Source organism: Lemur catta, chromosome 13, assembly GCF_020740605.2.
Source record: "Lemur catta isolate mLemCat1 chromosome 13, mLemCat1.pri, whole genome shotgun sequence".
Classification (NCBI taxonomy): Eukaryota; Metazoa; Chordata; class Mammalia; order Primates; family Lemuridae; genus Lemur; species Lemur catta.
Genome location: NC_059140.1, coordinates 27405988 through 27478076, shown reverse-complemented (window position 1 = coordinate 27478076; position 72089 = coordinate 27405988). Strand labels below are relative to the sequence as shown.

Genomic DNA, 72089 nt, shown 5'->3' with positions numbered 1-72089 from the left:
TTTGAAGAATTCCATACTGCTAATGTCACCAGCCCCAATTTGACAACCATTTTTAACAATCTCTTGTCAGCATAGGTGACCACTCTATTAACCTAGTGGTGGCAGTAATGTGATTTTCCCTATTCAAGAGATAACAGTATTATTAGATATAAAATCTCTAATGGCAAACATACACCCCCCACATTGAGGCAGTAATTTATGTTTCTAAATCTTATTGTAAATATACAATGCATGCAAATATCTGCCTTTCCAAGTTGGATAAAAGTTAGATTTTGTGTTTATTATGTTGAAATTTGGATTCTTTAATAGAAGAATTCATAGTACTTAAGAGAGAAAAAGGTGAGAGCTACTTGTTTAGGAAATAGAAAACCAATTTGGCAATCACCAGTCATTCTACTTTGTTCCCTTTTATATAATCTCTGGCCAGTGATTGCTAAATTTTGAACCATAATTTTCTATAATTTAGTCAGTAATTGTCCCAAACTAGAAATGAAGTGCATGATTCTTAATATATTTCTCATAATGCTTTTGTAAGTGTGTAATAATGAGGTTATACAATCATCTGGCATCCAGAATTAGTATAATCATTCTCTAAAGTGGTTGAAGCAACAAAATGAATTAAAGAACCTGAGTTTACATAGACATATACTGACGTATCTAGAAATAAAACCTAAAACAAATTTTGGTTCAGTAATTTATCATTCCACAAAGTCACAGGTTCCCTCTTTTATATTGTTTATGCTGTTTAAACCATCAGTCCTTCATAGTGATCTATTTGGAATATACTTCAAAAATTGGCTTTCATTTTGTTCTTCATATGTGATGTTTTCAGCTTGCCCAGCAGTGACTGAGGAAGGAAGAAAAGGATGGAAGGAAGGAAGGAAGGAAGGAAGGAAGGAAGGAAGGAAGGAAGGAAGGAAGGGAGGGAGGGAGGGAGAGAGGGAGGGAGGGAGGGAGGGAGGGAAAGAAAGAGAAAAGAAATGAAAAAAGTATTGTGAAAAATCTGGATACAGAAAACTATCATGTTAGATAGATTTTTATATATATAAATAACCCATTTTACCTCCTAAGAGGAAGAAAAATGGAGTCATTATTGTTTATAACATCCTAATATTAAGTCATGATATTTTTTCTAAGGATATTTGGTAAACTTACAAGGTTATCCACATAAAACAACAAAGTTAGCACCAACTGGCACATAGAAGTGAGAATAAATAAATCTCTCATAGATTACTAAAAAGATCTAGAAAAACAACTTTCTATTTAATTTATATTATAATTTGTTAGTGATCCAATTCAGCTTATTTAAAAGAAATATTATGTTTCCAGTGCCTATCTATAATTCAACTATAAAGCAAAAGAAACTGGTAAAAACTATATATTCTATTGTCATTTCATTTCATTTCTTTGCTTTATTAAGCTCACCTTTATCTGGCTTTTTAGAAACCAATTCTTTATCCAGGATGGCAGTTTCAGGAATGATGTATAAAGTTTCTGCATATCTCTTGCTTAAAATTCCAACTGGACTATTGTACAGTTTCTAAAGGATAATTCAGACAAATCTTATACAAAATAATGTGCACCTTTTTTTCAAAAGAACTGATATTTATGTGCTTTGCCAATTTCTTAGAAACCACAACTATCCCAATCTCTATAAAATGAATAGTAAGAATTTATGAAACCATCTACATTGTATCTATAAGGTCAAATGAAAATATTAGAAAAACCTCAGGATATATGAAAAAGTTGGGAAATGTGTAGAAAGAAAAGTTGGTCAATTTACTTGAACTTCTTTTTCTCACAGATATCCAATGGAGTCAACACATAGTGGTTATGCAGACATTAAATAAGCTGAGAAACCCTCCAAATATTTGAAATTCACATTTGTCTTCAGCCCGAAGTTCCTCTGAGAATTGTACTCAACCCAGAAATGCTTGGGAATGCAACTCCTAATTCCCCCTGAAGTTTCTTCCCATTTTGATTTTCTCAGCCACAAACTAATCAGTCTTAATTGTTCCCAGCTGTGATTCCTTCGCCCAGGGGTTTCTCCCTGCTGGTACCCAGGTAGTACAGAATCATGCAATTTTGTTAAACTTCAATAAATACATGGGAGCTTTGTAGAACTTAATTCACTATACAAGATTTCAAGCACTTTAACTACCAAGTAAACTTTCACTCAACTTTGAAAACTGACCACATAATGAAGTCTACTCTTTTACAAACAGGTGACAAGATATCAGGCAATTAAAAGTTATATTTTTTTACTAGAAATGAAAGAGGGTTTCATTATTACTGCATTGAATTTATAAATCAGTTTCTGAAAAATTAACATCAAAATGAAAGTATTCTTTCTACCTGTGAATATAGCTTAGTTTTCGATTTTACTTAGTTCTTCTTTAATTTATTTCAATAAATGTTCAAGATTTTAATAGAAAAAAGTTATATTTTCTACTGTTGCTGATTATCATGAAATAATATTTATATTTTTATTTGTAATATATATATGTATATATGTTTATGTGTATATATATCTACATACACACACACTATTTGTGGTACTATTGAAAATATCTTTATGTATATTTGCAACATTTATTTAAATCATTATTGTAGCAAAAAAAGATAAAATAGCAATTAAGGACTGTCTGATCCTGTATTGAAACAAAATATTATATGATAACACCAAGAAAATAAATCAAAACAGAAAATATTATCACATTAAGGACTTTACATTAATAAAATCAAATACTTGGTTTCCCTTTATATTTTTACTTTTTAACCTCAAAAACTGAATTGTTCTTTTTAAAATTTAATCCTGGTTTTCAGAAGAGAATTTTAAAATTTTATCACCTGAAAAGAGTATTAGGATTTTATCATTTCCAGTTTATTAATGTTATAAATTTGACCATTATTATTAATGGATCAAGCCTTTATTAATTATTTTCATACAAACATAGAAAAAGAGGCAACAAAAAACATGATTAGAAGAAGTTAACTACATGTGAAAGTGATTTAGAAAGGGAATGTGGATTTTTTTATTAAAACCAGTGGATCTGAAGTTTCAATTAATGAACCACCATTCATGGCTATTAGCTTGACTAATAAGCTTTGTTATTGGGCAGAAAATTAAGGACAGTAAAGACAAAGTTTTAAAGCTTGAGAACACGTTGTCATTGACAGAAATTGTGCTGGCTCAAAATGCCTAAAAAGAAAGTTTGCAAAACAACATTCAGAAAACCACAAAATTAATTGCTCTTTTGTATCTATGATCTTAATAAATTCATTGCCTGTTTCAACATACTAAGATTTATTTGGGCTCAAAACAATACTTAATAGCATCCATGTGCTTAAGGAAGATTAAGGTACCAAGCTGTGTAAGTGGTTATAGAATATTACTCTAAATAATAAGAAAAGAACAAAAAATTATTAAAATATTCATACATTTTCAAGGTAGTAAGGAGAGTTTCTTAGTGGATTTTTAATTTCTGAAAGTAATTTTATAAATAATAACTTACCACCCTCTGGCTTAAGTTGTGCCATATTTACACTAATCTCCATACTCTGAGAATACAATATTCAGAGAGAAATAAAATCTAGAAAGACTAAACTGAGAGAGGATTGAGTAGTTCATGCCATACCAATGTCCCCACAAAGAACTGGAAGAACATGAAGGTAAAATACAAGAATCATTTACTTAAAATATCAGATTGCTGTGGAAACGATGAAAACTAACAACTTATAAATCAGACATGGGAAAACTGTGGAAACATGAGCCTATGATCTGTAGCCATTCTTTCCCTTGGGGCATCGTCAGTTTGGGGCACCAGGATTAGGGGAAGTATATGGTTTGGTCTGGGCAGAAAGCCACTACGGGGACAGCAAAACCAGTGGAGCATTCAGTGGTTGTACAGAGCTGGAAAAACAAGTTTGGAAAGTGCCTAGGAATTTATCCGTTTCTAGTTTTTCCAATTTATTAGAATATAGTTGTTCATGACAGTCTTGAATTTCTGCAGTATCAGTTGTAATGTCTCCTTTTTTATCTCTGATTTTATTTATTTGGGTCTTCTCCATTTTTTTCTTAGTCTGGCTAAAAATTTGTCAATTTTATCTTTTTGAAAAAACCAACTTATTACTTTATTGATCTTTTTATTGTTGTTTGCTTTCAATTTCATTTATTTCTGCTCTGATGTTTATTATTTCTTTTCTTCTACTAATTTCAGGTTTGGTTTCCTTTTGTTTTTCTAGTTCTTTAAGATGCATCATTAGATCATTTATTTGAAACTTTTCTACTTTTTTGATATAGGCACTTATTGCTATAAATTTTCCTCTTATTACTGCTTTTTCTGTATACCATATGTTTTGATATATTGTGTGTTTATTTTCATTTGTTTCAAGAAGTTTTAAATCGCTTTTCTTTTTTAATCTCTTTCTTGGCCCACTAGTCATTCCTGAGCATATTGTTTAATTTCCATGTGTTTGTAGAGTTTCCAATATTCCTCTTATTATTGATTCCTAGGTTTATTCACTGGTAGTCAGAGAAAATATTTGATATGATTTTAATTTTTAAAAAATTTTAAGACTTGTTTTGTGGCCTAACATGTATGGTTTATCCTTGGGAATGATCCATGAGATGAGGAGAAGAACATATATTCTGTAGCAGTTGGATGAAATGTTCTATACATATTTATTAGGTCCATTTGGTCTATAGTGCAGATTATTTGCAATTTTTCCTTGTCTGGATGATCTGTCCAGTGATGAAAGTGGGGTGTTGAGGTCTCCAATAATTACTATATCGGAATCTATCTCTCTCTGTAGCTCTGATAATATTTCCTTTATATACCTGGGTACTCCAGTATTGTGTACATATATATTTAGAATTGTTATATCTTCTTGCTCAGTTAACCCCTTTATCATTATATACTGACCTTCTTTGTCTCTTTTTATAGATTTTGTCTTGAAGTCTATTTTGTCTGATAGAAGTATAGCTACTCCTGCTCTTTTCTGATTACCATTTGCATGGAATATCTTTTTCCATTGTTTTATTTTCAGTCTATTTGTGTTTTTACAAGTGAAGAGTATTTCTTATAGACAATGTAATAGTTGTGTCTTATTTTTTTATCCATTCAGCCAATCTATGTCTTTTGACTGGAGAGTTTAGCCCATTCCCATTCATTGTTATTATTGATAGGTAAGGACTTACTACTGCCAGGTTGTTATTTGATTTCTGGTTGTTTTGTGGTCCTTCTTTCTTCTTCCTTCTGTTCTTCCTTTGTTAAAAGTGAATTTTATCTGGTAGTATGTTTTAATTTCTTGCTTCTCATTTTTTGTGTATCTGTTGTAGGTCTTTTGATCTGAGGTAAATGAGACTTGCAGAAAACATTTCACAACCAAGTATTTTAAACATATGACAACTTAACTCTGCTTACAAACAAACAAACAAATAAGCAAGCAAGGAGAAATCTAAAAGAAATTGTACACTTAACTCCATCACTCCTGACTTTTTAACTTTTTGTTGTTTCCATTTACATCTTTTTATGCTATCTATCTCTCAAAAAGTTGTTGTGGTTATTATTTTTGGTAGGTTTATCTTTAAGTCTTCCTACTCAACATATACATGGTTTATAGCAATATTATGTATTTGTGTACTTCTGTTACCAGTGAGTTGTATACCTTTGGATGACTTCTTATGGTTCACTAACATCCTTTTCTTTCACACTGAAAAAACGCCTTTTTGCATTTCTTGTAGCAATTCTCTCTTTAGCATTTCTTGTCTGGTGTTGATGAAATCCCTCAGTATTTTTTTTTTTTTTTTTTGGTCTGGGAAAGTCTTTATTTCTCCTTCATCTTTGAAGGATATTTTTGCAGGGTATAATATTCTAAGGTTAAGATTTTGGGGGGGGGGGTCTTTGAATATGCCATGCCACTCTCTCCTGGCATGTAAAGTTTCCACTGAGAAGTCTGCTGCCAAATATATTGGAGCTCCTTTATATGTTTTTTTTTTCCTTTTTTATTGCTTCCCTTAGGATCTTTTCTTTATCCATGACCTTTGGGAACTTGAAGATTAAATGCCTTCGTGTAGTCTTCAGTTAAATCGGCTTGGTGTTCTATGACCTTCTTGTATCTGAATATTGATATCTTTCTCTAGGTTTCAAAAGTTCTCTATTGTTATTTCCTTGAATACCTGTCTACTTCAATCTCTCTCTCAGCTACCTCTTTAATACCAGTAATTCTTAGATTTGCCCTTTGGAGTCTATTTTCTAGATACTGTAGGCATGCTTCATTCTTTTTTATTCCTATTTCTTTTTTCTCTTCTGACCATGTATTTTAAAATAGCCTGTCTTCAAGATCACTAATTCTTTCTTCTGCTTAATCAATTCTGCTGTTGAGAGACTCATGCATTCTTCAGTTTGTCCACTGAATTTTTTAACTCCAGCATTTCTGCTTAATTTTTTTTTCATTATTTTAATCTCTTTGCTAAATTTCTCTGAAAGGCTTCTGAATTGCTTCTCTGTGTTGTCTTGAAGTTCATTGACCTTCAGAACAGATATTTTGAATTCTTTGTCTGAAAGGTCATTTATCTCCATCACTCTGGGATTGATCATTGGTATCTCATTTAGTTCATTTGAAGAAGTCATGTTTTCTTGGATATTCTTTATGCTTGCAGATGTTCATTGATGTCAGGGCACTGAAGAATTAGGTATTTGTTGTAATCATCATAGTCAGGGCTTGTCTGAACATGTCATTCTTGAGAACACTTTCTAGATATTCCAAGGGAATTAACTGTTGTGATCTAAGTATTTGGTTGCTGTAGCCATATCAGCACTGAGGGCAGCCCATGCCCAGTAATATTGTGACTCTTGCAGACTCCTGATGGTACCGCTTTGGTGGACCTGGGTAAGATATGGGAGAATTCCCTGGATTACCAAGCAAAGTCTCTCATTCTCTTCCCTCACTCTCTGTGTTGGGCTGCTGGAGTTGGGAGAGAAGTGACATGGGCACACCTTCATAGTCGCTGCAGCTAGGACTGCACCAGGTCACACCTGAAGCCAGTCCAGACTCACCCAAAGCCCGTGGTGGCTGCTGCCTCTCTATCTCTGATGTGTATTCAAAGCCCAAGGGCTCTTTATTCAGCATGTGGTGAATTCTGCCAAAACTGTGCCCTTGCTTTCAAAGCAGCAGCTTTCCTTCTGGCCCAGTGTGGGTCTAGAAATGCCATCTAGGAATTAAGTCCTAGAATCAGGAGCTTCAGGAGTCTGTTTGGTACTTTATTTTACTGTGGCTAACCTGGTACCCAAGTTGCAGAACAAAGTCCTCTGAACTCTTCCCTGTCTTTTTCTCAGGAAGACTCTCCCTGAGACACACCCTCTGGAGTTAGGGGAGGGGTGACACAGGCAAGGGCTTGGCTGCCATCACTGGTATCTCACTGGGTCACGTGCACCCCACGTCTACTGACTCTGAGCCAGCACAGCTGCAGAAATTGCATAAGAACTTTGTGGCTTGACTGTCTTACAAATTTATTCCAGGCCCTAGGATGCTTTTTGTCAGCCAGTGGTGGGGCTAGCCAGAACTCAGGTTTCAAGTCAGGGGATTTCCTCTGCTGGTCTAAATGCTTCCTCCATGGGCACTGGCAGAATTCTGCCTGGTGCTTTGTTCCCCCTGAATAAAGAGCCCTTGGGCTTTGAATACACATCAGAGGTAGAGAGGCAGCAGTCACCACGGGCTTTGGGTGAGCCTGGACTGGCTTCAGGTGTGACCTGGTGCAGTCCTAGCTGCAGTGGCCATGAAGGTGTGCCCATGTCACTTCTCTCCCAACTCCAGCAGGGTGACAATGAGTTACAATGCAAAAGTCACATAATCACTTCACTCTGTATTCCCCAGGGACACAGATTCTCTCTCCACTCAGTGTGCTGAGGCAGCACTGCTGGGGGATGGGGAAGAGATGGTATAAACAATGCAAGACTATCCTTTCAGTCCTCTTCAGTGCCTCTTCCCTTAATATAATTTTGAAACCAGGTGCTGTGATCACTCACCTGATTTTTGGTTCTTCTGAAGGTGCTTCCTTGCATGGATAGTTGTTTAGTGTTCATGCAGAGGAATGAACCCTTTCTCCACCCTCTCCCGTTGCCTGACATCTTTAAGCCATTCCTTTTCCCACTTACTTTTATTTTCTCCTGCTTTGCCAGATATAGTGACCAGCATGAGAGCTCTTTTAAAGGTCATAATTTCAATTGCAACCAGTGATCAGAAAAAGAATTAAGAATTTTCAAACACCACTCACATTTTTGTACCTAGATCTGTCTTTTCTAGATCTATAAGAATATCCTGTTTTTGTTCATGTGTGATATTAAGTTGGTTCTGGAGAATTGCATTTATTTATATATTTCTTTACTTTCAGATCCAGTTTTGGGAATACATAGTTTATTCATGGTGGGTTAAGTTTAGGATTAACAGAAAGTCCCGAAATCTCAGTGGTTTAAAAAAAAGTTTTATTCTTTGCTTAAGTAAGTTGGGTGTGGATCTGGGTAATGCTTTAGGGGATCCGTCTTCTATGTAATAGCTCAGCATCACACCTGCATATCAATATTTGCTCCCATGACCACATGGCAAGAGGGAAAGCGCTCAAAAGTATCATAATTAAAGCATTCTTCCTGGAAGAGACCTGGGTCACTTCTGGTCATATTTCATTAGGAACATAATCAATGGCCATACATAACCTCAAGAGAGCAGAGAAATAAGTGTCATCCCTCCCTTACAATCTTATCATAACGGAAGGCAAGAAGGAACCATTGATTAAATACAAAAAGAAATATGTTGGGTTACTAATGCTTTAAACTGATTACCCAAGCTGTATTAAGTCTTAACTTTAAATAAAATAAAAGAGAAAGAAATAATTAAACATGAAAAAAGTATATATTAGATAAGAAAGGGAAAAGAGGATCTATTTTATTAATGAACGAATTTGGCATAGCTTCATAGAACATTGACTTGAGAAGAATTCTGAGGCTAATCTAAGCTCAGTAGTAAAAAAGAGATTTAACAGGTCACTGATCAGCTATGAGCACAAGAATCTATACGATAGATTGACTTATTGGCCCCAATTCCAATGTCTCCCCCCCCCCATATCCAGACCTTTGCAGGGCAAAGAGTCCTCATGGAGGGCATGGTGGACTTCTGCATCCCTGGAGTAGTCAGGCTGGGCCCTGTAACTTGCTTTGGCCAATGGCATGCAGGTAGAGGTGTGCAAGTTCTGAGCCAGGACTTTAGTGTCTTCCTGTGTTTCCAGTTGCTCTCTTGCACCTCTGCCATTCTCATGAGAAAAACATCCCCCAGGTGGCACTCTGGTCCAAGGAGAAGGCTGAGAGATCCACGAGACATAACCACCCTGGTCCCCACAGCCTGAAATAGAGCTGCCCTGGGTAGAGTGAGAATCAAAGCCACAAAGCTGAGTCCAGCCTAGATCAGCTGAGCTTCATCCAACCTTCAGAGAAACAAGAACGGTTACAAATGTTTGTTATTTTAAGCCACAGAATTTCTAGGCAATTTATTATGCACCAAGAGCTAATCTATGTATGGTACATGTGCCAGGCACTGGCTATTCATAAATTACAGTGAGTGGAGAAAAAAAACAGAATCTAGTAAACAAAAGGGATGGCAGACTGTCACACAAAGAAAAATAAAAGCATAAGCATTCTTGAAGACTGAGAGAGAAAAAGAAGAATGAATAAATTTAATGTGAATATTTTCTCAATAAAGATATATAAATTAACAGTGTATTTTCTGCTTTGTGATTCTATTTACATGAAAAATTTCAGAGGTACAAATCTGGACTTTTTAAAATATATTTAAGAATGGATTTTATTTTAAAAGAAATAAATGAAATGGGGACAGTACCTAACAATATACATGAATTACCATTAATAATTAGCCTATAAAATTATAAACTTAAATATAATGTTTATTACAATATCTTATTGTATTAGAATTAAAGGGATATCTCAGTTTTGAAGTAGGTAGATTTTGGAAAAACAAAAGAAGGCATCATTTTGAATGTCAAACAGCAAAACTACAGAACCCAGTGACAATAAAATATGTAAAACTGTAAATACAGTCATGCACTGGATAATGGCATCTCAATCAACAATAGTCAGCATATACACTTGTGGGTCCATAAGATTATCATACTGATTTTTACTGTACCTTTTATATGTTTAGATACACAAGTACTTACTACAGTGTTACTGTTGCCTACAGTATTCATTTACAGTCACATGCTGTACAGGTTTGTAGCCTAGGAGCAATAGGCTCCACCATGTAGCCTAGGTGTGTAGGAGGCTGTACCATCTGGGTTTGTGTAAGGACACTGTGATGTCCACACAGTGATGAAATCACCTAACAATGCACTTCTCAGAATATATCCCCATGGTTAAAAGACACATAACTGTAGATGTTTTAAAGGTGAATTTCAGAATGACAATTTTAAAATGGGATGAGATATTTAAGCAAGCTAATATCTTCTGAAATAGAAACTGATGTCAAGAGGGTAGCTACGCCCTAACTTTTAGGGAAGCAAATATTGGTCTGGTAGCATTGTGAGTTCAACCCAAATTTTTCATATTTTTATAAATAGGCAAGATCAAGCAAATAAAAAAGAATGAGAGGGTCCTCCGCAAGTGGGGACAAATCAATAGTTGATGACTTGTTCAAAGTAACACCAAGCTGTTGCTCTTTCATTGATGTTATTGAGAGATTCAAGCCCAAGTATTTTCAACCTTCACTTGCATCAGAATCACTTGGGATGCTTTTTAACATACAGGTGCCCAAGCCCTACCTCTGAGTTTCTCAATAAATTGTTCTAGTTGTAGCCAACATATGAGTATTTTTAAAAGATTTCAATATGATTTTAAAGTTTTACCAGGGTTAATAATCATTACTACTTTGTCCTTTTCCAAATATACATAAGTCAATTATTTCAAAGTGATTCATGACAGTTACCAACTCTCCATATCCCCAGATGTTCCTAGTCTTGTTGCATTTAACACAATTTGGTCTGATAATTCTTACAGTCTGATTGTGATCATTCTGATCCTTCTTATAATCTAATTCTGATAATCAAAATCTGTATGAACTGTCATGTTATAGAATATTTACAAAATAACACAGTGACATTTTTGCAAGCTGTGTCTCAGTAGTCAAAGTAGATTATATAACAAATAGAGGCAAAAGATTACCAGTTAGCCCCCAAAAGGATCTGCTATATCTACAGAGATCATTATTTACACCAAAAAATACTAGTTTCCAATTATATGAAGCAGAGTATATTTTTGGTCTCAGCATTATTTTGTGGAAGAGGCTGAACAACACAAAGAACTCCTATGTAATAGATTTAACTTTTGAAAAGTAATACATGTTTTAAATAAAAATGACATAATATTGAAGCTATATTTACAGACAACTTTTATACCCACCAAAGTCCATTACTAAGTAAATGGAATACAAAAGGGCACAAGATTAATCTTTTCACCAAAAAAAAAAAAAATAGAAAAGGAAAATAAAAAAGAAGGACAGAAAGAAGGAAGAGAGGGAGGAAGAAAGGAGGAAAACTTATTTTCCTTTTCAATTTTAAAGAAAATAAGGAAATAAAAACAACAAAACAATTTGAAATTTATTGCTTCCAACCTTAATACTTGGTTGAAGCCATTACATTAGAAAATTCCATTTGAAGTTATTTTTTGTTAATAAGCTGATGTGTTTGCAACTGCAGAACATCTTTAATGCTCTTACAGTTAAGTGTAGCCTACAAAACAGCAGGCATAAAATAGGTAGCAGCTTTATTTTAGCAAGAAAAAAATGTTTAAGAGTAAGGACTGTGGTATCCATGTTTCTCTTAACGGGCAATCTGATTATAACTTTCTCCCAGATTTGGAAGCTATTCATCCAACTAAAGGGGGGGAAATTTGTCAGCCTCGTCCTGCCACAGCTGGACAGATTATGGAACAAACTGGCAGCCGGCAACGCAAGCAGAGGGAGCCAACAAGTTTCATGCCCAGGCAGAGAGAGCAGAAAGGGGAGGAGGGGAAAGAAAATGTTGACAGAGGTGTTTTATGCCAGGAATGTAAGAGTACCTTTGTTATTAAACACAGGCTTTGATTTCTCATTTCCATAACTTGTGATTGGTGAGTTAATTTTACATTTATCTTAATGAGGTTATACACCCTACTCTGAGATTTCAGAAGCCATTTTCCTGCCTATGAAACAAACAAAATATTCTTCTCTCCATTTCTTCATTGGCCTTGGAAAAGCTGAACAGGAGAATAGTCTTGGTTACACATTAACCTGTGTGTCTGAGGTTGCATGGGGAGAAAAAGTAGTCAGGCTTTATTAACGTTGAGGAATTTTTCACCTGTGAGATTTGGCTCTGTGTTATTTAGTGACTTTTATTTGTACCTTGAAAAGTTACAAATACCAATGATGACAAGAAAATTGTGGCGGGAAAGTTCTTAAAAAATGTAAATGTATATTTGGCCTTGAACAGTGCATCTGAAATCAATGCTGACAAAAATCCACTTTTGTGCATGCATGAATAAAAATTAATGGAACATGATTCATTATGGGCATCAAATATTCAAATTAATAAAGAACATAGCCAAGTAGACACAATGATTGTATTCTTCAGTTATTACCTGCATGCTGCAGTGGACGGAGGAATTTGGAATGTGTCTTTTATTGCTGTCATGCTGCTTTGGGCGCTGGCTTGGGAATTAAGGATTCATGCCTCTACATAATGATATATGATTAGCACTGTGAAAGTAATTGAACTCTCTGTTCTAGACAATCCTTTGCAGTGTCAGCAAGAAGCTGGAACAAACTGTGTCATTTAACCGAGTTACGCTGTCAGTGAGAAAAACCTCTGATCCCTGCACAATTAACTTCCTAATAATTTTTAGGTTCTCCAGATTAAATGAGAGAATTAATATAATAGACCATGTAAATGCGAATCAGAGATATAAAGCAATGCCAAGGCACTAAAAGGGATGAGAAATTTAAAGAAATTAACAATTGCTCTCAAATATGATAAGAGACAGGTGTCAAGCTGTTAAAAAGGATGATTGTTGTAACTGGAACAGCTGAGGATGGTAAAGGCACAGCTGTTGCAAAGATTAGTTGTCTAGTAACAGAGAGTATTTGTTTCACTCTGCACTCCACTACACTAAATTATATTGCAACGAGCTTATAAAGTACGCTAGAAAGTGGAGTAATAATGATATTGACACTTATTTTACATGATAAAATACTATAACTCAAATCATTTATCATAATTTTATGCCTCCTCAATTTCAGCAAACTGGCTATATTATTCATGACGTTTCTTGATTTTCTTCATTAAATGTATAAAATATCTCAATAATCATTGTAAGACAATAGTGCAATTGCATTATATTGCATTAAATGCAAGTTGATTACAGTTTGAAAGTACTTTTTGAAGTTCACTAGTACCAAATGCCATTTTATTATGGGGGTTTACTGTATCAAAATGTTATTGTATTCAGTACAGAGTAATGAGTTATATTTTGAGTAATTCTGTAAAATTCAATGAGTGCTCCTCCGGAATAAGGACTGGACAATGTTTGTTTTAGTTTCAGACTCATGCTGACCTCTAGGGGAAAAAAAGAAAGAAACAGAGATTGCTTCATAATTATTCTCATTTTTTTGTTTGTCACAAACAAAAGAATATCAGATACCCTTTTGTACAGCTTAGACCATACAGCAAAAAGAAAAAAACTTATCAAAATAAGGAAGTGACTACTATATTTATGGCTGCCAATGGAATTTCTTTTTGAATTTCTCTATGAATGAAAATGGATTTTGATCACTTAGTCATAACTTCATAAAAAGAATGTACGAGATCTGTCTGGAAAGTATCCAGCCATTGTTAATATAACAAGAATATAGTACATGGCTGGATACTTTCTTGACAGACCTAGTATGTTCATTGATGGCACTGGGGTTATTCAGTGAGTTTTCTGTTCATAATATTTCATTTTGACAAATTATAAAATTTCTCTTTTTCCCATCTCAGGTAAGTTATTGTTACATTCACATTGGCAAGTGCATGGTCACTCTACCAAACATGAATTAATAGTGGAAATAATACATTTGAACTAACAAATCGCTTTGAGAATTGATCTCAAAGACCATTTTCATACAATTTTGAAAACTTTTCTATATGTTCGTTGTATGTTCGATGGTGGCTAAATAAATATTTTCACCCCAACAATATTAAATTGACAAGACACGAGATGTCAGCCATTTTTTTTGTTAGTGGGAGTTTTGTTTATACCAGTATAGCTTTAAATAAAACATTCGTCTTTTATTACTAAAGTTAATTTGGTATTGCAGAATTCAAATACTTAGAGTTTTATTCTTTGTGTTTTATTCTGCTGTGTTTTTTTTGTATGTTTTTGTTGTTTGCTGGAGTAAGGTTGCTATGCAATTAAGCTTCCACTGGCCTTTAATTAACCACTGACCCACTGATTTTGGATCTGAAATTTGGTAGACATTCTCTGGCTCATTGCCTAATCAGATCTATCTAAATAATCAGAGAGACCAGTGTGAAGTGATGATGAATTTTGATAACTCTGAACTGTTCTCCTTATAATAAAGGGAAAAGAAAATGCATTACATTAGGTTATTAAGTATGAAATGTCCAATTTCCTTAAGTACTAAGTGTGACAGTTGCTATCTCTGACATTTCACTTTGACACTTCTTGTTTTATTTTCATTATGAAGTACATCCTCATTTTTTCACATGGACAGTTTGGCTTGTGATTGTCTTTCAATTTTTATTAGCAATTTTTGTGAAATCATGGATAAGTCCAAACTCTGAGTTATTTTTAAATATAAGTTCTGTTGTGGAACAAGGCAGCACAGATAGTTCGAAATATTCACAAAGTGTTTGGGAAGGATGTGGCTAATGAACACACAGTAGTATGTTGATGGTTTGAGAAGTTCTGTTCTGGTGATTTTAATCTTGAAAAGAAGCCACATGGGCAACCTGAGAACAAGGTGGATAATGATGAGCTGAAAGCTGTAGTGGAAGTGAATCCACCTCAACCTACACATGAATTAGCAGCAAGGTTTGATATTACTATTCCAACAATATTGGACCATTTGAAACAAATCAGCAAGGTAAAGAACCTGGATAGATGGGTTCCACATGAATTAAACGAGCATCAGAAGAGAAATCAACTCCATCTCAAAGTTTGCCTTTCTTCGCTGTCACAACATAAAGGCAAACCATTTCTATACCATATTGTTACATGTGATGAAAAATGGATTCTTTTTGACAACTGCAAGCGTTTCACACAATGGTTGGATAAAGATGAAGTGCCAAAACACAGTCCAAAACTGAATATTCATCAAAAACAGCTAATGGTATCTGGTGGTCCAGTGCTGGTATTATCCACTACGGCATCATGAAACCTGGTCAATCTGTTAAAGTGGATGTCTACTGCAACCAGTTGGATGAAATGATGAGGATGCTTGTGACTAAGCAGCCAAGATTGGTCAATAGAGACAGGCCAATCCTCTTGCAAGACAATGCTTGAACACATGTTACACAAACAACGCTGCCCAAACTATAGAGGCTGGACTTGGAAACTCTCTGTCATCCACTGTATTCACCAGACCTGGCAAAAACTGACTTTCACTTCTTCTAGGCTTGGGACCACTTCTTGCAAGGAAAAATATTCAATTCTCAACAAGCTGTGGAAAATGCCTTTTGCGATTTCATTGCCACTTGCTCTCCAAGCTTCATGATTGCTGGTATAAACCACATACCACTAAGATGGAAAAACTGTGTTGATAGTTTAGGTGCATACTTTGATTAATTGTACTGCTTCTTGTTTGAGATATAATAAACTACACTTTTGATTCTAAATTGGACATTTCAGATTTAATGACATTTCATATTTTAAAGCCAGGGTAACTGGAGGAGTGAGTGAGAGGGGATTTGGCAGAAATCAAAGTTGGAGAAAGTGTCAGTGGGGAGATAATGCAGAGCCCTGAAAACAAAGGTAAGGATTTTATTCCAAGAGCAATGGGAGAATTTCACACCTCTTCCAAGTGCACCAGAGGACATGATCTAATTAAACTTAAGAAGGAAAAAAAAAAAAAACAAAAACAACCACCTCCTTGGGTTGCCATGTGAAGATTCGATTTTAGGGGAACAAGAGTGGAAGTGAAAAAGCCAGTTGGAAGGCCATAGCAGCATGCTGATGTGAGATGATGGCAGCCTCAACTTGGTCAATGTCAGTGAACAGCATTTGCTGAGGAACTGGATGGTGAGATGCAAGTGAGGAATGCAATGAACCAGGCTGAATTACATGTTCTTAGCTTGAGAAACTAGATGAAAGTTGATGAATTTGCTGGGATGAGTGGCCCAACAAAGCGGAGGGAAAGCCAAGTTTGGGTGGAAGTATGAATCAATAGTCCAATTTCAGATATGTTCATGTGGAGATGCCCATTAGATATCCAAGTGCACATATCTATGTATATGAATTTAGAGACCAGAGGAGACATCTTGGCTGAGAAATTAACTTGCAAATCATGTGCACAATATGGTGTTTAAAGGAATGAAAATGTATAAGATCATCCAAAGAGAGAAGAGACAAAGGTGAATATCCAAGTGTCACCAACAATCAGAAATGCCGTGACCATCTCTGTAAGCTGTTTTGTTTCTGCCCTAGACAGAACCTCCTTAGACACTTCCAACCAGGATCAGCTACATGGAACAAGGTATGGTCTTCATAGGGTTTCCCAATGGAAATAGGAGATTCATTACTATCTGGCTGGAGGATATATGTTGCTAGAAAATAAGAACAGATATTAACAATGTGAAGTTTCTGACTTAGTACTGGCAACATAGCTTTTGATTAAGAAACATCATGCTATCTTACTCTAAATCTGAATCCCAGTCTGAAACCTGGGCAAGAGGAAACTTTTTCTCTATATAAACTATATAAACATTTATGCTAAATTCCACTCCTATAAACATCTTAAGATTCCTGGCTATAATTGGTTAAAATTACTAATGAAATGTTGGTCATTTGAGCCCAAGTCACATACTCTATTTTTTCCCGCTGTCAGCATGGTTTTCCTTCTTCAATCAACATCAAATTTCAGTAATGGATCCAAAGTTATTCTGACATAGTGAAAAATTAATAACTTTTTAAACATTACCTCTCCCTAAGGAATTTTCAACAAAAATTTAGAAAATTATAGTGTCTTTGAAAACATTAAGGTTAGAATTAAAGCCTTCAATGGTAGCATTTCAGGTGATTGCATTCAAGAAAAATTAACCAGGATGGAGAATGGAGAAGGAGTTTTATACCACCATTGGTAGCATTGATATTTTTGATGAAAGCTGGGCATGGTGGCAGGCACCCGTAACCCCAGCGACTCAGTAAGCTGAGGCAGAAGGATAGCTTGAGGCCAGGAGTTCAAGACCAGCTTGGGCAACATTGAGATTTCATCTCTAAAAAATATTTTTTTTCCTCTGGAAAACACATTTTGGAAGCAGAGGATACAGACTTAGCTGAAATGCCTATCTTAGATATCATATTCCTTTCATTGGTATAAAGTCAAGATATCCCGACTCAAATGAATTCTTTGTGAAGGTAAAAATGAAGCTTTTATCCAATAAAATTTTTTTTTCTTTAAGAACTGAAAAGTATGTCTTTCATAATATAAAAATAGTAATGATAATGCTTAAGGTTTGTTTTACATTTTTGTATTTATTTTTCTCACTCAGAAAAAGGATTTGAGCTTACTTTAATAATTGCCTTTAGCACCTTTCCTCTTAGGAGGAACAAAAACACACACTGAAAAGTACTAGATTCAAAGTATAGCAGAAGCCCTACTATTTGAAACACAGTTCAAGTCAACACAGACAATAAAGCCATTGGCTGGGGTAAAATTTAACCAACCTTTTCAAGGTTGAAAAAGATCTTCAATCAACATGTTTCTCTTTCAAAGGAGGAAGACGTCTGTATTGAACTGATTTAATAGTAAAACCTACTAAAATAGCTCTCACTGGGAAAACATAAGCTAAAACAAAAACAAAAACATTAAGAAACCCACTACAATTGTGGTTAAGTAGACTAGTGAGCTGTATTTCTCTACTCCAAAGTATACTACACACGAGAGGATTTTTCTTAAGTAAAACCGGTCAGACGGACAAAATTAATAATTTTTTAAGAATAATGTTATCACTCCCGCTGTGGTTAAGTTTACTTAGTTGGCATTATATAATACCCAGGTTTAGATTTCTCTCACATAATATAGAAATAAAAAGGTTCTATATACAAGATACACACATAAAAATATACAAATAAAAAAGGGAATTTTTTGGACACAAAAGAATGTTTGTGGTTTGCTCTAATGTATTTACTATCAATGTCACTGGCCTGCCTTCAGGGTAAAATCCACTAGTAAGCATTCTGTAGTGAATGAGTTACAAGAAATACAGTGTTAGCTTGTGCTTCCTGGGAAATGGAAAAACACTTATCTGGAAGTTCAGGCTATGATAGTTCATCGTAATGAAATATCTTTCACTGGCTCTATTTTGTTTTCTAAGCTCTCGACAGCTTTAGCCACAATCACGGCCAGTTCACAGGGTTCTCAAGCTGGACACATTAAAATCAATGGGTGGTTTGAAATGATTCACCCAGATGAGACTGGTATGTCTTTTTCATTTCAAAATGAAGAACAACACAAATTATTACTTTACTTCTACTGATTCGAGGCTGGGAGCAAATCTGATAGGTTCACAAATCCTTCACAAAGGAATGCTAATAGAAGCCATAATTCTGATACCTTCTCAAATTGTGGGAAGAAGTCAGAGGCCACACAACAAACCCAGCTCCATTATTAATTTCACACTTGAGTAGAACTACACAGTTAAGCATTCACTGCATGAATTCAAATCGCAGCAGACTATTGGTTTCAGTGATAACCAAAAAGAAAAGTTAGGTTAAAAAAAAAAAAAAAAGATGGAAACTATAGAATACAAGGCTTTCTTTCATAAAAAGTCACTTTTACCAAAATATGTATTTATCAGATTTAATCACAATTTGTGTGTACATAAGAACTATCAAATAGGCCAAAGTATATGCCATCTGAATAATTTAAAGGACAAAAGCAATTTTCCAGATAATTTTTTGACTATTCCTCTTGCCTGTAATCTGAAATAGAGTAAAAGTATTCTCCTCTATTTTTCTATCCCTAATTGTCATAATTATTTCTAAAGTTAGCTCAAATTCTTCACTTTGATAATGCAGAGCTCTCCCAATTATGAAATTTTCTCAAATAATTTTGTGATTCCTAAAAAGCTCATGTAAAATGTTCTATACATAGAGCTGGAGATCATCATTAAACAGTGGCATGCATTATGAAGAAGTAACAATACATCCACTGATTGAACTGTTAAATAAACAGACAATACCGGTTTAGAGTTAGCTGTACTGTCTTAGGAAAATGTGTAATGAATGGAAGAAAGGGGAAAATTACCCAGAAAAGAAACTGTGCTTGCCAATTAATTAAAAAAAAAACAACTAATATGTATTTCACAATCATTTCTAAGTAATTTTAATGTAAGAGTTTCATCTGATTTATTTCATGTTTGAAATATGAAATAAAACAATTTGTACACACACACACACACCACTTCCTACATTTATCTTTTGCTTATGCCTTTGTTTTAAGTTCTGAATCTGTTTCAGGCCCATCAATGAGATCCTTTGGTGGTTTGAATTTTGTAGTCATTAGGCATGAGTAATGGACTCATGTCCACTTAGCATTTTACTTTCTTTGTACAAGGAAAAAATGTTGTAGTCTAGATCAACATCCTCTTTTCTAAGTTGATATGTACAGCTGTGCCCCAATCATCAGAGGAGTGGATGTTCTTAATACAGATGTTAACAACCAAAAACAACTATAAAATGAAAAATACTAGTTAAAAAAAAGTCACATGTCCCTCAAAGCTAATTGTTACTGACTTGGGCATTTTTAAAGTTTGTTTCAAGCAAAATCATTTACCAAGTTACAATTGGAACCATGATAATTCAAAGTCAAATAGTGATTTCCTGAAAGCAAAAGTCAAAAAGATTTTAACTTGAAATGCTCAGTTTTCAACTTCCGCTTATGTGTATAAACATGGTCTACAGGAATATAAGTTGTCCTCATGAGGAAAGCACAGTTTAGTTGAAAAATATTTTAAAGAGATTTGAGCAATAAATAGGGTAACTTATGTCCAGGCAAAGAAAAGTATAATTACTTGAGTTCTATAAAAGCAAAAATATCCAGTGGACTAGTAGAGTTTCTGAAATCACTTTTTTGAACACACTTACCAGTGGACCCACTAATTACTTGCTTCATATTGTGAAAAGTTGCCTAGCCCACACCAAGTCTCACCACTCGAGAACATTTTTAAGATTTAGGAATGTATTTTGATCTGTCTGTGGTTGCCATTTGATTTATGATTTGTGTAATGAATATTTTAGTAATATGTAGATTGAAGGCACTCAAAAGCAAAGAACATGTTATTTTCAAATCCTTTTTCTATGAAAATATAGCAAGATATGAAGGTGGGATTAAAATGTGCTCCATTACGAATCATTCCCTGATTTGTCTCTCCTCCCCTGCACTCCCCACATCCGCCTCTCTCCATGGTCACGTGCCAGAGCCCATTCTGTAGGCATACTATGTTTTCACTACAACTTGCTGCTACAACGTCTTTGATCTATGTGCCCACTGTCTTTATTTTTATTTTTTTAGTATACAATGAATTGCTTTTATTTTGGTATGCATCGACGTTTCAGCATTTGTCCTGAACAGAAAGTGGAAAAACACAGCAATTTTCTAGGAAATCAAGCCTGCCAATTTGGGGGCTCTGCTGTGCACACCCAGTGCTTTCTGAGTCCCTGCTGAGGAGCCTGAGAGGCAACAGCACCAAAACCAAAGTATGCACTAAATTCAAGGTTCTTTCTGTTCCAGTTGTCAGATTCTAAACTAGATGCCAATGGGTGATCAAATGAGAGCCCCTGTATAAAACTTCTTTAGTGTTTAAAAGCAAAAGCAATTACAGGAAAAGAAAGCAACAGAGGGATCGTGTGTGCTTAAATGCGGCCCTTCTCCAAGTTTAATCACCAAGGACTTTGAGAGCTGGCAGGTGTGTGTAACTCTATGACTGCTCTTACCTTATCAAAACCTAAGCTAAAAAAACACATCAGCTGATGATGACAGCAGAGGGTGGCAGGGCTGAGGACCCCATATTCATTTCCCAGGCTTCCAAGCTGGTGGAGAGTGAATAAATGCAGTTCCAAAACTAAATGAGGGAGGTCAGAGACTCTTTCCAACCTTACTCATGGCTTCCAAAGCAAGGAAGAGTCACGGAAAGTGTCAGGTGGTGACAGTGCCGAAAGGGACTTGATGGGGGGGGGGAGCAGTACCCCTCCACCCTCCATAAAAATAGGGAGGAGAAGATATGGGGGAATTTCTGAATTCCTCACTGAAGGCCAGTCTCAGAGGGGAATGGAAGGGTTGCAATCTGTTTTGGCCAAAGGCAGGAGTGGAGGAGAGTGGGGAAGGACAATGGCTTGGACGGCAGCATCATGTAAGGCTTAAAGAAAGAATCCAGGGGTGCAGGCAAAGCACCCCACACACCCAGCAGCAGTCCCACAGGCTGCAAAATCTTTACATACACTCTAACAAACCCCAAAGAGGGAGGGCAGGACTCAGGGGAGGGGCAGGAGAAGGAAGAAACCTCAGGCCACGTAATCAGAGCAAAGTGATTGTGCGGCGTGCCTTTTCATAGTTCAGTTAGATGTGCCCCCCCAGTTACAATGGGAATCAACTGAAATACACTTTCTTGATCCCAGAAGTTCAACTATTTGGACAGCAGTTACACTTAACAGGATGACTGTTATAGAAAACATATATATTTCAAATGAACAAAAAATTAGTATCATTTACAGTATCTTAAGATAAATTGCCTTTGAATGGGAACTTCCTTTCTAGTACTTTGAGGTCCACAAGACATATCTAGAAATTTTACTACTGTGGAAAACGAAGACTGCTTAAATTGACTGGGGGAAAGGGGAAGAGCCTGCAGTTTTTCCTTTCCATCACTTGCTGTAACACTGTCCTTCGGGCAGCTGGGGAAGTTTCATATTTTCTTTAGACATCATTAGGTGCCGAAGCTCTTGCAGAACAACTTTGATGCTATATGAATTCTGCCATTTTACTAGCACTGCTATGGCTCTTGGATCCACCACTCCATTATAATGAACTATTAACTCCATTTGTCCTAATTTTTGTTACAAATCTTACAAAGGGGAGTACTTCTGGGTATTTAGGTCCACATTCTATTTTGAAGCTGTATATTCAATTTTCATAAATTGTTCTTGAAGACCAGATTATCATCCCTGTCCACTTTGTATCTTATCTTCATCATCTTTGAGACCCCAACTAACCATGTCATCTCCTACTCTTTTCTAGCCTTCTTCCAGTTTTTACAACAGTCAGAAATTACAAAAGGCTTTTACTCCTGAGCTCATGTGACTGCCTCTTTGCATCCCTGTCTCTCCAAGTCCTGCCGCTTTTCCATACCCCCACACTGTGTTTATGTTTCATATTTTTCATAAGAGATCAATGATGTTATTTTTTGTAAAGGAATCAGAGGAGGGTGAGTATTTAAAGATAGTTATTGTCCAATCTAGCAGTATTTACAATTAGAGATGTTTAGAATTTTTACAAGGGCTCTACATATTCTCACTTTATAACATAGTTTTTGGATTTATAAAGACACTTTGAGAAAGTATTTATATAATAAGAAACAGAGGATTGACCAAATAGCACTAATGAATTCCCTTCAGCATGCATCTACTCCATTGTTTTGGCAGTAAAGTCACAGAACCACCATCTAGATCTTGTTTAAACTAACAGGAAGCCCCAAACACCTTCCTTGACAATAGAAAATCTCTGAGGATTTGACCAAATAAAGCCATTAGAGATACTCAAAATTTAATCAGATATCATTATGACATTTGCAAAAGTTGCATGGATCTAAAGAGATAAAAAGAATGTGGGCCGGGCGCGGTGGCTCACGCCTGTAATCCTAGCACTCTGGGAGGCTGAGGTGGGTGGATCGCGCGAGGTCAGGAGTTCGAGACCAGCCTGAGCAAGAGCGAGACTCCGTCTCTACTAAAAATAGAAAGAAATGACCTGGCCAACTAAAATATATACATAGAAAAAATTAGCCGGGCATGGTGGTGCATGCCTGTAGTCCCAGCTACTCTGGAGGCTGAGGCAGTAGGATCGCCTAAGCCCAGGAGTTTGAGGTTGCTGTGAGCTAGGCTGACGCCATGGCACTCTAGCCCGGGCAACAGAGTGAGACTCTGTCCCCCCCACCAAAAAAAAAGAATATGAAATGAATTCAGGATCCCTCAAATTTTAAAAGGTTATAAAAGGGGACCATTTAAGTATTAAGATTGAAAGAAATGCAGAATCCAATCAAATAACATAACATCTTGGAGGGACATTTCGGATTTCCATGAATGGAACTGGAAAACAGACTCCTGGGGCTAACAGTGCTATGCCTCTTAATACGAGATACTATAAATGGGCTTAGGGTGCCCCATCAATGTCAAGAAAAAGAACCCAGACAGTATTCTGTCACGTCTCTGGCTATTATACCATCATAACCAACTTGCAAAGGTATCCTCCCAATTGCTTGAGATGGTAAAATAGTTTATTTAACAAACAAGGTTCTTTTAACCCAGGGAAGATGTAAAATTAAGTATAGAAAGGCCTAAGAGAATCAAACCTCTGGTGTTAATATTTTTATGTTAAGATATCTCGGCTTTTTGTTTCCATGATTTGTAATGTTCAAGAGAATCTGTCCTATTATAATAACAAATACCTTGTTATTCCAATTTAATATATGTTGCTAAATAATTTATTTCAATTTGTGATTTAAAGTTAAAAGTGTAAGTGAAACACTAATGAAAAATATTGGAACATTTATTGAAACTTACAAATAACCATTTTAACAAGTTTAAGTTATTTGATTGTTATATATTACTTGAGTACTTGAAATTTGGTCAGTCAGAAAATAAAATTACTTAAAAATTATTTTAAAATATATTAAATTTGTGAATTTATTTTAAAAGCTTTACTAAGTTTTAAATAGCACCAATCAATGATTAAAGACGTCTTCAAAGACCTCTTTTTATATTTTTCTAGATTTATAAATATATAAAGTAAGATTTATAAGCCTAACAAAAAACTAACTTCTAAAATTTCTAACTGGAATAAACTTAATATTAATTTTTTTTTTTTTTTGAGACAGAATATCATTCACTCTGTTGCCCGGGCTAGAGTGCCGTGGCGTCAGCCTAGCTCACAGCAATCTCAAACTCCTATGCTCAGGCAATCCTGCCTCAGCCTCCAGAGTATTTGGGACTACAAGCATACACCACCATGCCCAGCTAATTTTTTTAATATATTTTTAGTTGTCCAGCTAATTTCTTTCTATTTTTAGTAGAGATGGGGTCTCACTCTTGCTCAGGCTGGTCTTGAACTCCTGAGCTCAAACCATCCACCTCCCTCAGCCTCCCAGAGTGCTAGGTTAATACTAATTTTTAAACAGAAAATTCTGTTTAATTTTGTGTGCACATACACACAAGTTTTAAAAAAATCCTCAAAAACATCTGTAAGGTCATATCCAAAACAATGACTTTTATGATACAGAGAATTTGGATTTTTTTTTCCTTAGAGGCACCTAATCTGCTGGGCTATGTAACAAAAAGTAAACAAGAATTGTTTGTAATTAGCAATTCAATACACAACTGTTTGTGTCATTATTTCCACATTACCTGACTACACTCATTTTTTTTCTCTTGAATTCAGTCAAATTTAATTGTATGGACCTTGTGTAACACCATGTGCTGTTAATTATCTCGCTTGCCTTTTATATTCTAACTCTGCATTTCACATGGAATTTAGTAAATATAAATTTTGGAAATAATAAGTATATACATAATTGAAGCCATATTATCCATTGTTTTGGGGACAGTTGTTCATCAGTTAATGGCAAACAAACAAACAAAAAGACTTGAGCCCGGGAGTCTGAGGCTGCAGCAAGCTATGATCATGCCACTGCAACCCAGCCTGGGTGACAGAGCATAACAGAGCAAGACTCTGTCTCTAAAAAAAAAAAAAAAAATTATTACACATTTACCTTTCTTTAAATATAGGTACATTTTTATTATAAACCAATAGATGAGTATTCTCCAGAAATTCATCATGTAGAATTTCCAGTTTTATTTCCTTAAAGTGGTGTGAGAATATAAAGATAGTAGCAAAGCAATCAGAGTACAAAAACCGTCAGCGGGTATTCCTTATCTCGGTCTTTCATCTTCTTGCTCATACCTAGAGAGCCTTTTTTTAGTAACACACCTTTATCAAGTCCTTCCATAGTATTCAACATGGTTTTCATAGAAACAAAAATAGATCTTTACTGTATCTAGATGCATAACTAGATATGCACATACATCATGATATGTAATGGAAATGTATATTATCTAATCCTAGGGAAATATAACCTTATTTCTATTTCTGACCCCATATCAACAACATAAATAGGTAATTTTATAACTTAATTTGTGCCAACTGATTTCTACCCATTCTGATGTGTCCAGCAAATCTGCAACAACTAAAAGAAGAAAGGAAGAAAGGGAGGAAGAAAAGGCATCATGTGAGTTTAAGCATCATTATTTTTCTATGTTATAATGAGCAATATTGAATATCATTTATACAGGGGTTGTATGCTATGGCCAGCTCATACAGGCTTACAGGAATACATTTGTAAATTTGAAAACCAGTTGTTAAGCACAGCCATTATCAAAAATTTAGTTATATAAACTAAATAAATTACAGTGAAAGCAAAGGGAATACTCTAAACTTATCACTTCCTAATTATTTTAATGCATTTTACTGTTATCTATGCTTTTGAGGTTATTAATATCTATTATGTCTTTGTGGTGGAAATATGGAATACTTACTATCTGAAACTGGCCATGGTGGAAGTATTTATACCATAGAAATCAGCAAATGCAAGAAATCAAGTTTTGCTTTTGCAAGATGTGAAGGCATAGCTATTAAACATTCACCAGCACAGGATTGTATATAGAGCATAATATATGACTAAAATATATTGTAAGTATATTTTTGTCATATTCTTAAATATTGAAAGTAGTTTTTGGAGACTAAACTTTCAAAATACCTCAAAAAGTTAATTTCTAAATGCGTAGCCCAACTGTACCCAAGAAGGAAAAAATAGTACTTTGGCAGGCTCAATGAGAAATCAATAAAACATCCTGCCTTCCAGTCCAGACTTGACTCATTAAATTACATTCCACTAATTGTCAGAAATAACTGTCAGCATATATTTTCAATTATTGGATGAATGAATTCATTATATATAGAACTTTTACTAACAGAATTAGGAAAATTCCTACAAGATCACACAGAAATGTACATGGTATAAAATACTAAAAATAACAGCTCTTTCAACCTCATACTCCTATACTCATCATTTTTGTTTCTCAAAAAGATACTTTATTTACCTGCTCCAGACTTTTATTGGGCTGACTGGAATAATCAGTGGAGAATTTTGCCTACAAAATCTAAACTGGTTTACATAAGAAAGAACATAGCTCTACTTGGGAGAAAATAGTAAGAAAACAAATGATCTGGAAGAAAGTGTGGCAATGTCATAGGCTAGAGTTTTGAGAGCTACAGGGAAAGAAATTTGAGAAAAAGCTGCCGCTATGAGTGGGACTTTAGGGAGGGAGATATAAAACGTTTTTTTAATTTAATAGGAATATCACAATAAACATTTATTTATTGTTAATTATGTACCAGGTACTATTGTAAGTGGCTTACATATATGAATTCAATTTAATCCTCACAACAACCCTGTAAGGAATTAATATAATCTTAGCATTCTCCACTTTACACAGTAGAAAACTATGGAACACAGATGGTAAGGACCTTGCCTGAGGCCAATCTGTTAAAAAGTGGCAGAGTTAAATTCATAACCAGGCAGTCTGGCTCTGAGCTCATTCATCTATTATCCTATAGACAGTTCACTTACAAAATATGCTTTATTGCCATTTCAAAAATATTTACAGAAAACATCAACAAAGACATTTTGCTTTTTAAAACTTTTGTAATTTAAGATGTTTCTTTTAGTCATGTTAGCACATTGGAACTGGCCTCATGGAGTACAGTTTCACTCAAGTTACATAAGCAAAAGTAAAAGAATCTGAAAACCAGGATGGTGGCATTTAAAGAAAATTAAATACAAAATGAATTGTGCTACTTAATGTGCTATGACTAAGAGCTGAAAATTCAGTAAAATTTATTAAAATACGCAGTTTTTACAATTTATAGGTATATAATTTTGCACATCAAAAACCTTTACAAATGGTATAACACTCTTCTTTTAATAATAGGAGTCATAAGAGAAAAATCTTGTATGCTGGATAAGATTCAAGAAATATAAATTCAAAGTTTATTTTGCATTAGGTAAGAACTCATGAAAAATAAAGCCTAACCTTTTTAGGCATACGCTGTCACTGGGAAACCATCCACTTAAGCTGATTGTGGACAAAAGCCCAGGGTCTATGACATGCACCTAAACGTTTATGTCCTATAAATGCTGTAATTTAATTAAGTGGCTACTCCATTTAAGCATTAGCAGCAGAGTATCCATTAAAGTCCAGAGGGACAGTAAGAGATGAACCTGGACTCAGAAAAAAAGCAGAGTCTAGAATAATCACCTGAGATTGGAATCTCTGCCTCTTGCACCATCCTCCTCCATGCTCTCAAATTCTTTTGGCCTTTGTCTATAAAGGGGAATGGTATTTCATCAAATCTAAGACATTATTAATTTTTAGATGCACCACTGGTTCATGTAGAGCTAATTTTTTAAAAACAACCAATTAAACCGACATAATGAGTGTTCCTGTCTCTTCGCATCCATGCCAACATTTATTGTTATGGGACTTTTTGATAAAGGCCATTCTCACTGGAATTAAATTATATCTCATTGTGGCTTTGATTTTCATTTCCCTGATAATCAGAGATGCTGAGCATTTTTTCATGTTTGTTGGTCATTCTGTCTTCTTTTGAAAATTTTTGGTTCATGTCCTTTGCCCACTTTTTGATAGGGTTGTTTGATTTTTTCTTACTGATTTTCCTGAGTTTTAAATAGATTCTAGTTATCAGTCCTTTACCAGATGTGTAGCATGTGAAAATTTTTTCCCATTCTGTAGGTTGTCTATTTACTCTCATGACAGTTTCTTTGGCTGTGCAGAAGCTTTTTAATTTGATCAGGTCCCATTTATTTATTTTTGTTGTTGCTGTGATTGCCTTTGGGGTGTTCTCCATAAATTCTTTGCCTAGGCCAATGTCTATACGAGTGTTTCTCACATTTTCTTCTAGAATTCTAATGGTTTCACACCTAAAGTTTAAGTCTGTTATCCACCGTGATTTAATTTTTGTCAGAGGGGAAAGGTGTGGGGCCTGTTTCAGTCTTCTACATGTGGCTATCCAGTTTTCCCAGCACCATTTATTGAATAAGGATTCTTTTCCCCAGAGTATGTTTGTGTCTGCTTTGTCAAAGATTAGATGGCTATATGAGGATGGTTTTATATCTGGATTCTCAATTCTGTTCCACTGGTCTGTGTCCCTGTTCTTGTGCCAATACCAAGCTGTTTTAATAACCACAGCCTTGTAGTATAGTTTGAAGTCTGGTAAATTAATACTTCCCATTTTGTTCTTATTGCCTAAAATTGCTTTTGCTAAATGGGTTCTTCTCTGGTTCCATACAAAGCATAAAATTATTTTTTCTATATCTGTGAAAAATGATGTTGGTAATTTAATAGGGACTGCATTGAATCTGTAGATCACTTTGGGTAGTATAAACATTTTAACAATGTTGATTCCTCTGATCCATGAGCATGGTATGGTTTTCCACCTGTTTACATGCTCTGCAGTTTCCTTCCTCAGGGTTTCATAGTTCTCCCTGTAGAGGTCTTTTACCTCCTTAGTTAAATGTATTCCTAGGTACTTTATTTTCTTTGTTGCTAGTGCAACCTCTGTGGAAAGCAATATGGAGATACCTTAAACAGATACAAGTAGACCTGCCATTTGATCCAGCAATCTTATTATTGGGCATCTACCCAAAAGAACACAAGACATTCTATAAAAAAGACATCTGCACCCGAATGTTTATAGCAGCACAATTCACAACTGCAAAGATTTGGAAACAACCCAAGTGCCCATTAATACATGAGTGGATTAATAAAATGTGGTATATGTGTATCATTGAGTATTACTCAGCTATAAGAAATAATGGGGATATAGAATCTCTTATGTTCTCCTGGATAGAGTTGGAACCCATTCTACTAAGTAAAGTATTCTAAGAATGGAAAAATAAGCACCACATGTACTCACCATCAAATTGGTTTCATTGATCATCACCTAAGAGCACATTCAAGAATAACATTAATCGGTTGTTGGGCAGATGTGGGTGGGGGAGGGGATGGGTGTATACCTACACAATGAGTGTGATGCGCACTCTCTAGGGGATGGACACACTTGAAGCTCTGACTTGGGGCAGGGGGCAAGGGCAATATACGTAAACTAAACTTTTGTAAACCCACAATATACTGAAATAATAATAAAAAAAAACTGACATAATGCTTTCTTATAATTTAGAATTCTTACTTTTATACTTGTTGAAAAATTTAGACATGAAGACATATGTTCCTTCATTAAAGGAAAATAGAATAAAAAATAAATTGGTAAGGGAATTTCTTCTTCACAGAATCTTACTCTTTTGCATCATTTCCAACAAAAAGTCATTGATAGCTTTGTTTTCCCATAAAACATCACCTTCGATGCCATCCAGAACTTTGGTAACGCTCTTACAATATAGCCCAATATTGTCTTCTTTGGGGTCTTCTTCCAAGCTTCTGACATTCTTCAAGTTTTGATACTGGTGCTTTCTTAATTTTAACTGATGCTGACAATGTAAGAGTTTGAGTAACAATCAAGACTTATAAGGCCGGGCACGGTGGCTCATGCCTGTAATCCTAGCACTCTAGGAGGCCGAGGCGGGTGGATCACTTGAGGTCAGGAGTTCGCGACCAGGCTGAGCAAGAGCGAGACCCCGTCTCTACTAAAAAATAGAAACAAATTATCTGGCCAACTAAAATATGTGTAGAAAAAATTAGCCGGGCATGGGGGCGCATGCCTGTAATCCCAGCTACTGGGGAGGCTGAGGCAGGAGGATCGCCTAAGCCCAGGAGTTTGAGGTTGCTGTGAGCTAGGCTGACTCCACGGCACTCACTCGAGCCCGGGCAACAAACTGAGACTCTGTCTCAAAAACAAAAAAAAAAAAAAAAAAAGACTTATAAGCCTTCCTATTAAGGTCTTTAAATCATTTATGACTGAGTGATTGAGACATTGAGGGTTTTATTTGCCATATTTTACAGAAGCAACAGGCGAGGTCAAGTACGGGCAGGCAATAACACATTATCACTTCCACCTAATCAGAGTCCTTTTTAAGATTCCATCAATTGAAAGACACATCCCATTTCAGAAAAGTTATAATGTGGAAGATGTGCAGCTTAGAATCAATAAAATGAAGTGTTCAAGCTGCCCTAAATTAAATTGGGCAAGCCAAATTAGAAGTTTTGACACAATTCCTTAGTCCTTAGACTGCTGATCAATTTAACCTGTCTGTGTGACTTTCCCTTTCACATGAACACCGGCCTTCCCATCCTCATCATCCATTATGTTGGAGTCACCTACCCTGCCCTCAATGGCTGAGTCTAAAGAATTTGTAATTTCAGCAAAAGTTGCTTTCCCAATGTGCCCTCCCTTGCATAGAATACACTCTGTAAACTCTATCATGTTCTCTCAGAAAAGGATCCAATTTTTTTATACGAAGTAGTAAAACACATAATAAAATACTATCCTACTTAAAGTTGAAGAATGCAAGTTCTATAATCACTTCTCTAGAATCATAGGACTGATGTGTTTCAGAATACTTATTTTTTTAATTTTATAAAGATAATATGACACATAGCATATGTTATGTAACCCCAATGAGGCCTAGGGTGGCACTCTGTAATCAAACCTGTTAATATTTCCGTAGTGAAATGTATGAAAAGAAGAATAAAGACTATTATAATAGAAAAATCTGAGGCACAATAAAATTTTAAAGCGTTTATTTGAGTCAGAAGCAATTCATGAATTGGGGAACACCAGACAAAAGAGGTTTAGTGTTCCAATGATAAAGATTTAGAGGCAAATGTTTACAGGGTGAATGCAGAAACAAAGAAATTATTTGATTGGTTGTAGTGACAAAATTGCCTTTTGGTTTATCTTGTTGAAAAGTCTCTAGTCACATAATCATATGTAAGTTGGCTGCTCATGATTGGCTGAGGTTAAGTTTTGCTTCCGTATAACATAAGCATTTACCAGAAATGATCCAACTTAAGTTTCACTTATGTTTGCAGTGTAAGCAAAGCTAAGGCTATTTTTAAAGCCTAGTTAGTTTTGTCTGCTCAGGAATTCTTCAGGCCCAGTCTCCATTTTAATTTTGCTTTAACACTATAAACGACATTCCTTAAATACAAGCTGGATTTTGCTACCAAATTAGATTAGGTCAGGTGAGTTTTGCCACCAAGTGAGCTACACAAATCTGTTAGTTTTCCAAGGTAATGGAATTCAGAATTGCAGACATGGTGTTGTGGACATATAGTAGGCATAAAGAATCCAATTTTTGCATAGACTTTTAGGCAGGAGCTAGAAGGTGAGTGATATTTTAGAAGGATGAAGGAAATGGCGAGTTTTCTCAGTTCCAAGTAATCACATCACACTGGGAGAAATGGAAGACATCCATGCGTAAGATCTGTCGTGTTGCTCTGAGAGATTTCCTCACCGCATAATCTTTCTCCATAAATATCCTTATCTCAGTAAGTGGTATCATGAACCATCCAGTTGCTCAAGATAATCGCCTTTTTATTGTCCTTGATTCCTTTCTCATCCCTCCTCATAAAACCTATTGTGAAGTCTTATCAATTCTGCTTCCAGAGTGTGCCCTTGTGGGGCCTCTACGTGATAGGGCCTATATAACATCCATCTCCATAGCTAGTATCTCAATCCAAGCCACAGCATGTCTTCTCTGAATTAAAATAACCTCCTAATCAGTCTTCTGTTTCTACTTTTACCTCCTTGCCACCATTCTCCACACAGCAACCAGGGTAATCCAATTGAAAATCAGATGATCTCATCTCCCTGCTTAAAAATCCCAAAATCTCATCATGGCCAAAAAGGCTTTCCATGACCCAGACTGTTCCTCCTCATTTCACTTAACTGAGCATTATTTACCCTCCTCAGCTTTCTTTCTGTTCTGCAAATCAACAAGCTCCTTCCTTCTTTAGTGCTTCTGCATTTTCTGCTTCCTTGAGAATGCAGCTGGAGACATTCGTTCTCAGAAGCTTTGCCTCGCTGGCTCCTTCTCTGCCTTTAGTTGTCAGCACAGATATCAGTTCCTCTGCCAGGACCCTGGTTCTCAATCTGAAGTACATCTAATTCCTAATCTCTCAAGGTATGACCTTGGTTGATTTTCTTCAAAGTGCTTATCATCACTTGACGTTATCATAGTGAACTGTTTGTTTACTTATTTATTGGCCTGTGTCTGCCTTCTAGAACATAGCTCGACACAGGCAAGGACTGTTCGAATTGTCCCTCCACCCTCCAGACTTTTGCCTGGCAGATAGCAGAAGCTCATTAAATATATTTCAAAAGATGCAAGGAAAGCCAAGTAATTGATAGTTTAACATGTTAATTCTATTATTGCAGCCATTCAAATTACTAGTGTTCCTGGTTCACCTAGGTTGTGCTCAAACAAATAGAGGTAGTCTATGGATATCTAAAAGAATGCGGATGTGTCCAGAATGCCAGAGCATGGACATATTTCTGGTTAATTTGATATTTTGGCTACCTAAATCAGTACTATGGGTCTATAATTTGGATTACATTTAATGAGTGCTTTCTATAAGCCATAGTTGCTGTAGGTGAATGTGTGTGTAAATATATATATGCATATATATTAATATTTTTAAATATTATTTTATCCTTCCATCAACTCTGAGAAGATTAAGCGACTTGGCCGGTATTTCATATCTAAAATTCAGTGGAACTTAGATTAAATCCCAGATTCCTCAGAGTACAAACGTAAGGGAATGAATGTCATCACTTAATTTACATTGAAACAATTTGCAAATTTGACCTTATTTTGATAATTCAAATACAATTATGAAAATATTGCTACTCTATAGAAAATTTACAAAACAGTTATTTGAGCTCTATGGGTTTTGAAGAATATGGAGAGAGAGAGTTAAATGTTCTGGTATAATATTTCTAAGAGTATTAACCCTCTTTTGGTGAAGAAAATCCAGATTATGTATCAGGATAAAATAATTTTATACAATTCAATTGAAACTATAAAAAGAGGTGTATTGCAACCAAATTGATATAAACAAGTCCCCTGAATAGACCAACAGGGTGATCAAGATAGAAGCCTCAAACTATCTCATAAGCTATTTATACACATATTTAAGGCTGTCCTGTTATATTGGACTAAATAACATTTTCTTTCTCTTATTTTCTCATTATTATGTTGCAATGAAGTGTATGTTTCCTCAAAAATAACATTCACACACCAAAAAATAGAATTTTAAATCAAAAAGTTGTCTTGAGGTTTTATTTTCAATTCTTCCTGTCAACACTTCTTACTGCTGACTATATTTGGTGAAACTTCTTTAGTAAGTGTGTAACAACCCTTTCAGCTAAAACTATCCCTGTTAATATTAACAACTAAAGTCTGGGGTGTGATTGTAAATGACTTTTCATATGCCAAAAGTATTTTATTTTTGAAGGTCAAATCTTTTTTTAATAGACAAGTTACAACTGTATATATTTATTGTGTACAACGTGTTGTTTTGAAATATGTATATATTGTGGAATGACTAAATTGAGCTAATTAACATACATATTATTACTTCACATGCTTATCTTTTTGTGTGGGGAGATCGCTTAAAATCTACTCTCTTAGTGATTTTCAAGAATACAATGCATTAACTATAGTCACCATGCTGTAAAATAAGTCTCTTGAACTTACTCTTCCTGTCTAACTGAAATTTTATATCCTTCAGCCAACATCTCCCCAACCCCTACCCTCAGCCTTTGGTAACTGTCGTTCTACTCTCTACTTCCAAATCCTTCTTTAATGGCTGGCTTTACACAATGGTTATAATCATTCCATAAAGCAACTTAAAAGAATTCATTTCAAAAAACATTGCCTAAATTAATTTTAAAATAAAGCTGTTTTTAATTATAAAAACCAATAATGCTAAATATAGAAAATTTAGGACTTCTGAATAATTATCCAAAACATTTGTGTCTCTTCAGTTTTTTTAAAGAATCTTAAAATGCCAAGGAATAAAGATTAATTTTCTGAAAGACACAAGAGAAAGAAATCTAAACAATCCAGATATAAGTTCCATGTCCACATAAAAATTATCGCATCCATAGTCATAACCCTACAGGAAAAAAATGCATATTTGAAAATTCTTTAATAATTGTATTGACCTTATTATACGATCATACTATCATGCACCAACCACTGTACTTCTGTGATTTTCAGTAACTTCATTTTACTGGATCTATGTTTCCCTGTTTCTCAGTCTCCCTTGAGACCACTACACATTGCAGGGAAAGCTATCTTTGCAAGAGGCACAGTTTGTGACTGATACAGAGAATGTCAGTCAGTCTGAGTGGGACTTCTTTTGAGTCCTAACCTATTGATTGAAAGAGGGAGGGCTGGAATTTATCCAGCACCTCCCATAAACTAGGCTGTATCTTTTACCAGCATTTCAAGAAACAGGATTTGAGGCTCAAATCCTAAAGTTCCTCCATAGGGAGGGTACCAATTGACATTCCTTATTGCATTTAATCCTCTTAATAACCCTGTCTGTTAGGTTCTGTTATAGTTCTCATGTTACACATAAAGATACCAAAGCTCAAACAAACCAGTGGGAGGGGGGGAGAGTTTGAACCAAAGGTTCATTCTGTTATATTTATCATATTTCCTTTCCAAACACTGGAGAACTGAGAAACTTAGAATTAAAAAGGGAAAAGATAATTATTTTTAGTCATTTTATGCCTACATACTGAAGAGAGAGAGAGAGAGTGTGTGTGTGTGTGTGTGTGTGTGTGTGTGTGTGTGTGTGTGTGCATGTATGTAGACAGAAAGAGAGAGAAGACAGAAAGATACACAGGTGGTTTTGGTAGAAAATACCAAGTTTTAAGAACAAATATAAAAAATGTAAATATAAAGATTAAAAGGATTAATGCCATGATTGCTTATTCAGAAAAGAGTTTTCCCTGTAAATTTCATTACTTGAAATAATTTCTCCACAAGCATTTAGATCATCCTTTATTCATATTAAAAGAAATTAATTGCTTTCCATTTCAATTTATTTTTTCTTCAAGTTAGCCAGTATTTTCCCAGATATTATAGATTCATGCTTCATAGACACGATTAACTTTAGAAAGAGCTTAAGTTAATGACAAGGAGGGAATGAAAGGATTAAGAGTTTGAATTTTTTATTTTGGATTGCCTGGATTCTCATCAGATGTATGTCAGGTTTCTGTCCTGTAAAATGGCAGTTATAACGATTAAATGAGAAAATACAAATAAAGTACTTAAGATATACGATAAACTTTAAATTATAACTTTTACATCAAAATAACAAGTAAAGGTGAGCATTAAAATGCCTTATGAAACAAAGCTACTTCAATCATCAACAATTTATATTACACCTGCATTGGATTGTTGAATCAATTCTCCAGTGAAGAAAGTATTGATTGTCATACTCTCTAAATTTTCAAATAGTAAGCATTTGTTAGAGATGAATGATATTCTACAGGTACAAATGTTCCTTGCCTTTTGATCTTAAAACCACTCTCTAAACCACACCTGCATCACTTGATTGAGTCATTTGAAGTGTCAAACCAGCATCACACAGTCTAACAGCGTTTCTAATGTTGTATCTTAAAAGATTTATTCATAAATAGACAACATAGAATCATGATAAGTATTTTTCTTTATGTACATCATGAAGTATAGATATTTTCAAAATCTGAGAAAAATTATAGGTCAAGCACTTTGCCTCTGAAATTCCTGGTTTAGTGAGGGTTAAGGATGATATGATTGAACAATTATTGCCTAGGATTTCAAGAATAAAACTATTGCCCCACGTAGCAGCCCCCAAACAGCTAGCAGTTAGCGATTCAGAGCAAAAGGTTCTTTAATTGCTTTGTAACTTCTAGCTATTCTTTGCCTGAAACTGCCCAAATCTGCTGATGATTGGACATATCAAATTTAGAATGAATATGTGGCAGATTCCACTTCTAGGACCTGTGGAATCTGGGTGAAGATTCGGATTGCCAACGGTTCTCAGCTGGTTTTGCTTTATGTGCTACTAGAGCTTTACATGATTTGGTGGAACTCTGCGTACAACTTAAGTATTGTAACATGTACGTGTGTTCATTGCTCTGTGCAATTGCCTCAAACCTGAGAAAAGTTAAGTTTGTTCTTGTTCTGTCTGTAATAAGGAGTTACTTTAGGCCTAAAGGGATTTCAGAGATCATAGGTATGATATCATAACGTAATATCTATGAGGCAGAGACATTGATTTGTTTGTTAATACCTAGAATGTGTGCTTAATAAATATCTATTGACTGACGGGTTGAGTGCAGAAGTGAGTAAGGCAAAGCCTTGCTGTTAGAGACTTAAGCAGGAAAAAGAAAAAAAAAAAAAAGACTCTGGGTATAGGTGGAAAAGAAGAAAGAATTAGGTACCTATTAGGTTAGTAGAACAAGGTGGTGTCCAAAGGTATAGGAAATCAAATACTCAACTAATTCAACACACATTTATAATCACCTTCATGTGTGAGTTCACTGTTTTCCACACTTTAGTCATTTGTTTAGTTCCTTCACAATTTGCCCTATTTGGGCAGCACCTAAGTGTTATTTTTTCTTTAAATGAACCTTAAATCAACTCACTTTTTATAAATGTGTCTCATTCTACACAATATTACCTGACAGATGGTGGGTTTGATGATCTCTTAGTGCTTCTCACACTTTGATGCAAGATCAAGTCATCTGGGACAAAGCTAAAATGAAGATTCTGATGCCACCAGCCTGGGGTGGGGCCATTTCTGTATATCTCACAAGCTTCCATTTTTGCATTTCTCACAAAGCTGAGAACCACACTTTGAATATCAAGATGCCACATATATATTCTGATAAACACTTAAATTCTTAACTAGGAACATTTAAAAAATTTATCTTTATATCATGTAAAATCACTTCATATACCCCATCAGTGATAAATCTAATGATATAAATGCAGACTCTGCTGAAATTGAAAAAGATAATTAAATGTTCTTTACTTTCAGGGAATTCACTGCCAAGAAGAAAGATATTAAATAATTATGTAAGAAACCAAGGTAACTTGCACTGTGGGCTATTATAGAGTTCTGTACAAAATGGTCTGAGGAAATCCTAGAAATCTGGGGAAGACCATGGTAGAAGTGTGTCTCTGAGTGTGACAGAGGGTCAGGGGAGCCCAGAACACAGGCTGTCTCCCACCTGCCCCTATGGCTGTGAAGCCTGTGCCCCGTGCAGCGGACCCCAGCCACGGGGTGCATGAGTGCACCACTTGCCCATCTGTGTGGCCTTTCAGAGAACTGCATCGGCCTGGAGGAGAGGCATCATTTTGCAATCATCCACCCCCAGAAGGGGAAAGGGTAGATTTTTTGGAGTTTATCTTTCTAGAAGAGGCTCTTTTTATCCATCTTTCTGGAATGGCTTCTTGCACCAACATCATAGAGCAGTTGAACTATTTCCTTCCTACCCAAAGACATTCCACCTTCATTTAGAGTCACACACCATAAATTATGAGCATTATTTCTACCAAGGGGGTTTTAATTCCCTTCTCCTTTTCCAGTTTTCTTTCCCACTAGTAAAAGGTAAGAGAATGGATAGTTTAGGCAGGATTAGGGGAAGATGAGAAAGCTCTAGTCCAAGCTGTCAGAGATTCCTGGCCTGTCCTCAGTATTCTTTCTATTTACTGTGTGTTATAGGCAGAATAATGGCTCCCCCAAAGTTGTCCATGTTGTAATCCCCCAAACCTGTGAATATGTTGTATTACATGACAAATTAAAGTTAAAGTTGCAAATGGAAATAATGTAGCTGATTGAGCTTAAAATAGGGAGAGTATCTTGGAATATCCAGGTGGTTAATTGTAATCACAAGGTTCCTTGAAAGTGGAAGAGGGAGGCAGGAGAGGAGATCAGAGTGATGTGATATAAGAAGGACTTCACACAGTTTGGCTGGGGGAAGGGGCCACAAGCCAAGGACTGCAGGCAGCCTCTAGAAGCTTGAAATCCTAGCACCTCCAAAAGTAGTACAGCCCCGCCTACACCTGGATTTTAGCACAGTCAGACCCATGTCAGACTTCTGACTTACAAAACTAAAAGGTAATAAATTTGTGTTGTTTTAAGCCACTAAGTTTCTGGTATTTTGCAGCAGCAGCAGCAATAGGAAACTCATGCAACCTCTCTCTAGACTCAGAGACCTCTCTGTTTTGCCTCTTTTTATTTCTAGGATGCTACTCTTTCCCAGCTACATCTCTTACTTTTCCTTCACAATCTCTTTTGCTGGCTTCTTTTTATTATCCTAAAAAATTGGTTCTTTCCCAGGTTATACAGTTATTTTTCTCACTCTACAGGAATCATAAATTTGCTGAACATGGCCCAGATTCAAATTTCAGATATGTTTTCTTTGGCCTACATGGTATTTTTTCACAAGCCAAATTGAAATGCATTTAAGCAAGACATGCATCCTCTCAAGGACACAATTCATGCTATTCCACACTGTATTTTACCTGGCCTGCTTCCCTGATTTACCTTATGGGCTTCATCCTTAAAGGTTTGGAATTGAGAATCCTTCTCCTAAAACATAAATGTATACTAAATGTTAAGCTGTTATATTAAAAAAGATTCTTGAATCACATGGGTTTAGGAAATGCCAAGTTAGACACAATTAGGTCCTTACACGTCAAGAATTAGTAGCCTTAATTATGCTAATTATCATATATCTATGTAGCTAGAGCATATGCATGTATAGATATCTAGCTGCATATAGCATGCAGCATTTCCCAAGCTATATGGAACTTTAACTAGTGGAGCAACTTATATGTTGGTTGTTCTGAGTATATACATTGAGACTCTCATTTAATCTGTTCCCATTACTGCTATCATCACCCATATCTTTTTGACTTTCCAAAGCTATAAGTAAAGCAAATACTTATAAAGCATGAAGTACATGACACACACTGTTGTAAGCACTTTTTATATATATGCTGGTTTATAATGCTGATATGATAGTAGGCACTGTTATTATCTGTGTTTTGCAGGTGAAGAAACTAAGACCTAGAGAAATTATGTTCCCAATGGCACACAGCTAGAAAGTTACAAAGCTGGAGTTTGAACCCAACTCATCTTTTTCCCGAGTCTGTGCCCTGAAGCCCTCCAGTATCTAGCACTTGCCCTGCTCTTCTTGAGCGGGAGGTGTGGGTCCAGTACATGAAAACATTTTCTGCCAGAGATCACTGAAAATATAACAAGCCATCTCAGATCGGGTTGAATTCACTGCCCATAGAGATGTTCACAACGAGGTTGGAGGACTTCTTGTAAGGAAGTTTTATGAAAGGCACAAATACAAAAGACATCAAACCCAACTGTAAAGTCCTTTCCAAATGAGAAGATTATGACAAAATATGAGAGTTTGTTCTGGATGGGAAGATAATGTGAGCAAAGGCAATGAATATTTGCAGGGAGTAGATCCGCCTGGCCATTATGAAAAATTCATGGAGAAAAGTACTTTCAAGTAATGCTGCAAAGATTCACTGCATTGATTGTGGGGGTCCTTCAGTGTCAGCACAACAGGAGTTTGGTCTTAATCGTTTAACTGACGGGGAGCCCTGAAAAGTTGCTCCTCGGGAGAGTGATAACGTTTTTGTTGTTTTGATTTAGTTTTTTTGTTTTTTTTTGGAGGGAGGGATTTATACAAAGCATTTGAAAGAAATTAATCGGATTAAAATATTTTTCTACCCAGGGACGACCCAGTCAAGCCTCTTTTGCATCTTCTCTTCCTCCCCTCCCCACTAGGTGGCGCCAGAACTCAAAATCAGGACTCCCTAAAAGGTGGTCTCGCTGTTCTGATCCTTTATGGTAGGATGACTCTTATAAAGACATCTGTGATGTGAACATAACAAAAAATTTTTTTATTGCCAATTCCTAATATGCCTTTTCATTCACCCTGGGGTACTTTTCCAGTAGTTAATTTTCGGCTTAACCGAATGTAACGTTCTGAAGAAGAGCTTCTGGGGACCCTGCCAGCTCGGAGAAGAGTTGTAGACCAACATAATAAACAACACGTCCTGCAGAAATTGCTAACGACCAGCTGCAAGTTGATACAGTGGAATCTATTCGACCCTTGATGACTTCAATATGGGGGGAACTGTTCTAGTTCACAGGCCAAGGAGGATTTTTAGGTGGCCGGTTAAATTACCTCCTTGACACTTAACTCTTGGTAGAATGTGGAAGGGGGTGAAAGCCTGAGCCAACTTATGACCTAATTCTTCAGGAAAGAAATGTGAGAGTCCAGCATTTTGTCCCCTGCTTCCTCTCTGACTGCCTTTTCATGATATAAACTAGTTTACACTGCAGAGGGCTTGCTCCTTTACAAATTTCTTAATTGAAACTTGTTTCCTTAATGTCACAGTCCTGGCTATGTTTTGTTTTTTTAAAAGAATGGGGGGAAAGTAGGCTATCAATTTGTTGGAAGCTTAGTGTTTTCACAGATCTACACAAAAAGCAATCATTCCTGGTCACTTGTAAATATGTACATAGTGACAAAAAGACCCATAAATCAAGCGTATTTTAAACATCTAAGACTAGTTCCTATGATTCAAATGGCATGTCTTGCCCAAATCACAGGTAAGTGGACACATGGCATTTTTCCCTAAATCGTTCAGACTGAAATTCAAGGAGGAAACACAAAGTTAGTGAACATGTCACAAAAGGGGTATTGTTTAAAGATAAAGAGGCTTTTGTCTAAATACCATAGTCTCAATTTCCTCCATTCTAGAGAGAAAGGAAAAAAAAAAAGGATGTATGTATTTTACTTAATTTTGTTTACTTGAAATTTTTACGTTTTAGTTTTTCCAAACCTGCTTCTTCTAAAATGGGCAGCAGAGGAGAGAGGCTAATATAGAGGATAGACTTATGGATGTGGATAAATAATTAATGGCCTGGAGTAATTAGCTGGAAGATGTTTAATCATTAATTTGTCTGAGTCATCAAAAGCATTTGAGCCTATCCATAAAATGTTCTACTATTCATGAGTATATATATTTTGTCAAGATGGAAATTAATATAAGAATAGAAACAGCATTTTGAAAAATTTAGATATCAGACAAGTCTATTTGGTCTATTCTTTGTTTGTTAAAGATAAACAAAATTTTGCTTTCCTTTATTTTACCTAATAAGAAAAAAGTTGTATACATTCTATCTGTATATATAACCAAGAAGTCAAACTTCTTGGTTAGGAAGGTAAAGTAATTGGCTAGTTTTGTCTTTGTTTAGGAACTTCTTCAGGGGGTGGGGAAGCAAAACCAAAAACACTTCATTATTAAAGTGTCTGGTGAACAATTAGGGTTCTTTCAGAGGATAAGGGAAAAAAGGTCCTTTAACATAATGCTAAGTTTTGCAATTTATGACTGTGTTCTTCAATGTGGTGTTTTCCAATACAGTTTTATTACAGGCTCTAAATTATACTTTCACAGGAAAGGTCTGTCTTTAAACTTTTAGGTCAGAATTGTTCAGATCTTTTCACACTGAATCAATCAGGTTTAAAGCTGGCAAAATCCTTGGCAGGCTTGTAAATCTTTCAAAAGATGTTATCCAATTACCCTTCATGGGCCACAGGATTCTACAGCGTGACTATTTCCTTCTCTATGAGGAATTAAGTGCTCATGAGAGGTTAGAAACCAATGGAGTTGAAAAGTAAGGTTCTGCATTTTTCTTCCAGTTCACGTGGTGTAGAGATATCTGTAGCTACTAATATATCCTGAGATCTACCATTCTGACCTAAAGAGTGGCCTTAGCATCACTGAAGTTTTAATTGTTTCAAATTAGCAAACAAACAAACAAAAAAAATAATAAGTTGGTTCCTGTTACAAAATCTTATTTTGGACTTGTATTAAGAATTTAACCTAAGAATATATTCCAAATGGAAAGCATAAGAGATCACTATTAATCTTAGTTGTTTTTTCAAGAAAAACATTTTTAGGTACAGTCAATAAATACACATGGGATTGAAAAAGAAAATAACAAGGAAGATAAATACCCTGCTTTGGTCTGGGTTTTGATCTTCTAAAAAATGTGCTTATTTTCTATTTAAAAAACACATATTAATCTCTGTTAGTTCTTCCTCCTCTGGGTTGCCAATATAGAATACTAATAAAAGGCTAAGGAGACATTCAATTTATATAAAAGCCTATTTCATGCCACTTGGTTTCAAGGGGGAAAATAATCATGGGCAGAATCATTTAGAAATAATTTTTCAAGGAAAAATGTGAACATGCTTATAGATTCCTTCACAGAAGTTAGAAAAGCGCTGCTTTCCTTTGTGATGTAAAAGGTGGAGTGGAGGTTATGGGATTCCAGCTGCACCTTTGACCTCAAGGGCTTCTGAGTCACTCACTTGTCATGACCTTTGACCTTTGGCAAATCTTGACCCTATCTGTTTTGCTTGATTTTTACTACCTACAACAAAAGGTCTTTTCCTCTCTGGAACACATAAGCAGAAGTCATATAAATGTTTGGAAATAGTTTGTCAGCCAACAATCAGGCAAAGAGAGGATAAATATCAAAAAAAAAATAAATTACGAAAAATGTTCTAACATTTAAAGTTCCCTCCAGTGGTGCAGATGGATTTCAGTGACTGTAATGTCAACTCTTGGCCTCATGTTCCCTCTTTTAAAATCTTTGCTTACTTTGATTTAAAATGTGATGTAGCAAGAGGTAGAAAGGTTGGTGCTTTTATAAATTTTACTTCTAGTATTTTACTCCAGTCACTAAAAATTACAGATATCACCTCATAGCTGTGTGTTATCAACACCACCTTTTAACAACTATCTAGATTGCTTCCATCTCTGAAGAAAGGAAATTCCTCTTATCAAGATTGTGAGTGAAAGGCAAATAAGTGTAAACATTGGGAGTGAAATGTAGTATGGAGCAAGTCAAATACAGATGAGGAAACCGGGTTTGTAAAAATGTACATAGATGCCCTCTGGCATCAATATCTATAGAAACTGAATATTCAGTTACTTAATATATACAATAGTAAGGTAAATCTTAAATCTCATGTAGTCTTTATAATAATATCAACTGTTACGGATCTATTTAATACATACTACTGATAGGTAACAAATGACTTGAGTTTTCACAAGTTTTTCTTTCTAATATTCAACTGTGTTGGCTTGCTTGTTTTAAGCAAGTAATAGGAAAAAAGTAGCTTGAAAACAGACATTAATAAAAGTGTCTAGAAGGTTTGACACAGTAAAGGATGATGTATGCCTTTTCACCAAGATGAGAATGAATGGAATCTCTTGAATTGTAATACTTAAGGATTCGTCTAGTTAAGGAATACTTTTATGGTTATTTATTGCTCTGTCAGCACGGAGATTCTCATTTTTTTCTTTTTGCATCAAGATAGTAGTATTTTAATATTTACTTTCGGGACAGTTATATCTTTACCTATTTCCACTGGCTTTTTAGCATTCATTCACAACGCACTTTTTTCCCCCTGGAAATTTCTCTTTCTCTGAGGCTCAAAAGAAGTGTTTGATACTTTGAAATTACAGTGAAAATTGGCACATTAATGAAGTTAGTTAGGTGAGCCAAATACTTGGTTCAATCAGAATTTAGAAAGAAAATTAAGAGCTTGCCAACTAAATACTCAAGTCTAGTGAAAACCTTTGCAACAAAGATTTTCAATGTTTGTCATTTATTTTAAAGAGTTGAAAACAAAATCTCTTCTAAAAATCTTATACAAATCTGTTTATATAAGTATACTGCAATCTATAATTCTTGTGAGAGCTAGACAGAAAGGATTCGATAAAAAGATGTCCAACGATTAAAATATTATCCTTCCTGTTAGAGGTAGGGTAAATTGAATAGGCTGAAAAGTGTTGGTGAGAAGAGTACTAACGAGTGCCCAGCCTGTGACATGCTATCCTGTCTGAATGTACTTTTTCCTGATTTTTGTATCTGTCACCACAATACCAAAAATCTCCCACAGCAGTCAAAATTATTTTCCCTCAGATCCCAGCTAAGAGTCCTATGGCTTCAAATTAAAACTCTTAGAATTTAGTTTTCATTACCTTTCCACTAGAATATTTATGACTTCCTGTAGAGCCAGGCTTCAATAGCATTAACCATATGGAAATTCAGGGGAATTTGTTACTTTCTTACCTGAAAATGTTTTTAGGTGTGAAAGTTGAGTTGGTAGAAAATAAACTGTTTCCTGGATGTCTCGGAAATCTGCAACACACGTCATTTGAATAAGATAACTAAATGGTGAACATTATCCATGTTTAAATTTTTTACCCCACATTAAACCATTTGAATGATGTTATCACTGACTTTTTCTTTCCCCTTGAGGGATGGGGTCTAGAGTTTTTATAGTCATGATAAAAAAAATTGAATAATACTATCCAAGAGGGTAAACAAACAAATTCCACTTAAGGTTTTACAAGGCGTATGCTGACAGTAATATTTTTAAGATTCCTTTGCTATCGGTGTGTATCTGCTATGGGCTTTCTCCAGAGCAACATATTTTTGAAATGCAAAAGATCACTCTCACTGCCCTCCCCTCCGCCCACCCCACCACAACCCTCCAGCCCCAGTCCTGGTCAAAATCTTCCAATGGCCATCCATTCAGATAGAGCAGGGTTTCTCAACTATCAGATAATTCTTTGTTGTGAGGGACTGTCAATGCACATTACACATCTCAGAATTTAATGATTTGAGAAAAGGTAGGTGTGCCAATTATCCATTTATTGCCTCTGAGCTCCAAATTCACTCTTCATTGCTCTGCTTTGTAGTACTGGAGTTGCAACTCCTAAGAATTTTTTTTTCTTTTTGCCAGCTAGCACCATGTTAATCTTTGTCAGTAGAAGATGTCAAAGGAGAGACAGTAGCAGAGGAAGAGACTTTTCTTGACTTGGCGGGGTGTGGCTACTAGAAGCTTGTGTCTAAGAGATCCAGTAGCACATGCCCTCTAGCCAGTTTTGCTTGGGTCCCCGTGGCAGGCGTTCAGAATGCCAGTCTCCACCCAGGTCTCCCAACTCGGCAGCCCCAGCCTGCTGGCCATGGATCGGATTTGGCCAGTAACCTTCCCTGTCATTCAGTAAGTCCAGCCACTATGAATTTAGACTCCAGTGAAGTCTAAATCTCAGCCTGGGAAAGGATGCCCTCTCCAAATGTGTTCATCACTGGGCACTATCTTTCAGCCTGGGGTATTCTCTGAGTTCTCCTTTATCTCCTCTTAGTGACTACTCATCTGCCTCCAGTCAGTAATTCTTTAGATTAAATATTCTGGGTTAAATTACTGGTGTAGATTCTGCTTTCCTCCTGGACTCTGTTGGGTAGGGTAGACCACTGAGTAAGAAGTTTGAATACATAAACACAAACACACATATACAGTCTTATTTCAACAATATTATGCCTTCCTAAGCTGAAAATGTTCGCAAGCAGAGCCTTTTAAGGACCTGCTGTAATGATTAGAATCCAAGAAACAGAATTTTTCTGCTGGATACAATCCAAGACGTTACCCAGGTCCTCGTTTTCCAGCTGAAGCATCCCGGTCACCGAGAGGTTAAGTGACATCATTTACTGAGTGGCAGAATGGATGTGTGAGCAGAGGGGCATGCTAGGGGGCTGCTTTTCCATGAAATGGCCCCGGCCCCCTCTGAGAACTCTCTCTTGGAGCTTCATCAGATGACTCACTCACTGGCTTTTTTATGAGGACCCATGGGAGAGAGAAATTTCTCTCAAGTCTAAGTACCAGGAATAATTATGCCTCTCCTGAATGACTGTTCTGGTTTTAGCTCATGGACACTGTGAAACATGTAACTGCTTGTTTTCCATTTAGGATGGCGGCCAGAAAGCTCAGGGGCAAAGCTGCGGCTGTCTCCTGGCAAGTGGGCAGCACCTCGGGACACTCACACCTTTACGTTCCTGTAGCTTGGTCTCAGCTATTTTCTACCCCGCTCTTCCCTTTGCCTCATTGCCTTACCAAGTTTTTATTATTGTTATACTATTATATACATCAGACACTTGAAAACATCTATTTTAAGAATAAGTTGGCTGTCAACAAAATGTTGAGTACAAATCTTCAGTTCTCCTGATGCTAACTTCAGTGTTCTCTTCATTAGCGTTCGCTTACACTGACAAAGAATTTAAATACTTCAATCTTCCCAAGTATGGGTGCACCTCAGAGGCCCAAGAGCGATTCCTTCAGATATTTCAAAATTTCCCCTGTCACTTACTTAATGAATATATTTAGTAAATTTCTAATTTCATACCCAAATAACAAAAATTTTTAGCTGGGGCTTTATCAACTTTTACATATCTTTTTCAAGGCAAATTGATAACACTTGGTTATCACAAAGCTGACCATGGGCTCAGAAAGGATAAACTTTTAATTTTTCTTATTTCTTTATTGAATTATAGTCTTAAAATTTGATTTCTTTTGGCAGTCATTTAGCAATATACCATGAAATGTAGGGAAAAAAATGTTTAGTTTTTTGGTTTTTTTTTTTTACTTCTGTGCTCTTATGATTTTTTTCCCCTGCTGAATAAGCAACTTTCTTTTTTGTGTCTCTCTACGATGGTAGGAGTTGGCTATTCAATACCTTATTTATACCTGGATTCCCTCATGTTTCCACACTTGCAGTCCGACTTCTACAGTTATCATTTATCACAGGCAGTGACTCATACCTTGTAGGGGCAAAATAAATATTTGCAGAATAAATCCTCAGAGCTGCTACCCAAAATGGGGAATGTTGAAAACAAAGCAGCAATCACAGAAAATAAAGTAACTGCAGCTTTGGAAATGGAGAATGTATGATATTCCTGCTTTTCTCCTCATAATTCCTCCAAAAAGAAGATGATTTTGTTTCTCTGCACTGAAGCTGAAAAACAATATACTTTTGGCTTCATCTGATTTCAAAGAATTAATTCTAAACAATACATTTCTTGTTTTCCTTTACTTCAGAGGAAATACAGCACTCAATGCCATTGATAAGTAGTCGTTTCTTTGTGTAAGTACCTATCAGAATTTGCCAAAGTTTTAATGCAAATATCCCTGATACACCCCAGAAAACCTTCCATGAAGCAAAGTCAGGCAAAAAACCTTACAGACCAATGTAATGGGCGGAATTCTGAGAAATGGGCCACAGAAACAAATAACAGAAACAAACAAGGAAGAAGTTAAAATGAACCAATACGGGGCCCATGCCTCCGCTCTGCTATTGTTGTAACCGGGACATGATGAGACGTCCTCTTCCTTTGGTCTCTTATTTAACCCTGAATATGGTTCATAGGTAAGTGGGTCAGTGTCCTTTTGACCATCACATTTTTCATTCATTTCAGAAAATATGAGATCAATTTTCCATGTGATTCAGTTGTGTTACTGGGTTATTGCCCTTTATTCCTCCAAACATAAGTCTTTGATCTCCAGTGATAAAGTCTGTGTTTCTCACAGGGCCCTTCCAGGATGACTAGCTCAACCGAATCAATGAGAAATGAACCTTTATCTTTGAACATCTAAGTTCCTCATGGAACTGAGCTAAAAGAAATCAAAATAGACAAAGGAATTACAAAAGACATATTTCAAATACCATATCTTATCAGGAGATATTTACTAAAACAGGCTACTAGGTTTTCAGAGATATACCAGCCTTGAAAGTAAATTGTTTTTGACATTATTAACAGGAAAATATGCTTGTGTTTTCCAGTGTTCTCAATCATGTGAAAATTTCTGATAAATGTTTTTAAGACATTTTAACAAAAACAGTCTTTTCCTGAAGTTTGTAAACCTTTGGTTGAGGAAAGTACATATATTATAAGTGTAAGTTCTCCTAGCATTGGGATATAAGACCAGAAATATAAAAGGCAGTGGTATCGGGAAAACAGAGCTAGGCAGGTATGTATACAGATAGGATCCCTGGGAGACAAGAGACACTGTTGGGATATGCCACAGTTGTATCTGCTCTTGCCCTATGTGGTCAGCTCACTTCTGGTAAGATGTGGAATCCTTGGGTAATTAAATCAGGACCCTAATCTAACCACTAAAGCGCTTGTCGCTGGCATTAGCAGTGGCATTGACCCTGCAGTATGCAATAGCTGAGCTTCGCCTTGACAACCACAAAAGTTCCTCAAAGACCGTTGGCAGAAGAATGTGAGCAAGTAAACAGGAAGAGAAGTATGGCTTGCACAGGACTTAGTAATATAAATATGACAATGCCTATTGCTATTTTTGACTCATGCAGAACTACAGTAGGAATCAGGCAGCAGGGAAAAAGCTATGGCTTTAGTGTACTTAGCTGAGGGGTGAAGGTGGAGATAAGGGTTGGTGCAGTTAAAAATAAATGATTCTGTTGCCATGGTTTCCTTCTTTATAAATTCTTTTCAACATGAATTGCTGTTGTGGTGGTTAATTTTAGATTCATGCAGATTTTTGACAAATAAGAATTCCTATACATCTGAGAAATGGTTTTTTAAAAGCTGTAGGAAAAGGCTTTTGGCAGTCTGGTTTAAGCATTTCTAAGCAAAATAACCTGCAGGGTTCTGGCTTTTAGACAACTACCAAAGGAAAATGAATAAAGAGAATGAGAACCAAGTGAACATGTAAGACTACATTTATCCTTCTGATTAAAACATAAGTTCATATCAGCACAACATTTAAGGGCATGTTGAGTATTGAGGACTGCCTCTCTCAGAGCCATAGGAAGACAGATGTCCCTCCTACAGAGTAACTCATTTGACAATACACCCATAAAAGATTTCAAGTACCAAATGTTAATTTAGATAAATATGTATTTACTAATTTCAAAGGCTATAATTGTGTTTTTAAAATCTACATTACCTCAAATACAATTCAATTTTCAAATAGAGTGTTGCAATTACTTATAATTTATACCTGCTCTAAAATACCTGTATTTCACTTTTTAAATATTTAATAATAGAAATTTCAAATTTGGAAAACATAAATGAAAAGGAAGAGCTGACTTTTCCAAAGGAATTCTTTTTTCCTTATGCATTTATTACAGGATTGTTTAAATAGGGAACTTCCTTAACACAATTAAAATAGGACTTGATTTTTAAAAAGAAAAGAAAGGGGCTGGGCATGAGGGCTCACACCTGTAATCCGAGTGCTTTGGGAGGCTGAGGCAGGAGCATCGCTTGAGGCGAGGAGTTTGAGGTTACCATGAGCTATAATCATCCCACTGCATTTCAGCCTGGGTGACAGAGAAAACCTTGTCTCTAAAAAAATAAAGAAAAAGAAAAGAATAAAATCACCTGCACAGAAATGCATTACGATACAGTTACACTGTAAACAGTGGACACTGAAATGTTAGTAAATGCTTATTTCCAACCCAAATTTAATGGTTAAAGCTTCATGGTATTTTAAATTTTGTATTTTGACGTTTGTTTTCTTTTTCTAAGGATTTTGTGGTTACTCATAAGAATCTAGTAAAATGAAAAATTTAGAAGTTAGAATGACTTAATTTAAGACAGTAAAGGATGGAATTCATGATAACTGAAAGAAAATGAGTGAACCATATTTGTCTCTATAAACTTATTTTCTAATTCTATTATTCTAATTTATTATAGTAATCAATTATTGTGTTAATTGTACATTTAGTCTTTAGTCATACTAATTCTATTTTTGCTAAATTAAAGAAAACCCTAAAAATTCACAAAATAAAAAGTGATCCTGGTGGTATTTTAGCTCAATTAAAGTTGAAACAGAAGTTAGTGATATTTCTGTTGACATATACTAAACTTAAATTTACACATAACAATTTTAGAGGGGTAGTGTGTGTGTGTGTGTGTGTGTGTGTGTGTGTGTGTGTGTTTTGTAGGAAGACAGGGGATTTTATTAAGATAGCTCAACTAATAGCACAGACATTGCCCAACTTGATGGGATAATTATATCAATCTCCACTTCTGTCTGTGTAAGGGAATTGCCTCATGTGTTATTCTATTTCTATAGTATAAAAATAAGATCAAAAAAGTCAAAATTTGGGTGTTGGGAAATTTCCATAGATCAAGGCTACTCCCAAGAGTGGACTTTTTCAAGTGTCTACTTTTTCTAGAAATATGTCTGAGAGGTAGGATGACCAGGGACATCTTTGATTTGCTCTGAGCTTTACTTATGGCTTACTTGGAAGAAGAGCTGACCAGGTTTTTCTTGGTGGCAGCTTGTCTCTGTCCGGAAGCTAAGAATCTCATGGGCATTTAGCCTGAAGCACAACCCTAGGAGTTCTGTAGCTACTGACTCATTTGGCTTTGCTATGCTATGGCAGACTAGTGTAGACTGGTCTTTCTCCCAAGAACAACTGGAAAAGCTTGACAGAATACTTTTTAAAAAGCTGCTTGAAAGTTTTAGAGAACTAGCAGAGTAGCCCAGACATAAAAGAGCCAAGATCCTAAAGAATGGGGAAATTCATAGACATGAGCCTTATATTTTATGCCACTTTTTTCCTTGATGTATCTGTCCTTCATAAGCAACACAGAAATAAAGGTTGATATCCAATTGGTATCATTCCCAAATGTGCATTTAGGTGATGATCAGGGAAACCAATTTTCTGGTTAGTACATGTGATGCTTGTTTTTCCATTCTTGGGATACTTCACTTAATAGAATGGGTTCTAACTCTCTCCAGAACCAAAGAGATGTCGTATCACCATTATTTCTTATAGCTGAGTAATACTCCACGGTATACATATACCACAATTTACTAATCCATTCGTGAATTGATGGGCATTTTGGGTTGTTTCCACATCTTTGCAATTGTGAATTGTGCTGCTATAAACATTCGGGTACAGGTGTCTTTGTCATAGAATGACTTTTGTTCCTTTGGGTAGATGCCCAATAATGGGATTGCTGGATGGAATGAGGGGATGGGTGTATGCCTACATGATGAATGCGTTGCGCACCGTCTGGGGAATGGTCATGCTTGAAGGTGCTGACTCGGGGAGGTGGGGGGTGGGGGGAGGGGATGGAGGTATGACTACATGGTGAGTGCCAGGCGCACTGTCTGGAGAATGGACACACTTGAAGCTCTGACTCAGGGGGATGGGCGGGACATGGGAAATATATATAACCTAAACTTTTGTACCCCCATAATAAGCTGAAATAAAAAAAAAAGAGAGAAAAAAAAATAAAGGTTGAGACGTTTAGGAGAATGTGCGTATAAAGAGGCAGAGAAGCTAAGCAGAGTTTCCTGCAGTCTCAGAGAATGGGGGAGCCAAAAATTGTAATCCAGGCCCTGAGGGGCCATGACCTTGGAGAGGAGGTAAGCACAGAGAACTGAACTGAACAATTCTAGACCAGATCCAGAAAGAAAATTTTATGACCGAAACAGATGCTGATGTAATAGAGATAATGGAATTATGAGGCACAGACTAGAAAATAACTCAAGCAAATACTTGACACAATGAAGAATTTCATTTGAAAACTGAAATCTATTCAAAGAAAGAATCAAGTGAAATTTCTAGAACTAAAATATAAAGAATGCCATAGATAGGCATAGTAACAAGTTCGACACATCTGAAGAAAAGACAATGATCTGGAAAAGAGGTTGGTAGAAAAAATATCCAGATTATAATATGGAGAGAACAAAGCTAGAAAATAGAGCAAACAGACTAAGAGAATGTGGGAGAGGATGCCAAAACCTAATATATATGTGATTAACGTCCCAAAGGGGAACAAAGAGCAAAACAGAAATAAACAATATTTGAAGAGATAGTAGTCAAGAATTCTTCAAAACCAATAAAAGCTATCTAGCCACAGATTCAAAAGTCAAAATGAACCCAAAGCAGGATAAACACAAAGAAAAACATGTCTAGGTAAATCTGCTGGAAACAAAACAAAAGAGATAACCTTCAAAGCAGCCAGAGAAAAATTATAAGCTTTTACTTCCAAGAGCAAAATAATTTCTACAGCAAATTCCTCAACAGAAATAAATGAAGCCAGAAAACAACGAATAATATCTTTCAAGTTGAAAAAAAAAAGAAAACCTTGCCAATCAAGAAATCTATACTGCGTGATTATAGTCTTCTAAAATGAAGATAAAGACATTTCTATGCAAACTAAAACTATAACATGTTGCCAACAGATCTGCAAACAAGAAATATTAAAATAATTTTTTCAAGCAAAATGAAGATTATAACAGAAGCAAAGAAATGCAGGAAGGAATAAAAAGCAATGAAATCGTAAACATGTGGGTAAATCTAAATAAATATGATCCAGAAATTTCACTCTACGGAATTTCTCCCAAGAGAAATAAGAATGTATGTACACACAAATGCTTATAGCAGCTTTATTAATTATGTATAGAGTCTAGAAACAACTGAATTGTATATCAACAAGAAAATAGTCATACAATGTAACACTATTATTCAGTAATTAAAAAAGAATTAATTACTGATACATGGTAGACATGTATCATGTGGAATAAAGGAAACCATACACAAAACCTTACATGCTGTATGATTCATTTATATGAAGGACATATCTAATCTATGAAGCTAGTGCTCAGAAAAATTGTTGTCTGTGGGATTGGAGATGGCCTGGAATGTGGCCAAAGAAACTTTCTGGGATAATGGAAATAGTCTATATTTTGATTGAGGTGTAGTTTACATGTGTATACTTTTTTTTAAACTTATCATATTATAGACTTAAGATACATCTTACTCTATGCAAATTTCACTTTAATAAAAACATTAAAAGCATACAATGAAAATATATACACAAAGATAAATGGACTAAATATTCTACATTTTTTAAATTATCAAACTGTGTAAAACAATCCAAAATAAATGCTGCTTACAAGACATATTAAAATGTATAAAAGGACAAAGAAAGGGGCTAGGCGAGGTGGCTCATGTCTGTAATCCTAGCACTTTGGGAGGCTGAGGCAGGAGGATTGCTTGAGGCCAAGAGTTCAAGACCAGCCTGGGCAACACAGTGAGATCCCATCTCTACAAAAAATAGAAAAATTAGCTGAGTATGGTGGTGTGCACCTGTAGGCCCAGCTACTCAGGAGGCTGAGGCAGGAGGATCACTTGAGCCCAGGAGTTTGAGGTTGCAGTGAGCTATAATGATGTCACTGTACTCTAGCCTAGGCAATAGAGCAAGACTGTCTCAAAAAAGAAAAAAAAAAAAAGGACAAATAAAGGTTAAAAGTAAAAGCATGAAAGAAAAAATATTGACCCAAAGAAAACTAGTGTATATAAATTAATACCAGACAACATACAAGGTAAGGAAAGAAGCATTACTAGGAATATTCCCTCACATTCCTCCACAAAGAAGATAAAACAACTCTAAATTTGTATGCACCTAGTAACACACTTTAAAAATATATACATCAAAAGTTGCAAGACTATAAAGAGAAATAGAAATATCATAGTGAGAGATTTTATCTTACCCATCTTAATGATGGGGGAAAAAATAAAAAAAAAAAAAACTAAGGTTACAAAAGATTTGAACAACATTTGTAAGTAATCTGACCTAATTGACTTAACATAGGATAATGCACCAACAGTGTAGAATGTGCATTCTTTATGAAGTGAACATTGAGTATTTATCAAAACTGACCGTATGCAGGTCTATAAAGAAAGCTACAACAAATATCAAAGGATTTAATCAGACAGAATATCTTCTCTGACTATAAAGGAAGCCAGAAATCAATAACAGCAAAATCACTATAAAATCACCTTATAGTTGGAAATAAAGTAACAGATCATAGAAAAGAAATTGGAACTTTCATATAATAATGGTAGGAGTCTAAGTTGGTACTAACACTTTTGAAAACTGGCAATATCTAATTAAATTGAAATTATACATGTCCATCAATGCAGGGTTTCTAGTCTTAAGAATGTACTCAACAGAAATGCTTATGTATGTTCACCAAAACATATGTACAAAAATGTTTATGGCCATACTATTTGAAATAGCTGTGAACTGGTTAATATTTCCCTCAAATCATCATCAAGACATCAGAATGGATAATAATGGCATATTCTTCATATTCATTCAACATAGTAACATATGAAAATGAATTGACTACTGATATACACAACTTGAATAATTAATAATTTTGAGAAAATAAGACAAAATGTACATATTTTGTCTTCCTGTCTATACTAAGTTTATCTATATAAATTATGTTGATTGATATCAGGAGAGTAGCTACCCTTTGGGCAGAGAGGGAATTGTTAATGACTATAAAAGGGCTAAAGGAGGCTTCTAAGATGCCCATAATGTTCTATTTCCTGACCTAGGTTGTAATTAACCAGTGTGTACATTTTGTGAAAATTCATCAAGCTTTACACTTAATTTATGTAGCTTTCTATATGTATATATTATAATATTTAAACTACAGAGCTAACTTAAAAACATGAGAAAAATTCTTTTAGACATCTTTACTAATACCAAATGGTCTCTTCTTCAATGATATGATTCATCTTTTTGAAAACAATCAAAGGTAATTTTGATACTGTCTGATGAACAAAGAAGGTGATTAAGTCAAAGAAGGGTAGTCTAACCAAAAAGACATGCAGCTGTAGCTTACTGAGATCGATTCTCTTATGAGGCACAGAAAGTGGTCCTGCTACTATAACAAAAGAAGATTTCCAAAACTTTTAAACAATAGAAAACTGTTAGGAATAATTGTAATTATTCTGACTGTAATACTGATTTGTATGAAATCATGTTATTTGTTCATGTGGGTGTGTAAGGGTGTATTTAATAGTTTTTTCCTTTATCATTTCTCATTTTGACTATGTCAACACTCTGATGAAGTTAGGACTATAATTTCTTTGTAAAGGCAGAAATTATTACTCCACTATTTTTAATTCAATTTTTTGAAAGAGAAAGATGAAGAAATACTGGGTAACCCAGCCAGGGACTTACCCAAGGTCATACACAGTGGGCACATGCTAGAGGTGGAATTTATCCAGGGTCTTCTGATTCCTGCCCACTTTCTAGTTCTGCACATTCTGGAGAGTAATATGAGTATCTGTATCTATTTTTATCCTTGAGCTATTTCCTTATCTACTCTACCCATTTATGCAATATAGCATGTCAAGCTTCTGATTTTATATTAAACTAATACATGTTTTTTTAGCACTTGTAGGGCAGAAACTTTAATGTTATGAGATCTAGGAATTTTGTTCTAGGTTTGTGTCATTCATGCAAAATAAAGACAGTAAGAAAATTAAAATTGGCCGGGCGTGGTGGCTCACACCTATAATCCTAGCACTCTGGGAGGCCGAGGCGGGTGGATCACTCAAGGTCAGGAGTTCGAGACCAGCCTGAGCAAGAGCAAGACCCCGTCTCTACTAAAAATAGAAACAAATTATCTGGCCAAATAAAATATATATAGAAAAAATTAGCCGGGCATGGTGGTGCATGCCTGTACTCCCAGCTACTTGGGAGGCTGAGGCAGAAGGATGGCTTAAGCCCAGCAGTTTGAGGTTGCTGTGAGCGAGGCTGACACCATGGCACTCACTCTAGCCAGGGCAACAAAGTGACACTCTGTCTCAAAAAAAAAAAGAAAGAAAATTAAAATTAAGAAAAAAAAAATCCAACATTCACCTTGTGCCATCACGCCTCATATTGTATAAAATCAAGAGTTTATTTTGGTGTGAATTTATCTGATTCCATTGTTTTGTCATGCAGACTGTGCAGCTAATAAAATTCAACTAGAGTTTCTCTTCTAAAGTTTGCTATTAAATTTAGTGTTTGAATGATTTGCATGCTACTGCTGACAAACTACTCTGTCCTTAGAGAATTATCCTAGAGCAGAGAAACATAACTTGTCTTCTTGTACATGCATTTTACACAGTACATGACCGACAAATACTTGTAAGATGCATTAATAAATGAATGATTAGTGACGTATGGTAATCTCATTTGGAAAGAGGCTCAGAGTATCCTCTACTTCACAATTTTTTCTCTGCCCTTTGTAACAACTTAGGCAATTGTTGTGCCAGGCAATGTTAGATACACTCGCAATGCAAAACATTCAGACATATGTGGGTGATTCTCCTTTTCAGTGTTAATTTGAGTTTTGTAATTTTTTGATGTTTCCATTTTATTTTTTATTACGTAGAATACACATAGACTATGGAAAACAGTAAGTAATAGATATAACCAGAGCTAAAGTAAGCTTTTGCTGATATGTTTCAGAAAATAATGTTATCTTGGATTACTTCTGATAGGTGGCTGAAGACAATTATTAGTTTTTGCCCATCTTTCTTGTCCTATGTTTATACTTGCTTTTAAAACAATGAAGGCATATATATATACATATATATGCAAACAGCACATAGCTAAACATTTTCTACAGAATTTAGATACTTCTTGTATTTCTAAAATTCTGTTTTTCTCCAACTTCAGTGTTTCAGTCTGAACAGGAAAGAGAAAGTCAACTCAAAGGGTTATGAAGAGGATATTTACAGAGCTGTGGGCAAGGTTAAAATGGAACTGATGTATAAAACTAAATATGCACTTACCAACCCAGCAATTGTACTCTTGAGCATTTACCCAGACAAATAAAAACTTACGGTCAACAAAACCCAGTACATGAACGCTCATAGAAGCTGTATTCCTGGAAAACAGACCAAGGCAAAAAATAAAGCTGGGGAACAGAAAGCCAGGGGCAAATGAAGAAACCTTCCCATTTCTACTGTATGCAAATACTTTCTTCTAGTATTTCCCAGAGCGAGATTTTTCTTTTAAAAGTAGTATTTATTTTTCTAAAATTTCCACAACATTTTTTTTTTTTGGTTTTCTATATAAGCCTCTGCCCAAATGGTTCTATAATCAGTATTATTCTATTTACTGTGAAGATGCGTTTATGGTTTTGTTCAGTAAACTAACACTACGTAAACTGGATATACTTCATTTCTTGAGTCTTAATTAAAAGCATGTATTAAGCCCTCACAATGAGGAGGTACTGTGGTAAGTCTCACCACAAATATAATTAGCAATAGCGGGAGGGGGAATTTTCCTGACCTCAAAAGTATTCATAATCCTCTGCAGGAGATAGAAATCCTTACAAAAAGACCACCAGTACATGGAACAACATGAAAGGGAGAAAGTGCTGTGTCTTTATGCAGATGCAAAATTCCAGGTTGAAATACTGACCTCATTATGCATGTAGCTTTAAAATTCCATCACACTTGTGTAAATGTTGCAGGAAGGGTTGGTGGTGAAGTGAGAGATGTGATATTGCTGACTCTCATCCCAGGAAGGTAGTTAATGGGGTCTTGAGATAGCTTTGCATTTCTAACACAAATTAGGTTTTCTCCCACTTTACATCATTTTCCTACAGAAATGCAAGACGGTATTTCTGCGGTCACCTATCTCCCTCTTGCTTTCTCATGTTGCAACTATCTGGACTACATCAATCTTTAGCCTTAATCCCTGACCAACTCTTCTGCTATTTTCCTGCCGCATCACAATATTTGAAGAGAAACAAACTTACAATTTGATTATTGTTTTTAACAACATAGAAAAGATTATGTATATCGTCTATCAGTTTTGAAATGTAGGCCACATAAGACATCAATGTGACATGAAAGGGTACTTTTTATTTAAATTACAATTTTTTTCACATACAAGGAGAGATCCAACTGGGATTGTTCTGAATAAAATAAATATACTATAACCAACTTTGCAGTATTTCCATCTGTGAAAATGAAAATAGATCTGCATAGCCTTTGAAATATTTATTTAGATTTTTTCTTTAAAACTGTTTTCTCGCATTTGATTGTCACCAGCAAATATAAGAAATGATGACTTTTTCTAAAGTCTGGAACTAAACAACTCTTATTAAGTCACAGGAATCCCAGTTGTTGCCCTTTGAATTCACTTTCCTTGCACAATGACTTTTAATTTGCCTGGTCGTAACTTTAAAATAAAAGGAAGAATCTAACTCATAAGCAACACAGTTTGCTCAACTTTATAGAAATTGTTTGGTTTAAATAATTTATAAAACATAAGGAAGTCCAAAACAGTTCAAATTGTACTTGTCTTCTAAATAGATTTGCTTTAGAATCCAATCTTAAAAAAATCCAGTCTAAATAGTACATATATTTTGAGTCTGTTAGTCTTTAATAAAAGATAGTAACTATTTTTATCACTGTATCTTCACCAAATAACACCACTACTACTCTGCATTTTAAAAGCATCTTTATGTTGAAAAGGTGTGCATATCTTTGATCTCATTTTATTCTAATTCAGTGGCAGTAGAAATCTGTCTTGCAGATGAGGAATTAAGACAGAGATAAATGGTTTGTTCTAAGTGACATCTGTACAAGGGGCTATGCATGAACCTAAGACCCTAACATCTAGCCCAGCTTGCTGGTATTGTCCACCCCTCTAGAGTAGCAGATCACGTGCGGTAGAGAGTTGAAAGCTCTTTTCTCCCTTCTTTAATTTGAGCAGCTGGTTGTCACTGCCATCCTGAACACGGCTGCTGCAGGGATGCTTTAATATTAGAAATTCAGGAAGTAACTAGAAAGAGTTTTGTCTTATTTTCTGGGGAAGGAGGAAGTGCAGAAGATTCCTCCTAGTGGTATGCTAAATTTTTCACTCCTGAAAGCCCAACTTTTCATTCCAAAATGACAATTTTCTAAAGCAAATAAATAACCCTTTCCATCCTGCATATTGTCAGAGAATTGCATGAAGAAAGAATGGTAACACAGGGCGGTGGGCTGCAAAAGCTGGATGTACGAGGGCAAAAGATGTAGAGAGGAGAGAACGGGAAGTGACAGACAAAAAGCTGATGGCCAATGATGAGGACCCACGGTGGGTAAGAAGAGTGCAGTTTAAAGAAAATGGGGAACTTACAAAGATTTGCCACAAAGGCTAGAACACACTCACAGAGATCCTCTTTGGAGATACAGTCATCACAGCAGAAGTCTGTAAACCTTCTGAAACCAAACGGAAGCAGCATCAAGAAGAGTAGGGCTAAGACAAGACCTGTTTGTCATTAACTCATAAATGAGGAAGAATAGGAAGATTTAAATCCACTACCAAACAGCATTATTTGTACACACTTCCACCAAAATGTTTAATCAATTCTTCAGCAAATGTCCACTGTATTCAATTGTACTTTCTTTGTTACAAATCCCAAAGAAGTAACCTCAATCCCCTATCCTTTTCAAAACTGCTGATTCTGAGCAGCCTCTGAAACAAACCAGGGGCAAACACATTTCAAGGAAGGGATGTAAAAAGTAACATTAAATCTGGTGTTTTTAAGAACTGGATGACTTTGGGAATAACTTAGTTGCAAGGTCCAGGCTTCTTTATCTCTTTAGTCTCAAATTAGGAAGAAAAACCTGTTCTTCTCAACTGCATTCCTTTTCCAAAATGTTCCTGTCTCATACCCAGATGGTGCCCTTTGAACTTAAAATCTAAAGAGCTTTGTTCCCCACTGTAAATCGTCCCCACGGCCAGGTTGCTTTTCCATTTAGCTGCTAGGATGGGGAGAATTGGCAGTTCTACAGGACAATTAGCACTTTGAAATATTATCCCACCACATATGTAACAGGTTAGCACAGTGCCTGGACACTGGGAGCGCTCCACAAACGTTAGTGCCTGCCTTCCCTCTGGGCACTGGAGCAGGCAGGGTCGACTTGCACTTCTACCACTGACACAGAGGAACAGGAGAATAGGAAGGTTGGTGTTTGGCGTCCTAAAAGAGAATAGATGCAGAAGAAGAAAATGAATATGAAAGGCTATTGCTGGACTCTTATTTTAAAACTCAGTTTTAGACTTCCTGATCATTAAGCAAAGCCTGAGAAAATCAGTGGGAAAAAGAGAAAACAGGAAATGGAAATATTAATACTGAACCCCCTGAAAATAATCACCTTCATCTCTAGTTACAAAACAATCCCCACTCAAAAACCTCACAGCTCAAAGTATTACAGACGAACCAAAGACCTACAAGTGGACTATCTCTATTAATAATTAGTGATGGTTTTAAGCTTTCTCCTAGCACTTTATTTAGTACAATCCAAAATGTTATCACCTAGAAGAAAGAAGCAATAGCAAGCCTGTTATTTATATAATCTGTGAAAATAAGCACTATCCCACTCCTCTAGTCCTTGAATAAAATCAGACATATGGTGAGTATTAAAAAGCAAATGTAGTCTATCACAAATTCCTAAACTTTTGTTTTGTTTTTCATGGAAGCTCTCACTTTTAAAGGGCATTTCTCTGCTTAAGTCTTTCTTTAAGAGATAAATTATCTAAAATTACTACACATCCTTTCAAAAATCCTTAAACCCAGAAGAAGGTGGTTCCTGAAAGTGTTCAGATTAACCTGGGAGTAATATGACAATTTAGCCAGCCAAGAGATAAGTGGGTGCTTTCTAGCTATTCCCATAATTGTTTCCTGACCTGAAAAGAGAACAACCTCTAGTTTCACCCTCAGATAATAAATCAAGACAAATTTAAGCCAATGTTTAAGTAGGAAAAACATAATCTAGACTGTTAGACAGAAAAAAAAAAACAAGCATTGAATTTGGTTGAGCTTTCAGTGTTTGATGAAAAGTGTACTAAACCAGGAATCAGAAGATGTACTGGCCTCAGGTCTGTAAACTTGAACTATATCTTTCTGATTCTCAATTTTCTCTTCTATAAAATAAGATAATAGAATCGATGATTTCTATCTTTATGTGAGAAAGAATGTTGTAACTGTAATCAAATATGCGGTATTATTCCATTAGATAGCATTCATTTAACAAACATATTTTGAGTGTTCATCCCCCAAAATGATTTTTTTTCCATTTGAATGTTTGTTATCATTAGGTACATCCAAATTCTGTAGTGTTTCTAGAAGGAATAATAAGAGTTAAATCTCAGGTATTACAAAGCCCCCTTTATTCCTTTGACCTTGTAACCCTTCGTTCTGGAAGCCCTGCCTAGCCTCTCTAGGAAGACTGCTTGATCTCACTAAGGGTAGGGGAAAAGATGCTTCTAAATTTAGTCTAAGTGGATTTAACATATGGCATCATACCTTCCTGGGTCAAGAGGTCCCAGGGTTTCTGGAAAACTGGAAAACAGACTTTGCTGGATGGTGGAAATTGGAGAGGGTAGACCATTCAGCAACTTGAAGAAAACAGTGACTTGAGGATTTGTTTTTTCAAGCTAAATTTCTAAAAGAAAGTTATGCCCTAATCCTAAAAGGCATCTTGATTTAGGCTTTAGTGATATTTCCCTGATGGCATCTAAGACATATTAAATTATTTGGCATCTGGTCCATGTGCCAAATGGACTCTGCTCCCAGTGAGTTAAGTCAGGCTTGGACCTGGCAAATTGGATTTGAGGATAAAAATAAATAGAAGCATAAGGAGGGTTAGAATAGAGGTTTCTTTTAAAAAGCCAAAGGGTCAAAGTCCATAAAAATGCAAAACAGAAAAAAAAAGAAAAAAGAAAAAAGTAGTGAAATCTAATAAGACTTCTAAATTAGGGATAATTTCTAATGAAGAATATGATTCAAACCTGGTCATTTTCTTAATAACAAAGACATATTTTTACTTTTAGGTGAGCATGGGTGGCTTTCAGCAAATGACAGCAGTGTGTGTTTTTGTGAACCTTAAATAGAAATGAATAAGAAACAGCTGTGATCTGCCATATTTCCTTATTGCTTAAGTAAGGCGTAAAAATTCAAAAGACATAGAACATACTTTTATGTCTGTCATGGGATATCCACAATTACTAACATTCTTATGCATGTTTGTTTTTTCCTAATTTCACCAAAGTCATAAAATGAGGCCAGGAAAATAGCAGCTTTAGAGACAGAGCTGGAGTGGCGCAAAATCCAAAATGAAGGTGTATATTTGGGTCTGTGTAATGCAAAGGGCTGCAGTGGGTGCCATTCTAAGCTATGTGAATAGTGCCATCTAATGCATTGCTTAAAATCAGCAGGTATTTTGGGAACTTACGCTGGGAAGCAAGAGAAACTGAAAATAACCACCTAAATAGGAATGCTGTTATCAAGATTTTACTTTAAATTAAATTGAATAAAGTATGCAAATTAACCATGGTTCTGATGTCTTATTTTTTAAGCACACCAACAAAATTTATTTGCTGGATACCTGCCATCTTTATCTTTTCTCATTGTCAAAGAATTGATTTTTTATTTTGCCAGTACTGTGTAGCAAATAGTATTGAAATCCAGAAATTTTCTATCTTAGGCCTATTTTGTGACTTATAAAAAATAGGTAATCGAAATCTGTCAACTCAAAAAATCCAAAGACCTAGAAAAGATTCAATAATTTGTCTTTACTCAATGTGGGATATGATTAAAATGTTGGATGTTGTGTTGGAAGCCACGAATTGTGTATTCACCAATTCACCATGGTCATTTTCATTGTTTCAAGACTACTTAGAAAGAAAACAATTTTGAAAAACTGCTTACAATAGATGAGGTAAAAGAAATATTCTCTCTCTCTCTCTCTCTCTCTCTCTCACACACACACACACACACACACACACACACACAATAACAAGACTATCATAACTTCCTCTAATCTTTAAGAAATATTTGGGAAAGAAATGCTTAAAGATGTATGAACCACTTCTTATATTGGCATTTTGTTAAATGGCTTTACTAAAACTTCAAATGAGTCTGGCACGATCATTTATATAAAATCTATAAGCAAGCAAATTGAAGTAGTCTTGTATTCTTTTGGTTTCACTGCTAGGAAATAGCTGATGGTTATCTTGCTGCAACAATTCCCACCTCGGAGAAACTGAAAATTCCATCTATGAAGAAAGGACGAGTCCAGGTCAAAGGAGAGATGGCGCAGTAAATCTGACCAGTTTGGGGAAAGTGTTCTGCTATAAACTTCCCCAGCCTCAGCTGAGATCAGTGCTTCACGTTAGCTGAAGATACATGAGGGTCAAGGATTTAGAGGGAGCTGTCTACATTGATAGTAGTAGAATGTTTAGAAAAATGCTTGTAGTTGTGCATTCACTAATTCACTGAGTTTCCTGAGCTGAGGCTGTGAGGAATGGAGAGATCAATAGACAGTTTTGGTGTTTCAAAACTTTCACACCAGTAGGGAAAGAAGACATCTTTACAAATACTTCATATGTGACAGAGTTTAAAAAGGATTCAGTACTTAGCAGAATAGATGTCCAATAATTATTTGTTGAACATTTGAATGTGTGAATAATTATTTGGATAAATGAACAAGTGAATAATTAGTGATATGAGAGGTCTTGGGAATTCAGAGATAAAACAAATTATTTCTGTTAATTTTCGTAAGCTGGGAAGTGGAGAGGATACAAGAGTTTAAGAAAAAACATAGAGTTTGTATTTGTGTAGCACTTTGAATGACTGGTGATACAAGCCCAGCAACGTCACTGTAGGCAGAAGAAACAGTAAAGGCTTGGGGATGGTAATTTATTTAGGAGAAATTTATTTTTGTTTGCCTGGATGATGGATGATATTTTTTAAAAAGAGGGAAACCTCAGCCGGGCGTGGTGGCTCACGCCTGTAATCCTAGCACTCTGGGAGGCAGAGGCGGAAGGATCACTCGATGTCAGGAGTTCTAGACCAGCCTGAGCCAGAGCGAGACCCCATCTCTACTAAAAATAGAAAGAAATTAGCTGGACAACTAAAAATATATAGAAAAATTAGCCAGGCATGGTGGCGCATGCCTGTAGTCCCAGCTACTCGGGAGGCTGAGGCAGAAGGATTGCTTGAGCCCAGGAGTTTGAGGTTGCTGTGAGCTAGGCTGACGCCATAGTACTCTAGCCTGGGCAACAGAGCGAGATTCTGTCTCAAAAAAATAAATAAATAAAGAGCGAAACCTCCATCACACACCATATACAAAATTTAACTCAATATAGATCAATGACCTAAATGTAAAAGCTAAAATCTATGAAACACTTCGAAGAAAACATAGCGGCAAATCTTCATAACATTGGATTTGGCAAAGGATTCTTAGATAAGACAATATAAGCGTGGACAAAAAAGTCAAAAGTAGACAAATTAGACTTCAGAAAAATTAAAAACTTTTACACATCTAAGGATTGTCACAAGAAAGTGAAAACACAACCTATGGAATGGGAGAAAAATATTTGTAAATAATATATCTAGTAAGAGTCTGGTATCCAGAGTATAAAAAACATTCTGAGAGCTCAACAACAGAAAGGACAAACAACTCTATTTTTTAAATGGGCAAAGGACTTAAATAGACATCTTTCTCAGGCACATGAAACGATTCTCAAGATCATTAGCTGCTAGGGAAACACAAATCAAAACTACAATAAGATGCCTCTTTGCATTCACTAAGATGGCTATAATTTTTTTTAAAATGTATAAGCGTTGGAAAGAATATAGATAAATTAGGACATTGTACATTGCTGGTGGGAATGTAAAATGGTTCAGTTGCTGTTGAAAATAGCTTGGCATTTCCTCAAAAAGTTAAACATAGAATTCTGTATGACCCAGCAATTCCACTCCTGCTGGAAAACAGTTACCCTCCAAAATACATCTACACACATGTTCATAGCAGCTCTGTTCACAACCACCAAAAAGTGGAAACAACCTAAATGTCCATCAGCAGATGAATGGATAAGCAAAATGTAGCATATCCATGTGATGGAATATTATTTGGTCACAAAAAAGGAATGAAGTATTGACACATGCAACAACACTGATGAAAATGGAAACATTATGCTTTACATGAAAAAGACACAGAAGGTTAAAAAGTGTATAATTTCACTTATATGAAATACCCAGAATAGATAATTCATAGAGACAGAAAGCAGATTGGTGATTGCCAGGAGCTGGGAGAAGAGGGAGAGGGGTCTAACTGGTTAGTAAGTATGAGTTTTCCTTTGGGGGTGATGAACATGTTTTGGAACCAGAAAGAGGTGTAGCGTGACTGTACCAAAGGCCACTGAACTGTTAACTTTAAACTGGTTAATTTTATGTTATGTGAATTTTACCTTGATAAAAACAAATAGAAGAGAGAGAAATTAAAAATGTAAAGGCAAGATGAATAATTTTTGTTCACTGTCAATAAGATGAGCATGTAAGGGAGAGTTACTCACTGTAGGATCTTGGTTAAAAGAGTGATACGATAATCTCTATGCTGGGGGAATTTTGAAGATGCTGCAGCATGTGGTAGAGATTGGATGGAATGACAGGCAGCAAAGCTACCTGTTCATAATTTTAAAACTAGTTTTGTAGGAGTCTATAAAGGTCCAAACTATGCTGGTGGCTGCAACAGGCATGGAAAGGACAAACTAAATGGCATATATTAAGAATGTAACATCATAAACTGAAACCAATGCATATAATTCATCTACAGTAAAACTTGTAGCAAATAGTTCTAGTTATTTTTTTATATAGTTGAATGATATTGCCTAAATTGACTGAAAAAATACCATTGGAATGGCTCTCATGGAGAGCAGTGTAGAAGGTTATTCCATTCCTTCATGTGCACCACAACTGTAATCATATTTTAGCATACACCTCTGAAAGTTTCCACCATTATATTCAGTTTCTTCGCTTGTGGTAAAGAACAAAGGTATTCTCTCAGTGAATATTTATTGAGTGCATACAATGTGCCAGACACAATGATAGACACTGAGTTCATAAAGGGGAAAAAGTTGAGCTTACAGTCTAGTGAAAGATAAGTAAACAGGAAATAATAATGTAATTAAAGGATGAGGATGAGGGTAAGTTCAGTCAACACCAGATATAGGAAACGACAACTGAGCAATTTGGGATGATGTGCAAGGGAGTGGGGGAAGAGGAATAGGAGAATTGGGAGTGGGAAAATAGGGTTGGGCTCTGGGAATTCTTCCTCAGAGGAGGTTACACAGAGGACAAGACCTACTAAATTGAGTAGGGCAGAGGAACCACCACAGTTTCTGTTCAGGTACCTGAGTTAGTAAGAGGAGTTTTGAGTGTCTATGTAGCAGGACTCTGCTTCAGTAGAGAAGGAAACAACTGTTTTTACCTGAAAACCGACAAGCAGGTTTGTCCTGCAGATGACAGAAGTTGTATTAATATTATGTCAACTAGAATGATGGTCTGCCATTTTGGGACCCTACAGCAGCCTGCCCTTGGGCTCATATCAGAGATACGAGACTGGACACTTGAGTTTGGGAGCCCTCACCTGTAACTATCCCATAAAAACTATTCCCTGATCCATATCCTGAACTCATGCTCACTCCCCATATTGTATAGTTGTGTCTAATTACACAAAGACTTTTATCCAGTCCCTTAAGGTGGTTTTATCCAATGGGTTTCTGTCCTTTCATTATATTGGGTTGCTTTTAATATTTATATTAATGAATAATGTTTTTGCTTATTTATTTTCTTCTCCTCTTGTATTTTACTTTACATTTAAATGAGGAATAGGAAGCAAAATGATGTTTAATATAATATGATGAACAGCTTTTACTTCACACAAATTAATCATTTCCTGCCTAAAGGTTGTTTTTTCTTTTCTTTCACCAAGTCCCCATTCAGCACAGTAATATGTATTAGAAAAAAAATGTTATTTTTAAAATATCTAGATGCCTTGTTTTAGAAAGATACTCAAGTAACTCTTTAATTTATGGCTATGATCATATTGCATATATTCAGAATCATAAACATAAAGGTAAAATAATGACAGTGGCTTCTCCACCCATCTTCTGTAGGGAAAAATTTTCCATTACACAAACATTCCCACTAAGAAATTTACATTCTAAAAATACTTAGTTACATTTCAGCTAGATGTTTGGATATTCTTTTATATTTTCTGCTTTTGACTAATGCTCTTAGAGGAAAATAACTTGACTCTGCACATCTCATATTAGACAGTGCTAAACAGAGTTAAGGCCACTTGGCTCTACACTTAAGAGCTATATTTATGAAGAACAGTAAACCCTGTCATATTTCAGCATTGCAAAAGACAGGGAGGAAAATATAAGAAAGGGTCCAATTCTTCTTTCTGCTTTTATTTGTCAGGCTGGTCCTTTCTTTGCTATAACTGTTCTAGTATCTCCTTTTCAGCTTCCCCAGCTGGTCAATTCTTTCCCCCAAATTTTGGTTATGTAGTAACAATTACAACCCCAATACCAGCAGCCTACCGTTATCCTCCAAAAGGGTTCTCCCACCTCTGGTCTATTTGGGAAAGAGAAACTAGTTTCTGTCCGCTGCTGGGTCATTTCCACTCTGTACCTCTTTCCTCATCCCATCTGAGACCTCCTTGGCTGGCAACCACCCCTACCCATTCACACCCCCAAAACACATTAAATCAAGGGTACATGTAACATTTCTTACTGGAGCATCAGAACAAACCACTTAAAATTAAATATTAGATATTCTACCCCCAAATGTCCCTCAACCATCACCATCTCTCGAGACTGTTTCCTGAGTGTCCCTTCCCACTTGGGCAACCTCCTACTTTATTGCAATGTCTCATCTGTCCCTCTCACTTCCTGGACGCTCCCTACTATATAATTTGTTTTCATTTTATTTGAAGCCAATTTATCAATCTTCTGTTTTGCTATCTACTTCCAAATCCTATAAGCATTAGCTCCCAAGATCAGACCATTAAATTTTCTTAAACAAAAGACTCCAGAGAAAAATTATGCCACTTCCTGAGGGACAAAGGCAGCTATGTTATTTGTAGTTTTAACTAGCATTTTTTTTCCTCCCTGTTATTTTATTTTATTCAACAATAGTTAATTTAGTCCCTTACATCAGGGTCATCATAACCAGAATCAATGAATATTCTTAAATTTTAGAAGTGCTTTTGCAGGAGAAAATATTTATAACAACCTAACTCAGGGTTATAGGAGATACAACAGTGATGAAAGGATTAAAATACTCATTTTCTATTTCAATATAAACCAGTTCAGAGATTTAAAAAAGGAAACACTTATCTTTTTCTATTTCCAAGTTGGAGAAGCGCAGAAACTTTAAGCAAACTGTGACTAAGTCATTAATTGAACAGTACACTAAATAAATTAAATAAGCAAATTCCTTCTAAAAGTACAAGGCAATCATGGTTATGGTTAGGGAAGCTGAGGTGCAGAACACACAAACAGAGCGCTGATGGAAGTATTAAAGACCCATATGTGACCCACCTGGCTGGGAAAAAAATCTGGAGAAGCAGTCAAATGAATAAATCAGAAAAGTAGATCAAAAAGAAAGTTGAGAGTGAGATAAATGTAAGTAAATTAAAAGAGTGGAAAAAAAATTTTTTCTATAATATCACCAAGGTTTTGAGGAACCAAAAGGTAAGATACCAACAGTTAAAAAATATATACCAATATGCATCAAGAATCTGTGTATTTCCTATATATAATTAGCCTATTCATAAGTTGTTCTAAAGTGTAGTAGTCTATCAGTATGGGTTTTTGTTGGCAAGCAACAGAAATAAATGCAAATATAAACAAAAAAGAAATTGCTAAAGGATATCCAATATATCAAAGACTTGATCTGGGGGGAAAGGGACTGGAAGAGTTTCAGAAATGGGCAGCACCAAGGGAGAAGAAGTAGCTAAAGTCCCACTGAGGAGCAGGCTGATGAGGACGCTCTTTTACTAACAGCACTGTCAAGAGGCACTCAAGTCTCAACTCCTCTGATGCCTCCACCACAAATGATGCCTCCCACAAATGTGGGAAATTTTTTACCAGTCACTTTTCCCTTAAGATTCAAAGGTTCAAAGTCCCAGGCAAGAGCATCTTGTGGGCTGAACCCATGCCACATGACCAATTCTGAAGAGAGAAGTAGCCATGTCTCTTACCACAGCTCACAGATTATGTGTGTGTATGGCGGCAGGGGCCAGAGAGGGGAGGGTTCCTCAAAGCAGAAGGCATGTAAATGGCTTCCATAAACACTGAGTGTCTGGCATTCAGTTTAACTTAGTTTGATTGATAAATGGAAATGGCAAGAATTCAGTTTTCCTGATTGATCTTCCCATCAAAAAATGGAGATATAGTGTGATGGGGGTGGGGGGACAATAGTGAGAAGGGGAGGCAAAGAGTGAAGGCTCTCAAGTCCACCATTTAAATCTCAGTTATAACATCTACTACTTTTGAACATGGGTAAATCTGCTACAGCTTCCTATTGGTGACATAAAAAATGAAAATGAGACTGCTATTCACCTCATGGAGTTATCCTGAGGATGAAATGAAAAAATGCTCTATTAAAATTTTTAAAAATGCACAGAGGGCAGAAATTAAAAAAATAAAAAAGGCACACCCATTTGCTTACCATGTTGCCTGGAACATGGGCACGTGCTCATGAAATGGCAGCAACTATCACTACCTACGCTGAGCTCCACTTTCCTCCTACCGTGGTACCAACACATGCATCACAAAGACAGCTACTTTGATTATATTCTTTTTTTTAACATTTTTTTTTATTTCAGCATATTGTGGGGGTACAAAATTTTAGGTTATGTATATTGTCCTTGCCCCCCGTCCCCACCCCAAATCAGAGCTTCAAATGTGTCAGCATGACCATCCCCTAGATGGTACGCATCGCACTCATTATATTCTTAATATTTTTAATTCCTCTTCATCCCAGAGCTGAAGAGAATCCTGATATAAGGCTTCTGTGTCCAGTGGTCTTGACTGCTTTCCTGAGTTTGTCTAGTTAGCTGCCTTTATCTTGAGCCTCAATCTCCCCAGTATGTTACCTTGTGAATAAAAAGAATTCTTCCTTCGTCTATACCCTTGAGTTCTATATTGTGTTTAAAAAGCCTCCCAACAGCTCTTTCTAGGAGTAGAGGCCTACGTTTATCTTGCCAGCCACTTTGTCACCAATCTCTAGTGCTACCATGACATCAGCCTGGAAGCCAGATGGACTTGGCTTTGAATCGAGCTCTACCACTCACAAGTTATGCGACCCTAGACAAGTTAGTTAACCTCTCTGGACCTCATTGGCATTATCTGTATAATGAGGATGCTAACGAATCTGGCATATAAAAAGTACCTTTGGTTATTATCTCATTGAGTGTGCTTAACTATGAGTAGTTAGAGGCTTCTGGTGGGAAACTAATAGAATAGGCTCCACAATTTGCCCCTATGAGAGGTTGTCATAAGACGTTAATAGAAGATGTAATAATCAGAGACTCTGTAAGGAGCTAAGATTAAGATCACTACTTTCAGAGACTTTATAAGATTATTGTAAGACCAATGGGGAGAGAGTCTTCCTCCACCTCCGCCAGGACCATGTGGATCATAATGGAAGATGCAACTACAAAGTGACAGTAAAACAGACAATATCACAGTCAAACTCATCACAGAACTTAAGTCCAGTCCCTCCCAGTCTCTGGGATATGTTCTATCCAAGGAGATGGTCTCAAACCTAGCTGCACAATGAAATCATTTGAAGACTTTTTCAAAAATACCTATCTCAGGCCAGACACGGTGGCTCATCCATGAAATCCTTGCACTCTGGGAAGCCCAGGCGGGAGGATTGCTTGACCTCAGGAGTTTGAGACCAGCATGAGCAACAGCGAGACCCCATCTCTACTAAAAACAGAGACAGTACAATTAGCCAGGTCTAGTGGCATGCACCTGTAGGCCCAGCTACTTGGAGGCTGAGGCAGGAGGATCACTTGAGCCCAGGAGTTTGAGGTTGCAGTGAGCTATGATGATGCCACTGCACTCTAGCCTAGGTGACAGAGTGAGACTCTGTCTCAAAAAACAAACAAACAAACAAACAAACAAAAAACATCAATCTCCAAGCCCTACCCTCAGAAATCTAATATATAATTGGATGGAAGGGGAGATAGTTACAATTTAAAATGTAATTGTGTTTTATAAAGGAAGGGAGAGAAGAAGGAATCACCATCCAGAGAAGTTACTGTTTGAAATCATCTAGGTCATTCTTCTACTTCCTAGAAGTACACTGAAATCCACACAGAAAAGATGAAAACCCTAAATAAATTCTTGTATAGTTCTATTGTTCATGTGCTCCAATGTTTAAAATGTGTACAATCAAGCAACTCTTGCTAGAGTTTAATCTAAATCCCTCCCGTTGAAAGATAAGACCTATTATTCCAGCTCAGAGTTTATTTAGCTCAGCAGAAATAAGATCTGCTCACAACACTCAGATTTTACCCCTCTCTATCCTTGAAGTGTCACTTAAGTTTATACAGGTGAGTTCTTTTTGTGCTTAATGGAACTGACTCACCATTTCCCCATTTCCACCAAGCTGTAGTGTGAATCAGTTCACAAGCCACTCAAGGCAGCAGCCCTCTTGTCTCCTAAGGCAGTTTGTGCTGTGAGACCAAGCTTCCCTTTACCGACAGCCCCCACGTGGACGGACGGCAGGACCCGGACTTTTGTTCTCTACACAGAGCAACCATCACACTGGCCACAAGCCCCTGGTAGTAGCCTGACTTCATTAAACCTTTCTGCCAATCCTGGGAAATGAAAAATGAGTCTTTGGCAATCTCCAGTCTGACTCAG

General features: G+C 36.0%; 1 long non-coding RNA gene and 1 pseudogene across 2 annotated transcripts; both read right to left on the bottom strand.

Moving 5' to 3' along the window:
• Positions 1-22181: 22181 nt before the first annotated feature.
• Positions 22182-22613, bottom strand: LOC123649065 (annotated as a pseudogene).
• A 13209-nt stretch (positions 22614-35822) lies between these two features.
• LOC123649211 lies at positions 35823-49797 on the bottom strand. 2 transcript variants are annotated; one of them, XR_006738915.1, is made up of 4 exons: positions 49764-49797; positions 44811-44879; positions 39177-39221; positions 35823-35857 (listed from the first exon to the last, which is right to left on the bottom strand). It is a non-coding gene; the product is annotated as an uncharacterized LOC123649211 (long non-coding RNA). The 2 variants fall into 2 exon arrangements; XR_006738914.1 differs by lacking the exon at positions 39177-39221.
• Between the last annotated feature and the right edge of the window lie 22292 nt (positions 49798-72089).